We start from the raw sequence: 70,311 nt of genomic DNA, 5'->3' as shown, positions 1-70,311 counted from the left end.
AGGCAAATACATCCTTTCAAACATTATTATTTTTAACCATTCTAATTATGAGTCCAAGGAGCAATTCTAGCTACATAATGTGGTTATTTATTTATTTAAGGTTTTTCTATACTGTTCTATACTGCACACTCTCATGATCTTTGCTATTCTCTCTGAAATAAACCAGGCCAAAATAATTCAGTTTCTTTCTTGTTATACATTCAACCTCCCATTTGACCGTGTCCACATTTATTATTATTTTTACTAATTTTTTTTGTAATGTTTACTATTACAACATTACATTTCTATCTCACCTTTTTTCCTCATGTGTCTCTATCTCACCTCTTTTTTCCTCAGCTTGATGTTGTCCTCACAGCAACCTTGTGAGGTAGCTTAGGGTAAGAGTGAATGACTGGCCCAGAGTGTTTCATAGAAACATAGAAACAGAGTCAGAAGGGGATCCCTGGGCCATCTAGTCTGACCCCCGGTTCCAGCTGGCTTTGCTTATGACATGCCTTCCATGTGCATGTCCAGCCTATCCTTAAACACCCTCACTGATGGGGCTACAGCCACCTCCCATGGAAGCCCATTCCATACCCATAGCTGAGCAGGGTCTGGAAGCAGGATCTCTAAGATCCTCAGTCCAACACTTTGACTTCCACATCACAATGGGTCTCATTTGTCCTAGGCAGTTTGTTGAATGACACTTAGCTTCGTGGTAAAGCATGCAGAAGGTCCTGGTTTCAACCAGAAGGCCAAGAAAAAATCTGCTTTCAACCAGAAGGGAAGGCTGAGAAAAATCTGTCTGAAATTCTGAGGAGCTGCTGGCTGCCCATCAGTGTAGACTCTACTGAGCAAGGTGCTGCTCAGTCTGAAGCATACTGATGAGGCAGCAAAGTTTCTGTGCTGGTTTTACTGTTCTTTGGCCCTGACCCTGCTGCTCATCCATCTGCTCCTGGCTAACTACATTCCTCACCTCCCCCCTCATGCTGCCACTGGGATCCCCACTCTTATGCTAGCCTTCACGTTAATGGGGCCCACTGTCTTTCCTTCACTGCTTAATATTCCAGGCAGCAGAAGCAGATGCACTAAAATCCCATTGAGAAAATAAAGGCCCCTTTGCCACCTGCCCTAGGAAGCTGCAGAACACTAAGACCACCCCTGGCTCTGTATATTAGATTAAATAGTGCCCTTTGGGATGTATTAATAACAGAAAAACTCACCTACATATGAAATATGTAAAGCATGCAAAGGAAGGAGCAGCTCTTCCTGCAGATGGTGCCCACAGTTCATTTGGTCCATTTACACAGACAGTATCTCAGCTGAGCCAAGATCATTTACGTCTCTACAAGCTAGTACAATCCGATAAGCACCTGGCTAATTTCCAGATGTTTTCAGCATCATGACCCGATGCTCAGATACAAATCTATGCATAGTAGAGAATGTGGCAATAAGGTCTTGGGGGCATTAAGAAGTGTCATCATGGCTCAGCTTCTCCTGATTAATATGCCATTGATGGAGTTATTTATCCTTACGATGGGTGGATGGGGCTTACTAACCGAGGAACCCAGTAACAGCCCTTATGACCTTTATTATATATGTTCTGACCAAGGGAATATTTCAATGGCTATACAGGTTATATCCTACATCAGATCAGTTTTCCACGCCAAGATTTCATGCTTATAGGATACATTTTGGCTCTTATAAAGAAGCCTAACAACAGACAATAACCACAACCACAACTCCTGATATACAGGGATACATGGGCCTGCAGAATTGACACTTCACTCTAGAACAAACCCTGGAGCACCACAACTCCAGTGGGCCCTGTTACTCCCTAGAGTTTCCAAATGTCCTCTTTTGAATGCCAGGCACAACATAAGCAAATTCCCTTCGGGGACTTCCCTACCCACAGAGGACATACCTGCACTTGCCTGCATCAAACTCAGAGCTCTTCAAGGAAAACAAGAAATGCTCCCAAAGCTGCCTGTTCCTGGTCACTCGGCCATCCCAAGGCATTTTGCCTTCTGAGTGGGGGAAGAAAAGGTGCTCTCTGCTGGGCCACCCCCCAGGCAAAGATACATATCGCCCCAGGCAAGCCAAGTCCTTTGGGTTTCAGAGACATGCCTTTCTCCTTCCCTTGGCACTAAAATGCAGACATTACTTGGAAGAAAGCCTCATTGAGCAAAGTGGGTTTGCTACTGAGTAAATATGCAGAGGAGGACTTTGCAAGTACCTCACAATTTGCTGCCCTTTCAAGACACCCCCATCATCTGCTTGGAGCAGCAATCTCACCCAACCCACTGGCAAGGCCAGCTAGGCTTGCCATGCCACTCCAGAGCATGCCAAGCCCAATTGTAATACGGTTAGATAGACCACGCTGTAGAGCTGTTCTGTTTGGCCAAATCAATATCAGCTGAGCAGTGGGAGGGCTTCATCACTGAGGTTTGCCATCAATGAGCATTGTGCTGAAACTGCTCAGTCACAGCCATGAGACCTCTGTTATCTCAAAGAAAGGACACCGCTTGACACCCTTCCGGCAAGGAGCTCCAGTGACAAAGCATCAACACGTGTGAGTTAAGCAACTGTGCAAGGATCAAGTAAGTGCTGTTTACTTTAAATCACCCCAGCTAATCATTTAGAATTCATATTATCAGCTGAGGCCAAAATGAAGCCCAGCAAAGGAGACTAAATCCCAGGAGGGAAGCACTTTATTAACTCACAGGTAGGAGCTAAATCCCAGAGGGAACAGCAGCAGGAAATATAAATTACTGCTGGGCTTCCACTTGGAGGTTTAGTTCCTGACTGTAAGTTTGCACTGCTTATATTTCCCCTTCCTAAATTCGGGTTTAGTTCTTTCAGCTTAGTTCAAACAGCAATTCCATATTTAAATTATATCCAAGCTTAGAAAGGGGATAACATTAATATACCACTCTATAATGACAAGAGCCACTGTGTAGGCCAAACTAGTGGAAGAGTCTGCCTATAAACAAAACCAGAGAAGGCTAGTTAGGGTTTGAGTTGAGTGTAGTGGCAGGCTTTTAAGTCTTGTAAAGAAGCTCATAAAGCAAATCTCAAATAGAATAAGCACGAATTTGAGAGTCCAGATTATCACTTAGTTCAAAAGGCATGTGCAAAGGGACTCTACCCTTTCATATTATCTGCCTGTTCATCTGTTGTCCCTCTCCAATGACCCATTGATGATTGTCTTCTCCCCTGAATAAAAAAAAAATCTCTCATTGACTACCATCTTCTTTGCTAATAGACTATCTCCACCCCGGGGGCTCGGTCCACTTCCTCACCTGGAAACTAGTGCAGAGCAGTAGCTGTGGCACAGCCTCCCTTGCTCTGCTTGGCTGCAGCAGCAATTGGGCCAGGCCACCCGGACCTAGGTAAGGCAGCAGGCCTCCTGTGAAGAACCCCTCCAGTGAAGTGCTGGCACAGGAGTGTGTTAAACAGCCAGTGAGCTGAAGAAGAGGGCAAGAAGACTAGGGCAGTGGACCTTTTCTTCTTATCATAAGTAACTCTCAAGTGTAAATAAGTAATTTCAAGTTAATCCCCCGCTTTCTCCTAGTATGCAACTTAGCTTTCCTGCTCAGCAAACCCCAGAATATCAGTCTAAACAATGACGGCCCAGTAATGAAGGTAGCCAGCCAGCAGGCGCGTGAGGGCGAGCCGGGATATTGCACTGAGTGCCACAGGCACGACTGTCGGCCAGCTGCACGGGCCTTGTGGGCATCTGCTCAGCATAACAACCTCCTGGCTCTCGGGGCACAGGAGTGTTCCCTTGAAGCCAAGGTGGCTGACCTGGCGGAGCTGAAAGAGGTGGAGAGGCTGGAGGTCAAGACCTTTGTGGACCAAATGCCAGTGTCCCCATTCCTGAATGACAGCTTCTTTGCTGTCATGGAAAATGCAGGTCATGGAGAAGCAGAGCCTCGTTCTGCAGAAGAGGGAAATGCTTCTTAGACATTATTCTTCTCGTTCCAAGGGAGAAAAGCAAATAATCTGATGGAGGGCCTTGTGGCAGAGGGAGACTCAACAGTTAGACACGTGGGCAGCCATGCTTGTAATGGGTGTGTTGTCTGCATGGGGAGTTGCTCGTCTGGCATCAAGGCTGCAGAAATCATCTGCCGCCTCTATCGCTTTGTGCATGGTGCTTGGTTGGGGTCAGCAGTCACAGTCCATGTTGGTAACAGTGATGTGGGGGAATGTTGTTGTGAAGTTCTGGAAACCAAAGGTAGGCTGCTAGCTTGAAGGTAGAACTCCAGGACCTCAAGGTGGCTTTCTATGAAATGCTTCCTGATCCACATGTTGAGCCAGCTAGACAGGCAAGGCTGAAGAGTCCTGATGCACTGGTGACCACCAGCACGAGACGCAGTGTGCCAATTGCTGTAGCACTTGGCCAGGAAGGTGTCATTGTGCTCATGTCCTGCTGGTGGAATCCTGTGGCAGTTGGTTGGCTCCTGTGTGGACTGAGTGCTGGACTAGAAGGACCCTTGGTCTGATCTAGTGGGAAACTTCTCATGTTCTTCCCCTGGCTGCCGGGTTGCAATCTGGTATTGAAAGGATTGAGCCTAACACTCTGTTTTTGTGTCATCTGCACTAGCTGTGTATCTGGTTTTGAACCTAATTGAAAAAGCTTCTGTTGATCTTTAAGTGACTGAAGTCCAATTTACCTTGATTACTGCTCTTGCATCAATCTGCCTGGCCTTTAAAAATCAGCCACAAAGGAATACAGTATATTGGAAAAAGTTATATATAGGAAAGTATATTGAAGCAAAATACAGGGTCTTTTCCATGACAGCACTAAAACAGTGGAACTTGCTACCTTTCAAAATGCATTACATTCCTTTGTGAAGTTCAAGATACTTTCAAAACTTTGCTGTGAAGGTCGGTGTTTAGAGTTTGATGATAACTTTTGAATTTAAACTATTATCCATTTACTAAGATGTATCTGCTCTTCATGCAATTCATTTCATTGATGCACCTGCATAGTTTCAATCATGCTAATTGGCTGTGATGTATTTTATCTTTTTGTTAACCAGCTTCACTATTTTGTGTAGAAGAAATAATCTCAAAACAAAACAAAACAAAAACCCATGATGCCCATCCAAATCCTACAAATTGACTGGATGCATTTTGTCCAGAGCCCCCAGCAGGCATGACTAGTTGCTTGCAACTACAGCCAGACTGCAGGTCAAGAGGAATAATGGATACCATGAAGTCCAGCAATGAGCCAGCACAAGAGATCTATGTATGGGCTCCAAGCCCATCAGAAAGTTAGGCAAAGACCGGTATGTACATGCATGGCTATCACTTGATGACTGCAGTGGGGAATGTGCTGCAACCACAGATCAAATGTGACCTTATGACATGGAGTGTCTAGGACATGATCCCATGTCCTAACAGCAGGCTATTTTTCCATAGCATCACTTTGCACATTCATGTGATAGATGTTGATTGGCAAGCATGTGCGAACCTACAGTATGATATTGCTATCTAACTGTGCCCTGAAGGTGAGACCCTCATGCAATAACATAGAGCTCCAGGTAGGTGAGCAAGGTCTAAGTAGGAATCCAAGGGGCCTGCCCCAGTGGTTCCCCAATATGCTACCTGCAGGGCCCACTTCAGTGAAGTCTTCCACTTACGGGTGGTGAAAGATGCTGACAGAAGCTGGTATGGTCAGTTGGCAATAGCTGCTACCATTTTATTTTGATATATGGTCCCTCTTTGAAAATTGCAGAATTCTTCACCACAGCTATTCCTCGTAGAAGGGAGTTCCATAATTTACTTTTCTTCAGGTTAAGGACAGACTTGGCTCTGGAAGTATCATGACTCAGCTACCCCATTTTGGGAAGAATTTGCTGATCCAGATGAGGGCTGGGTTTCCAACACAGCACCCATGAGCACTTCTCAACACCACTCAAGTTCCCTGGCTCTCTTAATTTTATGTTTTCAATTTTTTTTTAAACTGTCAGTTGCCATAATTGCAATGCAAAGTCTTTTGGATTCAAAAGAGTGATTTTGTAATTTGGAGCTCTCACCTTAGCTTCATCTTCAGGTTCTTAAGCTAAATACTTTTCTCAGTTTGCCTTCTGGGAAATGAGTGTCTTGTGACTGGATGCCCACTATGGCAGCCATTTTATAAATGGGCAAGTTCTGAAGATTTTTGCTTCCTTCAGGGAACATGTCTCAAGGCTGGGGACACAAAGAAGGCGCTTAAGAGCAATAATAGAGCTTGGTCCATGCAAAGCAATCTAGGTCAGTTTCCATGAGCCCCAATCAAGAGTAGCCAGTGGCCACCAAGACCAATGGCAGCAGATAATTAATGTGGAAACTGTAGTCATGTTCTAAACTGCATTTTGGTGAGGGGAAGCCCCAGGGAACTCTGCAGGGCTAACTCCTCAGCAAATATGCAGAGGATCATGCCGCAAAGGTCAATGATTGGCAGGTTAATTCAACTTAACATATCTGCTGGCCTGTTCTTTATATGCGTTATATATGCTTCCAGGCTTAAAAAGTGTGTGGTGAGTAAAGATGGGTCAATCTGTAAAAAAGAAAGAAGGAACAGTTGGCTGAACTGCAATGGCATGCATTTGTTTCTGCAGCTCAGTTATTTTGTATATAATTGGGAGCTGTAAATATGTTTGCTTGCTTTCCTCCATGTGACCTCCCATTTTATTTCTTCTCTGTCTCTCCTGCTGTCCCTGTTTTCTGGTTATTTTCTGTGCTTTTTTTGTCTTCTGTTCACAGGTCACGTCCATCCACTTCTAATGGAACATAGTTCCCATTCCTTTGATATTTTGGTGAAGACTAACTGCAATTAGATCTCTCTTCATTTTACCCAGACATTCTTAGTCTCACGCAGATTACTCAATATGAATTACATGATTACTGGAGCACAGATTACAGTTTATGGGGTGGAGAGACAAGGATTAAGCTGTGGATAGGGATAGTACGTTTGACATTGGACAGAATATTGTGTATATATTTATTAAAGGCTGTGTTAATCTTTCTACTGAAAAGTACAACATGTATTATGAGTAAAAAAAGCAGCTTTTTGAAAAATCAGCAACTGAACCTCTATTTCCTCTCCTCTCACAACATTAGGGTTACCCACCTACAGTTCCAGTTTTAGATCCCAGAAAGAGAAGAGTAAATATATCCTCACACAATTCAAGCAATGGAATTCAAGTATACAAGCCAAGGTGATGGCCCCAGACTTAGCAGCCTCTGAAAAGAGAGTCAACTACTTCGCTGAGGAGAAGTGTAACCATGGTGACTCGTCATGAGGGCTCTGTGACACTTCCAGGTTCAGAGACAACCTGCAGGGAGCCACTCCAAGAGAGGGCACCCGTGCTCATGTTTTGTTCTGGGCACCCTGCACCAGGCATCTGCTGGTCGCTGGGGGCTCAGTGAACCTTGGGTCTGATCCAGCAGGGGTTTTCTTACGTTGTTAGGAAGAGACTCAGCTGCCAGAGCTGTCATACCATGCAGGGTACAATGGAACCTGCTCCAGATCACACCATGGAGAGAGGCTGGTCCTTCTCCTGCCTGAGACACCGCCTCGGAGCAGTCCTCCAGCCTGCACCTTGTTCTGAAAGCCAGCTTTCCTCCACCTGGGCTTTCCCAGCTGAAGCAAGCCTGGGCAGAGAGATGTCGATGATGCCCGGGCACAGCCCCATCCCTAAGCCCCTGATGAAGCCCCAGGCCCCAACAGCATCCCGCCTGCAAGGGGCGTTATGTGGAGGCTTAACTGCCACAGGGCACCATGCGTTTCAGGGGCCAGGGGATTAGCCATGTGAGGGGTAGAATAAATCTACATCTTAGAGCAACATCTAAGCAAAGAAAAAGAAATAAGGTGAGCAGCTGCATCTACCTGTTTTGGAAGTAAGAAGCACAGAGCACTCCTCTGCCTGGTTGATCACAGTCGTTTGGAGGCGCACCATGAGCAATGGCTTTTTGGACCTCTTCAGGCCCTTCGATACTAGTTCATCATGCACGATGGGGAGAGGTACATGGGCTAGAAATCTACTGTTCTGCACAGTAGTCTTAATTTGTAGGCAGGCAAATTAACAAATTAACATGGAGTGCAGTTACAAAAATTTGGAATTAAGAAGACAATGCCCATCCTGACTAATGCAAGAAAAATAACGAAAGTGCAGAGCTGAGGGACTGAAGGAAGGAGACAAGGGAAAGAAGTTACATAATTGTTGGATGTGCTTGGTCCAGGATCCCTAGATAGCCTCACACCAGACCCACAGCTCTTAGCTTTGCTATAGGAAGGGAGTATGCCCCACCCCCAGCAGAAGCCTCCCTGACCATCCTTACCAGTCACACCACACTGCCCACGGCAAGAGAGAGCCTGCCCTAGGGGTCGAGGAGGGTGGTTCAGCTGCAAATGCAACATGGCTCTGGTGTGCCCCTCGAGAGGCAGGCACCGTTTCCACCAGAACCACTGAAATGGCCCAGTCTAAAGGCAGAGATGGGAGCTTTATGGGGATCATGGGGAGGGGGGGAGGGGGAGAAAGAGAGCGAGAGAGCGAGAGAGCGAGCGAGAGCGAGCGAGCCTGCGAGTGAATCATGGGGAACAAACAGCCTGCAAGGCAAGCCCTGGAAGGTCTCAGAAATGGCACAACATCACAGTTGGCTGCACTGAGTTCTGTAGAAGACCTTATCTAGAAATCATTCAAATGAGGACTAGACCCGAGAGGGCAGTTAAAGAGTTCAGGGTAGGAGTACACAGGAGAGAATGAGTTGGGCTGGACTCAGAATGGGTGGGGAAAGGATTTCATATCTAAATATTAAAGCAACTTTGGATCTGGGGAGTGAATAAGAGCCTTGGAGAGGTTCCTGGCTTCTTGATTTTGGGTTGCTTGACTAAGCATGACAAAATCTAGGCTTTCATGGGGCAAATAAGTAGTGATTCCCAGAGCAAGAGATGCCTTAAGGGATATTTAGCTGCTTCACCCCGCTGCTAAGTCCACCTCAATAATAACTGTATTTCTTGCAAAGGCTTTAGGTTGGCCAGTTACGATTGCCCTGGAAGTCAGGAAGGCTTTAGCATTTATTTTACATATTTAAAAATATATAGACTGCATTTTCAGCAAGAATAGGATTTCAGGGTAATATACAGAAAAATCAAATATTCAACATAATTAAAACCTAATAACCAAATACAGTAAAATTGAGTGACAGGAGGCGCTTCTGAACTGTTCTCAAGTGCAGTCATTTGTGTAACAAAGCACATTTACTAATGCAACCTGGCAATTTCTTCAACATGGAGCTCAGTGGCCCAGCTATTCCCATCCTGCAAGAGCTGCGGCTGCAAGAAGCACGGCAAAGCACTGGGGCGACTCAGTGCATGGATCCAAACCCCCCCTGGCGTGGCACATTTACTAGCAGCTGCAGCACTGTCTCTTTAAAGCGTCATGGAAACGCTTCACATAGCTCAAATATTATACCTGAAAAAGCTGCTTTGTAAGGTAAAAAGCACGAAATTTTGGAAATACCGTTTTCATAACAATGTCTCAAAGTGTACAACTGGTGCCACACCCACCTGCAATTCTTCTTTGCGCATGTGTTCTCGCTTGACATTATAACATATATACACTAATGTGGCGCTCATTACCTGAGCATGTTTAGTGATCACAGAACAGGGCTGGGGACACAGACAGAAAACTGGGAGGAGGGCAGATGGCACGGGGTCGTTTACAGAAAGGCACGACCAGGTGGAGTTCAATTAGGAGGGTGGCCCATCACACGGCCCACAGGCTGCATGCAGCCCCTGAGGCCTTGTCCTGCGGCCCTCTTGCCACTTGGAGTCCCCCGTTCCTCCCCCAGCCGATCCCAGCAATGGCATGGGCCTGAGTGTGGCGAGCTCTCACAGGGCTCACATCCCGTCCCACTCTCTTCTGGAGGCCTCAGCAGGACATGGGTGGGACACGCTGGGGCTATGCAGGCGGGACATGCCGGGACTATGCTTTCAGTACCAAAAGGGGTTGTTGCACACATCCGCTCCTGGTTTTCCCCAGACATTTCAGCAGCCTAACAGAAGGGAGGAAAAAGGCTTTTGTTAACTGTGTTAAGCAGTCGGGAACTAGCAACCCTTGCTGATCCAGGGCAGGTCACCCTGAGGTCTGTCAGTAGATCTTGATTTACCTTCACTGTCCCCCTATTCTTGGTTTGTCCCATGAATCACAATATGGCACAGAGAAAACTATAGTGGTACCTTTCTCTTTGCTGCTCCTATCACTTAATAGGGCTGGATTTTTTTTTTGCAGGTGGGTTCCAATATTCACATCCATTTTGTGAGATGAGCTGTTCGTAAGAATCCTGGTCCAGTTAGTATGAAACGTAAACTCACTCCTCCCTACCCCATGGCTGTTCCGTGTGGGAGCTCTTTCCCAAATCTATCCCCCAGGAGGTTCCTAAATGCGGGCCCTTTGCTAGTGTGTAGAGCACTCACCCTGCTATGCAACCACTGACAGCCATTTTTGTACCCCCTGCTGAATTTCCTGCAGCGGCAAAAACTGCTGTACTTTTACATGGAAGGAAGGCGCATGCACCCCCTGCACGGGTGCAGCTTGTTTTCTTCCACCATCACAGTGACTGTTTCTGGCACCCCTTTGCAAACTGGCAGTGGCGATTTCAGTGGGGATGGGGACCCAATGCTTCTTTAAATGAGAGATGCATTGGGGAAGGAATATAACAACAGCAACAATAACCCAAAGTGTCTTCATTCTAATGGAAGCAAAAATAGCAACACCAAAATAAAGGAATTCCAAACAATGCCGAAATGCTTTGAGGAGCTTAGGCTCAGTCTTACATTTTATACAAAACAGAACCAACAGTTGATAAAACTGTCATGAACAGGCTGAGCAATGGTATATGCAACTTAAGGGCTGATCCGTAGGTTACATCAAACACATGGCTGGCAGAGAAGAAAACAATGGCACGTTTAGTTTTTGCTCTTTACCTTGTGTTCTAACCTTGTGGAGTTTGTGCATTTCCCTGCTCCCATTGCTCCTGTTTGCACACCACCCTGAATCACCCTGTGAAGGAGCTACGCGGTATGGGTGCTTGGTCGATGGTTGGCCCACCATGAGTAGTTCTGCCCTTCCTTCCCCCTGACTCCATTGGCTGGTATTCTAGCGCACTTTAATGCAGAACCCACCTTGTCATTCCTTCCCTATTCCAGTCGCTGCTGCTTTTGCTTTGCTACAGTCAGGAGCTGAGTGACTTTGCGCTTGTCAGCAGGAGTTGGCATGCTGGGGAGAGTTTGTTGGCTCAAGTACAAGAGGCTCCGTGCGCCAGTTCCAAGAAGGAAGGGGGAGCCAGAGGGGTCACATGGGAAGGTTTCTGGGTAGGAGAAATGGAAGAAAGGGATGGGCCACCCTAGAGGAGCAGTCATTGTGCTTTGACGGTGGCCGGAACAGGAGCTGCCTGTAGGCCTGCAAAGCATTCTCAAGCCAACCCCGACACCTCATATCAGTTTTCTCCCTTGTTTAATGGTTAATTAAATATATCAATTGTGTATATTAAGTAAAATATACTGCAAACACTTTATGATATGGAAATATAATTCATTGTGTGGCCCCTGGTTCCATGTCCAAGTCCTCATGTGGCCCTTGAGGTATGGAAAATTGGACCACCCTGAAATAGCAGCTCACTGTAGTGCAACATGTTACTGCAGGTCCAACTTGTATTTAAATAGCCACCACACCTTAGGTCCACTTTTGTTTTCCACAGATTAGGTTTGGTCACGCTAACAATATGAATGAGCTAACTGGCCTTATTTACTAATCACAGACATTAAAAAAACTGCTACTGCTATATTTTAAAATTATATCCCATATTTTTTATCTAGTCATTTTTCTCCCATTTTTGGCAGTGTGGAAAAGGTGTTGCTAGAAAGCTTAAGTGAAAGGGAGCAGAACCGGTAATCTTTCCTCCCACCTTTATATATGCCTGTTCTTCTTAAGAGCTGTTTGGGGGACTATTTCCAATTTCTCCTTCTTTAGCAAAGCACTAGGATCCCAATGACATCAGTAGCAATAGCATCCCAGCCCAAGGAACTAGAAAAAGAATGGAAGCAATGGGTCAATCATATATATGGCTACAAATCACAGAATCATAGAAGAGTAGAGTTGGAAGGGGCCATGAAGGCCATCGAGTCCAACCCCGTGCTGTTGCAGGACACCAAGCTACACCATCCCATTCAGATGGCTGTCCAGTTTCTTTTCAATGTCACTAGTCACTAGTGTAGGAGAGCCCACCCTCTCTAGGCAGCTGCAAATAGATATGCAACAACTAGAACAGTCCATCCGTCCTCCCTCTTCACTAGCTACATGCACTAACCACAGAAGAGATAATCTGTTAGCATGTAGGCATTTGCTCCAGCACACATCTCACTTCCATGCTTCAGTCCTTACAGACACAGTGATGGCTAAAAGTCCCTTTGGGCAGCCCTGGGGTGGCACCCCGCCTAGATAGTCCTAAGTGAGCATTTAGCAATGGCGATATCCAATAGCCCATGTGAATCAGTAACTGCCTTTGGGGAATTCGCAGACCACATGCAGGCAGTCCTCTAGCTGCCAAGAACCAAAGGTGGGAAGTTTCTCACCCTACCTTAGAAAAGTGCCTGCTTTGCACTCTGAGAGGTATGAGGGTCTAAAGTCTAATTTCAGTTCCTCAAGTCCAGATGCAAGGTAGAAAATGGAAAGCATTCAGCAGAGGGATGTTTTTCCAGTCTGCATACACAATATGACTATATCTCTGTTTAATTCATAATGTGGGAATTACAAGTGTTTCAGTTAAGTAGATGGGCCCAGCATCATTTTTGAAGCAATTTTTCAGAGAAAGTGGAGCAGCTGCCTTAAAGGTGTTCATCGGAGCTGAGATATGCCTTTATTCTGTAATGTCAACAGCCCAGCTTGCATGTCTCAACTGAACCTTTTGGCACGCAGAGTGGGGGCGGTTCTAGGGCTCAGTCCTGGCAACACTAATTCCACTTTGCCCTAGAATTAGACCACTTGGCATTACTAGATTCCTCAGCATAACTTCAGAAAAGTTTGTTTCAATCACCCATTCTTCTGAAACAATTGAGAGTCAGAATTAAAACCACAGTAAGTGGCAATGGCCTTTTTCTTAATGCAACACAAACATGCCACTTTTCTGATTCTCATGATATTGGGGGGCAACTCTGTCTTCCCTTCTATTGTTGATTAGAAACTTTGCTGTATTCTGAAAGCACACTGCATTTGCCAGAGAAGCAGGAAAGATTTACTTTTTTATTATCTTTGCCTAATCCAATTTCTTCTCAGCATTCAGGAGCCTAGCTGCTGTTCCTAATATGAACAGTTAACCTTTAAAAGTCCAATAAAAGTTGTAGGCATTACCTGCAGACCCAAACTATTTTTCTTTCTGACAATCTACATTATTAATACATAGGTTGCCACTTATTAGGCTAGGAAGAGACAAACTACAGAATATCAGACCCATTAACTTACTACTATTGGTGATTTCCAAATAACCACCAAGGACTGTTTCTTAGTCCTTTCTTGCTCCCCGTCACCATGAAGACTAGGTATATTGCTTTTGTATGTTTACAGGACCTCTGGCTTCCACCACTGACTGAATCATGCTGCAATTTTCAATATACCTATGTTAACTCCCAGTGATACCTTCACAGAGGTGATGAAAACCCTAGTAAGTCGTTCTAGTGTCCACCATAGAACGTTTATGAAGTTTAATCCTACATACACTTGTCACAGAGCCAGCACAGTACCTGATCTTTTCTGATTAGGTGCTTTAGCATGGAGGAGTTCCTCATCTGATGCTGCCATTTTGGTGCTCTTGCTTTTTTGCTGTTTTGTGCAGCTTTCACTCAGTTTTTCTGCCTTATAGGGCTGCTTATCATGAAGGTTTTGTTGTGGGTTCCATGATGGGCGGCCCTGATAAGGGTATTTATTCACTAAAAAGTTTGTAAAATAAGGAGGGTGATATAGGAAATGATTTTGGGATACCCCTGACCTCTGGCTGTATAGTTTCGTTTTCCTATAATAGGTTTTACAGCACCACCTTCTGGATAATGTCAGTACTGCACACTGCAATCCCCTGCCTACAGAGCAAGATATTGAGGAAATAGCTACAGAAAATGCACAATAGAAAGATTGACCAACAAGAAGAATGGATAAGTAATTTGAAGGGTAAGGAGGACAGAGAAGCACTGACTAAACAGATGGAGGAAACCCTTTCAAACTTATAGCAGTTCCTCAATCTGGGACCTGGTAGTAGCTTTGTAGGACCTTTGCCAATACTGAGCAAGGAAACATAGAGCAGGAAGACAAGACAGACCTGCAAGATTGCTCCCCTCACAGCAGGCTAGAGCAGGTAATGAGGCAAGCCTTCCCTAAGAACTTGTGGATGAGGGTTGGCCTTTCATATCAGCAAACAGCATTAGGAATATGGATTTTCCTCTCCCTTCGACCCTACAAGTCCTCCATGAATCCTGATGCCGTCAGACAGACCAGAATCGAAATAGACCAGGCTGCAGATCAAGATGGAGAGCAGCTGACATGAGAAGAGCAGACTGTGCTGCAACTTCAAAGGGCACATGGGTGAAAACATCTAGCACAGCATTAAGGCCCTTTCCTGGCTTGGCAATAAGCAACTGTTCTATGAAGGGAGAGAATCGGCTAACCCTTCCCTCAGCATGGTGCAGCAAGCCAGGCAGGCACATTCCCCCCAGTGCGCTGTGAACTACCAAGCCTCAATATGGGCAGGAGGGAAGGATGGACAACTGAACCTTCATAATGTCCTAATGAAGGAATAAATGACTCTATTGTACTCTGTTCTGCCACATAAGGGCAAAGGTGGCAAAATGCCATTACTTCCATGCGGCTTCATTTTTAACACAGAAAAACAGGTTAGAGACGTTAAATAAGCTAAACCCCTTTATAATCAAGTTCCTCTTCTTTAGCCATCCTTATTAAGCTTATGCAACTATGGCACAATTTATAATAGCTCTCTAAAATGCATTACAGGCCACACAAATTTTTAAACAAAATGTGCCAATTAAGTAATTGGAGTTATTGGATATATGCCTTTTCAGTGGTAAGTACTTGAATCTACAGCTTGTAAGTATGGTTATGTGAACAGCATTAAGTTAATGCCCTTAATTTTCATCATAGCTTAAATCAGAGACTAAAATTTATTTTCTCCTTGAAATGTCAGGGTAAAGGGAGATGCAAGAAATTTCTAAAATGTATAGCTGCATTGTGCACAGAATGGGTAAGAATTAAACCAAAAGCCAGACTCTCCAAGGCATTTATATGTATTTATAGAAAGGGGAATAGACATAGTATTAAATATATGCATATACATACAAATATGAATTCTTTAAAAAAGTAACCTTCAATAAAACAGGCTGGACAGTTACAGAGCTGACTGTCCATGCTAAATCTTGGGGCTTAATCGACCAGTTTCTTAACTGGCTTGACCAAAGCCCTGGGATAGCATAGACAACCTATGTGCTTGCCAGGATCAGGAAAGAGTGATCCAAGTGCCTAAGAAAAGACAGGGACTTAGATCTCTCAGAGTCACTTTGCATTCAGAGCCAGAAGTGGCCATTGGCTCTTTAACCATGGGGTGGTGCATAACACCTCATCTCAATAGTCTTGCAACACAACCACGCAACATTTGAGACTCAAAAGCCTGCTTGGCATAATCCTGAGAATCTGCACTCTGTTTGTGCAGCCCCTGTAAGAATAGCTAGGGGGTGTATCTTCATCTCTTCATAACTTCACTAAGTTGGGGGTTCTTGATGGGTTCCTTTGCATGGTAGGCAATGAATCAATATTTTCTAGCAAGGTGGGGAGAAAGATCCCTTCATCTCTTCTAACGGAGTTGGTAGAACACCCCCACCATGAGATAAGAAGATAGTTGCTGATCTTGTGCAACAATTGGGGGGGCGGGGGGTATTTCCTACAGAGTTTAAAAACTGTTACAGGCCAAGGCTTCCCTGGGCATTTAAAACCATTCTGTAAGACTCAACTTTTCTCCAAGTCCCAGATGAGCTAAAAGGCTGATGATAGCAGGTCGAGTGGAGTAAATCAGAAGGGGTTCTGGTTGAGGCATCCTTGTGGACAACAGAAAAACAATTTGTTAACAGCATTGGTGGTAGTCATACTCCTGCTGAAGAGGGAAGGCTGAACAATAATAGAAGCCATCTTGCATTAGATCCCATGGTTCAGGATGCTCGGCACTACCATCACCCTCACGTGGCCTTGCTACATCTTCATTATGATGCTTTCAGGAGGCCTTCCACCAGAGTTCTTTGGTACTATGTCAATGATTGCAGTGGAGAAGAGAGTACCTCTTTCCAGCCAGAAGTTACTGGATTATGGATGAGTCCAGAGGAGCCTGAGTCATCTGGGGTTTTGACACTAACAAGAATATACTTTTCCCTTTTGAAACAGCCCTTTTGCTACCTGACAAAGAGCCTGGCATCCAGACAGGCCTGGGAGATCTCACTCCCACTGAATCATGTCCTCAGCGCTGAAAAGGACGTCGCACCTTTTTCCGCCGTTTCTGTTTTGAGTCTCCCTTCTGGGAAGCATTGTCCACCTTTGATGGAGGGGCAGGAGGGGTTGGCACACTCCCTGGGGCAGATGGCTGAGGTGTGCTGAAAAAGTTCCCATTCGGCATCTGTCCATGATTGCCTTGGAAGATGCGGTTGAAGAAGTCCTGCAGTTCTGCAGCCGAAGCTGGGCTGCCATCTGAAGCAGCTCTTAATGAGGAAGGGAAAAGGAAAGGCAGAACACAATCATCAGATGCAGCACTGAGTACAAAAGGTGAGGGTGTTGGGCATTATGATAAACCAGGAGGTGGAAAAGAGGCTTCAGAGTGGGGACCAATTTTTATTAGAAGGGTTTTAGAGTAGGAATCAGGCCTTTAGGCACTAGACCACATGCCCTTGATTCCTCTGAACCAAGGAAAATCTTGTGGTCTGATAGTACTACCTTAAGTCACAGGGACTCTAACACATTCCAGTTAGGCAACATACTGGAAGAGGAAACAAGACCACAACTTGCATCACTCATGCGCAAGGATTAGAAGCAATTTATCTGCAACCATTCAGGTCTGCAACCGACCAATACATCAGGCAGCTGTAATGGAAATCCTCCCATACGAATTTTCAATGAACAGCAGGAAAAGGGTCTTAGACTCACAGTTGGGAAGGAACACCTGTCTACAAAGTGCTTAGAAACACTATGCGTAAGTGTGCGCAACAGTTACAACAAGACCACTGCTGCAAGGCCTATTGTGGGTTTGGGTTGCTGGTCGCATTTCACTCTGTGTACCTAGTACTGCCCATCAGTGGTAGAAGCAACCTTTTGAATGCACAGATTAAATCCCACGATAGAATGGAAAGTAACTCTCTGCTCACACAAGATATGTAAGTGTACACGGTTCTTTGGGCTGGAGGGCACAAAACCTAAAAACACGTCAGAGCTTAGACAAGGACCCATCTCTGCTCAGACAATGGGAGCTCACATTTCTAAAAGGAAATCAACATTTGGCACTAACCTCTGGCGTCCTCCAGAGCCCCTTGACCCAAAAGATATGTGATACGGGACCCGGTGTGTGTCTGGGGAGATTCCCACTCGCTGGCAGCCAGCCCATTCTGCACAGAAAATGAAGAAATCGGCTGTGAGGTGGTAAGAATTATCTGCCTCACAAGGAAGGCAAAACCATCCTTAGACTTTGAACTCTCTTCCTGTACAGCAAATGCAACCTCTGCAGTAGGATAACTTTACCATTATTATGGCACTTCTAAAGTACCAGCATTTAAACTCCTCTTGCTTTCATGCAGTCTTTTGGGATTCAAATCATCACTATGTTGTATATGAAACACAAGAGGAGAGTTTGACATTATGCAGCAAACATCTTTGCTGGGTGCGCACTGGCATTTAACATAAGAGACTTTTCCGGTTCATTCTGAGAGCATTTTGTTCTCAGAGTGGCAACCAGATGCCTACGGATAGCACACAAACTGCATCTGAAAGCCATAGCACTCTCCTGCAAATGTTTTTCCAAGGTGAAAAAGTCTGGATACCCTGATGGGAGCAGGAAGAAAATACGCTAGGAGTAAAGCATGACTGTCATTCAAAGGGGCAGAAGGACACAGGAAATGATGCACATCCCAAAAACAGCTTCCTCCATGGGATCAAGAGGCACTTGTACACAAATGCTGGAAGCCTCTCAGTCAAGAAGGAAGAATCAGAGGAGGACACTGAATAGACATCAGGTGCAGAGCTGAAAGCCAGCGGAATGAAGAGAACCAACGAGATGCAGCCATCTCTGGATTCAAACTCTGCAAGAAGAATTGAGAAGGCTGTACGGGGTGTGGTGTCACACTGTACGTCAAAGAAGGCAGAGAGCCCAATAAACTAGTAACATCAAAAGGGGCAAACTCTGCATCCTGCAGGTTGTCACCATTCCACCAGGTTTCTTTTATAAAGGCAGTTCCCAAATCATGATCATCCAAGTTACAAACAACCTGTACTTATGAACAAACCTGTGCCATGAAGCCTATTTATTTTTTAAAATTACTACGGAAAATCATCATCGCCATAGACAGAGGGGAAGCAAAAAGGGAGAGAGGCCTCCAAAGCATGCTTTCCTGTCCCACACATCCAGAGAGGAAACTCTTTCCAGCATTTCCTTGCTGCAAAGAGGAGGAAGTGGTGCGTTGGGGTGGGAACTAGAGATATTTGTGGTTTTTCCGCCTTCACGGGGTTCCTGCACTCCTAACCCCCCTGAATGTGGAGGGCCAACTACACATGATCCAACTTACATACAAACTTGACTCAAACATGAATGCCCATTTTCTCAGGAATGGAACTTGTTTGTAACCCGAGGACTGGCTGTACTCTATTATCCTTCAAAACTAAGCGCACTAACTTATTGTAGAAACACACATACATAGTGGCCTTATCCAAATGTCTCTGGCGTCTGCATTTCCCCTTATTGTCCTTTGCCTCTTTGACTGACTGGCACGCTCGACAGTATGCTCCTTGCCTATTTCTACTTGCAAGACTTTCACATCAGACATCCACATCACCAAGCAGTCTATGTTCCTAGACTACAGATCCATCTGCCCCTAATAATTGAATTACAGGCAGTCCTGAGTTACAACTGTCCACATTATGAACAACCCATACTTAAAAGTGAACTGCCATAAAGCCTATTTTCCATTACTGCAGAAAAATATCATAAGCATAGAGAGAAAGGAAGCAAAAGGGCAGAGAGGGAGGTCTCCAAGGCATGTCTTCCTGCCCTGCCCATCCAGAGAAGAAATCTCTCTGGCATTTCCTTGCTGCAAAGAGGTGGCACTGGTGAATTGGGGATGGGGTGGTGGTGGAGAGATTTACAGTTTTTCCACTTTCATGGCAATCCTGCATCCTTAGCCTCCACAATATGGAGGACTCACTATATGTGATCCAACTTAAATACAAATTCGGCTTAAAGACAAATGCCCATTTTCTCAGGATCAGAACTCGTTCATAACCCTGGACTGCCTGTACTTACTATCAGAATCCCTTTAGAGGCATACTCTTGGCACACCAAGATACCTGCTCATCCTTCAAGAATCGCCATGCACTATTTCCCACTTCCTCAGAGTGAAGTCCTCCTTCCTGAAGACCTTCATTCTCTCTAGCAGCAGAAAGGTGTCAGCCCAGCAGTGGGACACTGCTCCAAAAGACTCATCCAACAACCTCTCTCAGTTTCCCTAGACAGCTATTTTGGTCTGATGTTTCCTTGTTTTATTGCATCTAGCACACACTCAAGACCTCTGGATAAAAGGCAAGTATTTGTTCATGTGACACACTACCCAATACACAGGAGAGCCCCCACACCTTAGTAACTGATTTCTCTGTTGGATTTGTTTACTTGGAGAGCTAAATAATTCACTGTCAGAAATGAGGAAGAAGGGTTGCCTGTTCTGGCTTCACCTCATTGCCAAACTCGCACAGGTTCTTAACTTGCCTGTTGGATTAACTTCTTATTACCATGGCATTTTATCACTTGGGTTACAAATACTGGGGTATCCCTTCACATCTGTAGGACACTCACTCTCAAGCCTGTCCTACTTTTATAGTCCTAGTCAGCCTTTTCCAACTGCTGCTGCAGTCAAATTAGGAGGACCTCATTTAAAACCACAAAATAAGAGGGTGCAGTGGCTCAATGGCTGAGCTACACCAAACTCCAGGGAGTGAAAATGCAGGTCAGCTGAGCTTCCTAGAAATGGAAAAAAAATGGAATGCAGATAATGGGCAGGGATTAAGCAGAGGAGGTGATTAAAGCTGCCCTTGCAGTTCAGGGATCTGACTTACCAAAAGCCTGGCTCAATTTGCACTTTTGAAGACTTAAACTCTGGTTTTAACCACTCAAATAAAAGCTTAACTCTTACACGTCGCTGAGGACTTATTACCTTGTAAGCTGCGTACAGGGCTTGAACTGCAAGTTAACATTACACTTTTTGGCTTATGAGCAAACTTTCTACTAGCCACATTTCTTGAAACACAAGAGTGGATGATGCAATTATGTAACGTGCTTCCTGGCAACCCTAATTGGGTCAGTGTTCCCAGATACACAGGCATGGCTGTTTGAAGATGCATGTATTTTGCATTTTCACTGCAGAACCATGTGTGGAACTGACCAGATTTGCCTTAAGATAAAAAGTCTATAGTACAAACCACAGAGGCTAAACACAACAGGTAATCAATAGATAATATGTGGCCCTAAAAGCTGATTGGACTACAACTCCCATCAGCACTAGCCTTCAGTGAAGGATGATGGGAATTTTAAGCTGAAACTTCTGAAGGGCCACAAGCTGCTTCCCCAGCTCCCAATAGAAGAAGCCCGTAAGGCATTAGCAGCTAGTTCCTGAATAGTAAGTACTCAGATTAACATTGAAAAAGGAGACCTAAAATGCCATTTAAGACTTCACCTTTTGCTCCCATTTGCCCTCATCCAGCAGCATGGTGCCATTACCTGTGATGTCATAAACCTTTCCATCCATCAAGGCAAAGTATGTGATCTTCAGTCCTAGCATGCTGGACTCAGCCCAGAAGTCACCCTCTTCAGCTGCATGAAACTTGCTACACTCTGCGCAGTATCGGGCATTCAGTGGGTCACGATCCATCTCAAACCTCCTGCAGCAAAGGATTTATCAGAGGTCAGAGAGCAGGACTGAGTGTGCTTGATGTACTAGAACTTAGAACCCCAACTCTCTACTCCACATGCAGCTTAAAGGAGATTGTAGAAACTTAAATTCTATGCTCTGACAAGCTATATTCATTTGTATGCGTGTAAGTTTGTCTACTTTCGGGATTTAGATATCCTGACAAGTAATGGGATGGAGGACAGGAGAGGCATGGTGACCAGCTTTAAAATGGCCAGCAGACTAAATAGCCATAAACCAGAGAAGGGTACTAAAGCCGTATATTCCAGCCTCACCACACAAAACTGCTGGAACCCTACCCATCTGCTTTCTGGTATCTTAGCTTCTCCAGCTAACTCTCAAACTTTCCATGGCTGCCTAGAAGCAGTCTCTGAAATAAAGGGAAGCTTCAATTCTCAGGGTACCAGTTTTGAATCTTACACCAGATTTTGTCCATGTGTACAACTGCATGGAATTCACCCTTGCTTCAACCTCAACAGTTTAAACACTGGACTGCCGAGCAAGGGAGTCGGTGTTGCCAAGGAAAAGACATCCCACCACTGACTACCAAGAGCTCTACCGTAAGCAGGGTCTCTGTGCTCTGATGCCACCCTCACAACACATCAGTCTTGCATGCAGCATCTCTGCTACGTGGCTTTATCGAAACGAGGAATGCACTCTGACGTGCCCTGACACCACTACTGCACCAAGTCTGATGCAACTGTGACGCCAGGACAGAGCTAATGGGAGCCGGCCACTTACTTGTGCTTCCCCTGGCATTTGTTACACATCATGGTGTTCATAGCTTCTTTCAGGTCATCCTGAAGTTTGGAAAGAAACTCATTCATTGACTTGGTCAGCTCTGTCTCCGCCATGCGCTTTCTGAAACAGGAATAAAGCAAGACATTAGCCAGTGGCAGAAGTGCCAGTATGAAAAAGAGGACTTGACAATTCCAGACACAAGGCTGAAGTATTTACATAGTTACTTGAAACCAACAGAACTTATTTCCAAACCATCATGATAGGATCAGGCTGCCAGCAATATGTTGTGCATGCTGCAGCATATACATTCCCCTCAATTTTCCAACATTTATGCAACTTTTGTCTCTCGTGTCTGTGCTTGCACAGGCCCATACAAGGCAGACATTCCTCACAAGTCCTGTTAATTCCTTATCTAGCATCTGTCATGATGCAGACAGCATGCTCATTCTCATACTGGGAAAGCTACCAGCAGTAATAGCAAACCAAAGCAAACAAAAGAAGCATACCTCTCAATTAACCAGCGTACCTTTAAGTTGACTGAAGTATTTTAATCAGTCTTACCAATTAATTAACTAATGACACAAAGCTAGGAAAAAATTGTTCATCCTAAACAATCAAATGGGGTAGATTTCAAAACTCACAAGAGCTGAGGAGCAGATTAATACAGGAACCACCTGATCTGAATTACTAAGTCCTGTGTTACCTCTAATCCCTCTAGGTCTTTTCCCCAAAAGGCCTTTAAGATAAGAGTACAGTTTGGACCCGATCATCTCCAGTACTCTTCCATTATTATTTCTACAGTACCCTTGCCCAGTTGCTAGGTGGGAAGGGTCTGGGTTTTTTTCTACTTCCTACTATGGTTGGATACACTTACTGCAGTTCAAAAGGAAGAGTCAAAATTGTTATAAGCTTCCCTCAAGAAGAGAAAAGCAAAGGGAAAGTAGCACCAGAGTAGTGGCGTTTACTTACAGTTACCAAGGAGGAAAAAGCAACGGTGAGAGAAGGAGCAGTTTTTATACAGGCTCCTTTTCAAAGCTCCAGTAACCAAATAATCCAGCTGTGAATACATGTGCTCACTTATGTATTAACAGAACTGAACCATTTACTCTGAAATAACCCACAGAAGGGCACTCAGCAGAATTTGCCATGGTTGTAGGTAAGCAGATTAATTCTTTGAGGGGAATTGTTTATTCAAGAGGAGAGCTTCGGTTATGAGGCAGTAGAGAAACATAATAAATGATGACAGCAATAAGACTAACATCACCCAATCAGTGCAGTATAAACACAATGCACATGGTGGCACTTGAAACCATTCTGGACCCTTCCAAGTCTCGCCTCAAGAAAAAGCTTGTGCTTATGGTCTCACCTGGAAGGTATCGTCTTCCTATGGAGGCTCCACTTTCAGAACTTCCCTCCACACACCCTCCCAGTTCCCAGGCCCTGTAAGAGACTCACTCTGAAGCATGAGGTGACCAAATAGATTGTAACCCACTCACATTTCATATTCCTTCCTCCTCTCAGGATTGCTGACAATATCCCAGGCTGCCCGCAGTACTTTGAAGGCCTCCTCTGCCCGTGGATGCTTATTCTTGTCTGGATGAACCTGTGCAACACCCCACCCCATCCCCACAACCAACAAGAAGTCAGAAAGGCTTCAATGATTTGAGCATTTGGGAAAATCATATCACATTGTCTCAGTAAACCTAGCAGGCATTTGGCTGTTCAGGCAATCATCACCATCGGCATTATTTTTTTTCTATTTCTGTACTGCCAAGTAGTCAAATCACTTGCATATCACATGGGGCTGAGGCAGAGCAAGGCTTGTTTGCCCAAAATGATCCAGCAGTGCTACAATTTGAACTAGTTCTTCCAGCTCATAATACGAGCACATTTTTTGTTCAGGAGTTCGGACAGGAAGGGTATGTTTCCTGCAAGTGTTCTCTCTCCCATCAGAAGAGTAAGGCAACTAGATGAGGCTGTCCTCTGTTAAAAGCAACAAAGACCAGTCCATTCTAATCAGGAGGAGAGGTTAGCAGTTCCAAATGGAAGCAGGACCTGAATGGGATACTAGTGGGACAAGTAGATCGGGTCTGTCGGGCCATGGAACCAACCAAAGGTACAGTTCAGCTGTTCACTTTCCATTCATTTTCCCACACTGGGATGGAAGGAGAGCAGGAAAGGGTTCAGGCCAGAATTCTACATCTCCAGAAATTAACGGGAACCCTTCATACCTTAAAGCACTAAGACATAACAGGTTCGACCTGACCAAGCAAGCTGCTCCTTGACAAGAGTAAAAGCTCATCACAATTGCATGGGCAGTCCAGCCACCACCAGCAATAATGCTGGCCTGACAAAGAAAGAGATTAGCAAAACCGTATCACCACAATTAGCATAAGGATAATAGTAGGGGTGGAAGATGCATGGAAGATGGGAAGTGAATCAAGAGGATATCTAAAGCACTGCTGAAGGAACTGGCTGGACAATACCTTTGGGACTCTCCACTCCACATAAGTGAACTGAAGACTGGGTCAACTAGATTCAGGAGGGACCTTCTGGTACTGCTGTGCAATACTGCCAATTGTTTTGTGAATCCACCTGGGAGCAGAACTGCATTCTTGATTTGTCAGCACAAGGCACAGAGAAATCTGAAGGCATAACTCGAAAAGAAGTTCTTTCCCCCTCAGGCATTCACCCCTCAAAACTCCCACCAGTCTCCTCCAGTTCAAAGGACATGCTCACCAATACTGCCAAGTGCCGATAGGCTCTCTTCAATTCAGCATCTGATGCTGTTGCCTCCAAGCCCAACACCTGGAAAGGATTGAGCTCTTCTTCAGGGGTATGCACCAGAGCCAGCAAGCGTGCTACCTCTTCACCAGGCTGGTATGGCCCAGATCCACCGGGAGAACCATTGTAAGCCGCAGCTCCTGGCTGATTGGTCCTTAGTTCTTTGGGCATCCAAAGGGGGGCAAGCCACTTAAGCAGCAAGCCTGCTACCCATTTGCAAGTCCTACTTTCTTTGAAAAGGGCCCAAATTTGAGGCAAGTCAATAGCTGAAAGAAGCCAGGCTCCATGACTCGTGTGAGCTAATTTACCCAGGACACTGAGCAGGGTTGACTTGGAGACCCGCCAGCAAAGTCTTAGGCTACCCAGGAGAAGCATAAGCACCAAGAAGATTACAGCACATAACATCTTAAGCAGACGGTAAGTCAGAGTCACCCATGTGCCCAGGTGTCGTGTCATTTTCCTGCAGCCCACCCTTGCATTCTGGATCCAAGCCTTCACACTGGTTCGGATGGCATCTTGGTCACGTGGGCTGAAGGAGCAGCAGGAGTACAGTAGCTTTCCACCAGCCTCCACACCTTCCCCACACCGGTGGGTGACCTGTACAATCAAGCTGATAAAGAGTTTGAAGCTGGAGACACAGAACAAGGCCAACCCCTCCAGATGCTTCAACAGCTCATCTCGGATATGGTGGCGTCCACCATCACTCCTCTTCCTAGCTTGCCTATGTTTCCCCCCAGATTGTGCAAAACGCCCTTCCCCTTTGTCTTTAACAGCAGAACGGTGCCTTTGCTGCCGGATAACCTTCCTTCCACCAGGAGCTCGAGTGCACTCAGGGATTTCCTCCTTGACCTTTGATGACGTGTCATCCTCAACTTCTTCTTCCTGGTCTAACAGCAGCTTTGATGTATCCTCCTTGGAGCCAGAAGGCCACTGCTGGCAAGTGAAGTCACACAAGTCATTCTCCTTCTCTGAATACATAGCAGAAAGATCAGAAATGTCTCCCTGACAATTACAAGTGCCAGTTTCATTGCCAGGCATGTTGTAGCCAGTGCAGTACAAGCTCCTGTTATCTTGATCACAGCTTCCATTCCAAACAATGTGAGCCTCCCTAGCACTTTGCTCCCCAGCTGAAATCTCAACCTTTTGAGGCACATCTGTTGCTTCAAAACCTTGTCCCTCTCCACTAGGACAGCCTTTGCAACTGCAGCACTTATAGGATATGTGGCCACCAGTGAACACACTGCTTCCTCCATCCCCACCGTCTGAGAAGGAGCACTCATTGACCACACAAGGGCTGCTAGTGCCCAGCACAGTCCTGGGCAACTCAGGATGACCTGACTTAGGCTCATACAGTCCTTCAGTCTCGGACCTGATGTTCTCCATGGTGCTTAGGTTCCAGAATTTCTCTGGCCTTGATGAAGATTAAGTCACGGCCATCATCGATCCCTCTTCCTGCAAAATAAGCAGAGAGACTTAAAAGCCACTCCCGCAGCTTCTCCCCGGGCAGGAAGCCTGTCTCGCTAGGGCCTCCGCAGAGCAGGAGCTATCCCTCTTGCAATGGCCAACAGAGATAAACCCCTGCAGCCCACTTCTAGGAGTGGAGAGGAAGACAGGCAAGTGCGCGTCCCTCCAGGCTGAGGTCGAGGAGAAGAACGTGGCCGCCAACGGAGGGCACGGGAAGCACGGGAGAGAAGGCGGGGGGCGCTCACCTGGTGCCGTTGCCCGGAAACGAGAGGGGGCGCTGCCGCCGCCCCCCCCCCCCGCTGCCGCCGCTGCCCCCTCGCTCCGTCCCTCTGTAAGCCTCCGCTTCCGCCTTCCGCCCACCCCTGTGTAACATCTTTCTCTCTCCCCCTTCCACGTCCGGGTCAAGCAGGGGAGGGGAGCAGAGGGGTCACGCGGCAATGACGTCTTCCTCCTCTCCCCCCCCCTTTCTTTTTTCACATTTAAAGGGCCAAATCGCAAAATCTCTTAGAGCCAGGGAGCGCGACGTTCTCGTCCAGCATGAGCTCCCCCCACGCGCCCCGGGGCTCTGCCGGCTTCCCGGCTGGGCTCCTACCTTGGCGAAAGAGATGCAAGGCTGCTCTCCCGCTCTTCGCGCCGGCCAGCCTTACCTACCCGCTCCTGTGCATACGTGCTCGGGAGCAGGTCCCATGGAACTCAGTGGCTCTTGCTTCCAAGTGTACACACATCGGATCCAGCAGCGGCGATTTTGCTCTTTGGTCCGGAATGCTCAGAGCAAACTATGTGGGGAAAAAGGTCCCGAAAGCGCAGCTTTTCCGTAAGAGCCATGCTCTTAAATCCTAGATGTGTTAGGGGACGGGCAGTGCAGATGCCAAAATAAGGGCTATGCGCTTTGCAGATGGTCGAAAACACCTTCTACGTAGGAATACTAATACGACTAGTGACAAGGTACCATAAATTGAAAATAGGTCACAGGGCTGGCTTGTCAAGTTCCATGGTAAGGGCGAGCACTGCTTGCTAGAAAGAGTGCAAAAGTCTTCCCACCCACCCCTAGGATAAAACAGTAAAGTACTTGGGTGTCTAGATCAAAATCTGAGTTACTAAATCAAATTTCCCTGGAAGACCTAGCACCATTGGTTAGCATAATACTTGCATGCATCTGTTTATATGTGCTCCAGTCCACAAAAGCTTCAGTCCATAATACTTCTGCTCATCTTTAAAGTGCTGTCAGAGTTTTCTCTGGCTTCTCAAGTAACCTTGGTTGGACAATTGTTAGCCTAGAAACAACAAAACCTTATGCTATTTATGCTTACTCAGATATAAGTCCTACTTTGCTGAGGAGAATATACCCACTTGAGTGTGCATAGGATTACAGTTTTGGCCAAACTTCAACAATATTCAGGCAGAGGAACACTAAATGGTTGTGGTCAACTAATCAGCCCTGGAAGTGATACTTAAACTTGCAGTGGAAAATCTGACATCAGAACTTAGGTCTCTAGTTGCTGATTCATTTCTGCAAACTAAGGTAAATTCTGAATACAGTATCAGCTTTGATTTGATCAGGCTTGGCTCAGGCACTTTTTTCTGGGCTTTTTATTAGCTATTACTCTTAAGAGAGGAATGGGAAACCTATTGCCTTCCAGATAATGCTGAGCTACAACTCCCATCATCCTTCACCACAGGTCAGGTTAGCTAGGACTGATAGCCCCAACTGAAGGGCCCCAGACTCCCCAGCCCTGCTTAAAGATTATAGAACAGGTTGGATCCAGGTTTGGGAATGTGTGCCTGGGCTGGAAGATCTCCCTGCTCCGATCTCCATGGCAGCCTCTCCACCCGCCCCCCCGAAAGTGCTACCCAGAGTCCTGGAGAGCCCTGCTGAATGAGCTAGGCTGTGGTGTAGGAGGAAAGGAGCCAAGGCATCTCTAAAAACCTGCCAAAGCCAGCTTTTGTTGGGGAACTTTAGCAGGTGTAGCTTCCCAGGCAAATGTCATCTGCTGAAATTTTCTTTTCCACAAAACCTCTTAAAGATGCGGATGCAGTTGCCTCTTTTGCCCATCCTGCCAGGTTCCTGGCTTAAGAGATAAAATAGGAAATTCATTGGAGCTATTATTCTGACCAACTGAGGCTGCAATGCATGAAAGTAACTTCTGTTGACATCAGCAGGAAAGACATATTTCCAAGTAAACATACAAACTGTTGCACAGAGTCCATACAACAAATATATGGAAGGATGGGGTCTCTTGAGCCTATTGTGCTTTAAGATTTGGACTAGATTTTACCTAACTCTGAGTCCTAAAGAACATTGTCAATTGCTTCTCAGGATAAAAATAAACTCAGCGAAAACTGCAAATGCCAGTGTAAAATGCTTTCGAACCACTTTCCAGCAGAAGATCATTCATTCCCTTTAAGCTTCCCTTGAGTTCTTGCTCGTGAGAGGCAACAGCTGTTTGATGGGCAATATTGCAGGGGAAATTGGTGTGCGCATGTCCAGGCTGGCATCACGGCATTCGGAGAATGAAGAAGTCCTTCAGACCCAGCTTTATGTCCTGTAACTTGAGGAAGCACAAACTCACACTGAGAATGCAGTTCCAGAGATTTGCAAGGCAGTAGAAGTAGCTTGAAAATGATCGTTCTGAACTCTTGGTCCTCTATAGTGCAATTCTGCCTGAATTTATTAGATTCTTAGTTCCTGAGGCAAGGCATATCCGTCAGTGTTTTAAGAGTTTCACAACAGAGTCCTGAATACAACTGGACTGTTAGGTTAAGTAAGCTGTAGAGACAAATATTGTTCCACTTTTTGAATCTCAGAATATTGAAAAAATAGTATTATTCCTCCCTGTAGGCATTCTACCATATATTTTGTATCTTCTTCAGAAGCTAAATTTAAGATTTTCAAAAATGTGCTGCAGAGATCTGTGAAAAGATGTGTCTCCAAGATAAATCCAATGACTAGCAATTGTTTGCAGGCAGTTTTTAAAATCCTATATTTAACCCTTGCTGAAGATCCAAAGTGTACAATAGAGGGCCAAAAATTTTAGGCAGCTTCGAGGAAAAAGCTCCCCCCCCCCCCCACAGCATCCTGGGATTTTAACTTTTTCCACTGGATTATATTGGGTGTTCTCCAGGCTTATCTGAATTCTACTGAAATGCAGAAATCTAAGGTGAGGTGGCCCACCATCTAATACAGACCCGTCAGCCCTGCTGCCAAAATAATCAGTTATTTGCAAATGACAAACATAGGTTGAAAAAAAGTCCCATAGTGGGTTGCAGCCCCTTTTTTGCTGCCACCAAATTTTAGCTGTGCAAATGCAGGAGTGCAACCTGCAAGGGGTCCAAGCGGTGGAAGGTGGCCTCAAGATTTCCCACAGTTTGCAGCCTCTGATCTAAGGGTAGCTATGCCGTACCTGAGCATTTCCCAAGCCCTGGAAAAATACAATGGTACTGGCAGCTGGGGACCCTGCCAGCTGGGGAAGGGAATCAGCCTGCAGGCTGCATACTGTTCCTGGGCACTGTTGTGTTGTGGGTGGGTTGCTGGGAAGAGAAGACTCTAAACCGCCTCCCCCTCCCTGGGTGACCTCAAAGCAGCTGTCTTAAGGAGCAGTCTCCACCAGGGTCACTGGGAGGGGAGACGGCCTCAGCCGCATTGCTGGGATAGCTGTGCAGGTGGAAGCCTCTTCCCACTCCCATCTTGAGCAGTATCACTGGAGTGAGGAGATGGGTTACAGCCTCCCTGCCCCAGTGATCTTGTGCAGGGTAGCTGCAATGGGGGGTGGGGGGAGATTAAAGCCTCCCCACCACTTATCTCGGAAATAAGGTTAAGCAGCCTTGGGAAAGGGTTATCTCTTTGCTTGCTCTAGCAATCTATTCCTGAGCTTCAGTGAGGCAGTATTCTTGCCTCCCTTGTCTTTCCATGCCATGAATGTGGTGTGAGGTAGGAAGACTATAAGCCTGAGGCCAGGGAGTGCCTCATGATGAAGCTACTCTTTAACTTAAAGTTAAAGACTTCTTTAACTAAAGAGTAGGGTGAGAATATTATAAAAAATATACTTGGAGATAACATTTGCAAGACCATCAGGGATTCCTTGCTCATGTAACACCTTTAGCCATTCTTTGTTCTCATGACCAGATTACATTAATGCTTAGAAAATGGCAGACTGTTCCCATTTTACAAAAAAGTGTTGAACAATGCAACCTACACAGATCTACTCTGAAGGAGAGTTCCACAGGGCTTAAGTGTACATAGGACTGTAATGTAAAGTTTTGGTGACTTTCTGAACTATTTCATGGTGCAACCATATACATGTCTACTCTGGACATCACATCCACTAGGACTTCCTTCTAGGTATAAGGATATAGAACTGCAACCTCAAATGAGTGAGTCAGTCAGATAGCTAAGCTTTTCCAGCCTGGTGCCCTCTAGATATCTTGAACTGCAACTCCCAGCATACTGGACCATGCTGGCTGTGATTGATGGGAGTTGTTCCAAGTCATCTGGAGGGTACCAGGCTGGGGAAGGCTGCCATAGACACTAAGCTATAAACAAGTAATGAGTATATTGTAGGAAGCTGAATGAAAGTTGACTGATCTCTGATTCCCAGTCTCTTTACATTCTTAATCCCATTCCCCTCTTTGATCTGCAGATTAAAACAACCCCCAAGGCTGTATTTCTGTGACTCAACAAAGTGGCCTTTCTTCCCCCTCACAGTGCTGGGGAACAGTCAACACCCCGTCTCCCAGCCTCCTAACCATTCCAGCATACAAAAAAAAGACCGCCAGCCAAGAGTTTGCTGGTCATGGGCAGCCCAGCTGCTGTGAAGCACCCCTTTTCTCAGGATCATGTGCCGAATGTGAGGAGCCTGGGCCTTGGGTGCCGAGCATTGCCTCAAACACAAAGCCCCCTCTGTTTGCCAGAGCCGGTGCTGGAGAGAATCTAATGTGCCTCTGAGAAAGGCAGGGCAGAGGGCACATTGTTTGGAGACATGTAACATTTGGACACGATTACCCTTCTCCCAAGGGAGGTTGTGGGGGAAGGGATGCCCTGCAAGTGGAGAACCGGAGCACAGCAGGAGCTGGTTGTGAGGAACCTCGGATGGAAACAGCAAAACGTCTTGTGGCCCATTTGAGCATCAACACATTTATTACGGCGTGAGCTTTCACGGACTAGCATCCATTTTGTTAGATGCGAGGATCTGATCAAGCAGACTCCAACCCACAAATGCTTCTGCCATAGTAAATGGGTTAGTTTTAAAAGTTCTGCATCACTGTTCCTTACATTTCCAGCCACTGACTAACATGGCCATTCATAGTTATAGTCTGGGAGAAGGTCAGGAGTGCTCTGCCCTGATGAGGCTGCAGACTAGTAGATTGGTATGGTTGGAAGCTGAGGAGCAGGAAAACAGAATCTAGAAGATGAATTCTGGGGTACAAAATGGCTTGAATTTTACCTTTTCACGGGTCATGAGAGAGAAAACATCTGCAACTGCAAAGCATGATGCCAGCACAGTTCCATGATAAAAGACATAGTCAAAATCCTTTGGGGATCCTGGCTCCATGGCTTCCCAGATGGTATTCTCCTTCATTACGAAAGCATCATGGGAGATGCTCATGGGGAGTGGCTTTGGAAGGAGAGTAGAGAAAATTGGGACTGATACATGGGTGAGGCCTATTTGCAAGAGCTCCAGTCCATGTGAGTTTTTACTGTGGGAGTTGTCCACTGGTGAGATGGTGTGGCCTGGAAGAAAGTGCTTTCTGAGGGCTTGCATATTTTTATTTAACATTTGCTGACTAGGATACTTCCAATATCAGGCTTCTTCCAGCAAATTAGATTCCATAGAACAGTCTTTCCAAAGCTGGCGTCCTCCAGAATGTTTGGACTGCAATTTCCACCAGGTCCACCTGGTCCAGTCAGCATGGCCAGTGTCCAGGGATGATGGGAGTTATAGTCTAAAACACCTGGAAGGTCCCGGGTTGGGGAAAGCTGCTGCCAATTCACTGCTCCCCAGACATTCAACTGAATCCTGCTGTAATGTTCTCCCCCATTTCCTTGAGCAGTGAAAAGTCCCAGGATGAATACCACTGGATTAGTTTCCATTGGATGAGAAAGCACTGAAGACTTAATGGTATCTTCGTAAGTGCAAAAAAAAAAAAAAAAAACAAAGCCTACAGGAAGTAAAAAGACGTGTAAAAGCAGGATTCTCAGAACACCCTGGGCCAGCTCTCCAAGATTCATCCCAGTTCATGCTAACTCCAAACTCTTTGCTCTCTGCTTCTCTGGATTCACACCATGAAACTGCCTTTAAACTAAAATTCAAAGTTGGAATGTATCTTTATTGGAATTAACCAAAATTCCACCAAATGTGCAAGCTTTCAAGTTCTCCAGAACTCTGCATCAGACTACACAGTACAAGAAGCACGGGTGGTGGGAAGAAACAGAAATGTTCAAAATGGGCTGGATGTTGTGCTCACCGGGTCTATAGGAGATAGGTCCAGTCTCAAAATGGGGTTCTCAGTTATAAGGAAGTGTAATGGGTATTGCTGGTATCGGACTATACCCGTTTCCATTTCCCCTTGCACTAGCTGGACAGTGTTCCTTTTCCAATAATCCTTGTTGTTACACCCTAAAGGTTGGAGAAGAATTTCCAGCTCTTAATACACATTCTGGGTTCCCAGCTGACCCAGACCCCACATATCTTGCCACACACAGATTGCCCCCAAACCATAATCAAGCGCACAAGTTGAGAAAAGGCTCTCTTGGCAAGAATCAGCCAGTGAGAAGTGGCCGATGGCCTGGCTCAGCAGAGGGTGAGAAAACCTTACTGGCAAGAGGTATAAGGCTCTTGGCAGCTTCCGTGAGGCTGCAGCAACACTGCCAGTCTTTTCTGTGCTGGGTTGGAAGGAGGAAATACAAAAGACAGATGGACGGACAGTTGGGTGATCTTTCCTGGGGGAGGGGGACACTCGCTGATCACTGATGGCCAGAAAAGGAAGAAGCCAAGCTGCTGCCACTCATTAAGTCTCTGCTGCAGTGACAAAGGCATGGGGCCCAAGCTGGCTTGGCGGCAACCATTGCTGAAACCATCTGCTCTATCCCCTCCCTCTTTGCAATTAGTGGAATGGCTGCCTTGTACCATCACATTCCTTATGGGAGAAACTGGGACATGGCACAAGGACCATGCAAAAACCAAGGGGAAGGCAGAGCCAGGAAGCAGAGTGCCCAGGAACCAACCCCCACTACTTTCTGGCTGGGCGTGGGGGGGGGGCAGCAGGTTAGCCTCTTGTGGATGCTTTAACACATTACAGGAGGGACACCTTTTGAGCTTCCTTTGGATTGTTTGGCAGCGCAGGAGGAAGTCTGTTTCCTATCCAGTATTAACTGTGGCCAGCCAGAATCCAGGCAGTTGCCCTAGCGGCTTCCGGCTCTTCAAGGAACACCTGCACTTCCGCCCAGTCTGCTTCACACCCAAGCAGGCTCTGCTGCCAGTTGTTGAGAGGATGCTTTAGGCACCTGCTCGGCCAGCTGGCCAGCTAATAAAACTGCAAAGAAAGCAGGAGCGGGGCTGTTGGGATTGTCCCCTGCCAACAATTTCAGAAGCTACCAGACAGGTCAGCAGCAATGCCCAGCCAGGCCTCCTAGTCGGAGTCCTTCAGCCAGTTCAAACCAACGCTCAGCCCTCCCCTCCTCGGGTAAGAGCACGTTTCTAAGGCCGGACTCCCGGGTCCTTTCTTGGATCTTTCAATCATTTGAAAAGAGGCAGAGGCCGGAAAGCAAGATCCCAGGGCCCCGAAGGAAACTATGCGGTGGGGTTATGCGGAGAGAAGCTGGTAGCTAGGATTCCTGGCCTACAGCAGTCGGCTCTACGTAAGCCCGCCTTAGGTCCCCGTACTCGCACGCAGAATCAGTAGTCTGAATTGCTCCTTTCTCTGTGAAACAATCAAACAATTATCTGACACTGGACGAAACCAAGCCCCTAGCCCGGGAGGGGGGTTATGGGCCATTCTTCTCCAGTCGTTGCTTTTAGTCCCCTAGCGAGTGGCCGCTGCAAACAGGCACGCTGCTGCAAGGCTCAGAAGCCTTGTCCCCCACCCCTCGCCCTTTGCCAGAAACATGGAGGGGGTGCTCGCCCGTTTCTTTCCCTGAACCCAGTAACCTCCCCCTCGACTCGCCCGACTTCTTAACTGGCCCCTCCCGGCACTTGATGAGGTCACTCTTCAGCTGTTGTAGGAAAAGTTTATTTTGCAGATTTTCGAATCGGAGGCTAGTTAGTGTGTGTGTGTGTGTGTGTGTGTGTAGGGGGGGGTCTTAGCTGTTTCTGGCAGGGAGGGGACTGATTTCTATCTAGGCAGCTCTTTTGCATGCTCTTTAGTTCCCAACAGTTACTCTCCAGAGTGGGTGGAGCTGGTGGGAATGTTGCTTTTGCAGACCAATCCTCTGCTATATGCAGTGGTGGGGACTCTTTCCCAGACGGGTAAGTTTTACCTCGGAGTTTGTTTTTTATGATTGTTATGCTGCGCTTCCGCTGATGCGGATAAAAATTCTGATTGCCTTTATTCCTAGTGCTATAGAAGTAACCCTAGGAAACTCTCCGCACTCCCTCCTTTTGTTTCCCCAAGCAAACTAGGAGTTTGTTTGTTCAAGTATGCATATTCTTGTTGCAAAGAGCAATGATCTTGTCTCATTTTAGCTGGAACTCAGAGCTGTTCAGAGTAGTGAGGCTGGAGGAAGGGGATCTCTCTCCGAAGGAGATTAACGGTGGAAGAAGAATTGAGGGTGGGCCGACAAGATACTTTATCCTTCTGGTGTCCAGGTTATGCTAGCTGTCTCTCGGCACTTTTGTATAATGCACTCCTTAGCCTAATACTTAGGTAGTTAAATGCACAGATGAGACCGGCTCAAAAGAAAAGAAGGAAGGAACTGAGAGTGAGCGACTAAGTCTCCTCCTACCAAGGAATCTCACTTCTGAGGCATGACCTGGTTTGTGTTACTATGGATCTTCCTAAAAGTTCTTTAACCATCTATAGAACTTCGTTGCAAGCCCTGCGCGTTGAGCATTGCTTGCTAATTCCTCCACCCACCTCCCAGATTCCCAGCTGCGTCCTTGCCTCCCTCTCCTGAACATAAGCTTGCTAATAGTGATATTCTAAACTGATTCTAGCTCTCTGATCCCAAAGGGAATATTTCCGTTAAACTCCGCACTGTTTTCCTGTCTGGGATCCAAGCCATGGTAGGGGGAAGAAGAGGAGCCGGCAGCACCTCTGTGGCTGTGCTTGTATGCATACCCAGCAGACACGCACGCCAATAGCTGGGGCTTGATGAGCTGTTCGTTGGTTCAGCTGCAGTGCTAAACGTGGCACATGTCCGTGCAATGATGTGCTTTAAAATGTTTGGTGTGCGGAGCTTACGGCCAGTGAACTTGACTGAGATTTAATTTGAGACAGCACTGTTTCTCCCCAGACTCAGCTTCGGACTGAAATCAAAGTTGGTTCATCATGTACATGAAAGTAACAGTAAAACTGCTTTGCAGCATATGTAGCGTGGCTCCCCCTCTTACTTTCTCCTACCTCCTCCGGATAACTGTCACCAGCCCTGATGAACTTTGGGTTTAGGAGTAGGCTCCTGCAAAGTAGATGGGGATGCTTTCCAACTAATTCTGCTCGGACCCCTTTGGAAGTGGACCGTAGTGAGTTAATTCAGAGGCACGGGGTTTCTGTAGAATTAGCACTTACTATACTCTTTTACCATGGCCGCCTCTGAAGCGTGCTGGCAACTGCAGTCTCCCAGTGGAGAGGCTTCTGAGGAAAGCCTGGACAGGTTAGAAACCCTCCATGTCACATCTGAATTAAGTCAAGAGAGTGTGACTCTATAAGCAGCTTTCCAAATTCCGTGTTTTCTCATGTGAGCAGTTTTTACTAGGAAATAAGAGGACACTCGCATGGTAATTGCTATGCATGATAAATGCTGTGTCTAACGTGTGTATCATCTCGTTGCCAGTGGCTCTTTCCAGCACACATACAGGAACCAGCGTATACACATGTGTGATCATGAAACGTGCTCTTTCCTTAGAAGGAGACATGTGACTTGCTCTGCAGCCCTGTGAAATGAGTTCCTATTTGCCTCCTTTAGTCATGCTTGAGGTGCCTTAAAATACGGATTTTAAAAACCTTTTGGTTGTGGAGCCACCTTAGCGCCTGACAGTACAGAACTGAAAGGAAAACCAGTAAATGTAGTTCAAAACTGGTGTGATCTTGTGATGATGGTGTAAGAGAATTGCAACTTGCGAACACTGGATTGGCCTCAGCACCACTTCCCTTGCAATTAGATCCCCTCCTCTCTCTGTGCCCCTGTAAATTTGCAGTGCCCTCTTGTGCAGAGTGCTTCTTCCAGTTCCAGGGTGTGATTGAATTAAGGTGGAAGCCTCGGAGATGTGGCTTCACAGCTCACTGCCTGTTTGCGCGGTGCTCAGCAAGGGCTGAAGCTCAGTGGTGGCACACATGCTTTGCCTGCAGGGGGTCCCAGACCTCTCTCCGGGTAGGGGTGGGAGAGAGCCCTGCCTGAACCCCTGGAGCTGCTGTGAATCACTGTCAGGACCTGTGATCTGACCCACAATGAAGTGAACTCCAGCCACTTCTGCCTGGGACTGGTGCCCTACCTTGTCAGTTGCTGGAAGCCTGACTTCTACAAATGGAATGGAAACTGCATATAGGCAACGTTGCCAAACAGAAATGGTGAAAGTAAAAAAAAAGAAATAAGGTGATCTGTTTATGCTCTGTGAGTCTGTGATGTTCTGAAAGAGGGGGCTTTTCTTCAAGAAAGTGGGCACTTGGCAAACCTATTTATGCAGGAGTCCTGGGGCCCTGTATACTTCCTTGCCTTTCACCCAGCTTGAAACAGAACCCATATTTAACATGATGGATACCTTCCCCCCGAAGCTGGGAAGAGAGCCCAGACTTCCTGGCTTCTCATGCTACCTCCTCTTCCAGTTCACTAGGCTTTCTCTACAGAACTGGGAATAGGACCCAGAAGTCCTGGCTGGTGACCAAATTTAAATAGTACTTGAATTCAGATGTAATTATGGATATCCACCTCTTTGTCCCCCTTGTCAGCCTCAAAGCTGCCCCCATTGACCCCTCCCATATGCATAAAGTTTGGCTTGGATTTGATGTGATGGCTGCTATGTTGGGGGAGGGGGAATTACATTGTTGCTAATTCCTTTGGGGAGGGGGATTAGTCATGTTTCTACTACTTAAGTCATGTGAATAGATTAACCCTTAGGACCTGGGAATGGGGTAGGCAACAGGATGTTTTGTAGCCAGAGATGGAAGAATAAGGTGGATAGGCTGTTGCAAACATAAGAAGGCCTTCAGTCTGCCCCACTGGAGCTCTGTCTAGGGCAGCTTCAAGTTTTTCACCGTGCCCAGCCTGATGCTCCAATCAGAAGTCCGCAAACAGGACATCCCACTTGTGGTCCCCAGCAGCGTCTCTGAAAATGGAGGTAGCCAGTAGCCATCCTAACTGGAAGCCCTTGGTAGCCTTACCTTGCATCATTTTGTTACATCATTTCAAAAGTTGGTGGCCATCTTTTCCTCTTATGGTAGCAAATTCCATAGTTCCTGTCTGAAGAAGTACTTTCCCTTGTTGGAACCTTCCACAGGTTTGGTTTCATTCAGATTTCTAGTACTGTATATGAAAGAGAACTGCTGTCCAATTTTATTTCTATTCTGCTTTCTTCAGTATCTTCTGACCAATTATATATCCCTCTATCTCCTCCCCCACCGCACCTTACTCACATTTTCCCTAAACTAACAGTCCAAAAGATGATAGTCTTTCCAGCCACTTGATTTTTCTGGCTGCCCTTTTTGCAGCATTTCCTGCCCTGCAGTATATTTTTTGGGGTGCAGTGTATGAGTGGCAGTGGGAGGGGAACATGTAGAGGTCAGGCAAGCTTGTCCAAGAGTCATGGGAGGGTTAAAAGAAATGTTTCTTTTGCCAACAAAAGTTTTCTGATGATAGTGCAATCATAAACCAAGGACACACTGGCTTACCTTGCACATTGACACCACTTTCCACCAATAGATGTCAGGACATTTTTATTAAACCTCCTCATATAAGCACCATTTTGATGCTTGCTTTCCTCTTCTGTGTTCTCCCCCCCCCCCCCCCGCTTCCTTTCTTTGGCTCTACTGTTCTTTGGTGCTGCCCTCTTCCTCTTAATGCCAGTAAAATCACATTTCAGCCTCAGTTGCTGCTCTTCCCCTCTTCTCATCAGGTACCTTGCATTTGTATTCTCGCCCAACACCATGTGCAGGAGATCCGCTAAAGCTGGACTCCGGGTATAAATCCAGAGCCCACCCCCCATAACTGCCAGAGGAGGCAGCAGGTGATGGGAGAAGAGTGCTGGTAGGAAAAAATAAAGCCATCACCCAGTGCGGGTGCAGCAGCTGATGCCTCCATTTTTTTCTTTAATGTTTGCATGGCAGGCACCCTGCATAGACAGCCTAGCTAAACGTTACTTCATGTTATGTTGCTTAAGGGGCTACTTTTGGCCTCCACTTGCTAATTTGGATGGGGGAGGAAAGGGGCAGCGCGTAAGGGACAAAAGTGGTACTGGGGGCAAGCAGCACTAGGGGAAAGAGAGCGGGGTGGGGCGTGGGATCCTGAGAGGGTGTCTTGCACAGAGGTCCTGTCCATTCTGGCAGAGGGACAAACCACTTGCCTTGAAGTGTAACCTGGAGGAGCTGGTGAGGAAAGTCAGGGTCTCTAACGGTGCTACTGTGAGAAGAGGAGTCGGATGGTTTGTGGCTTTCTAAAGTCCTCTAGTACTTGTGATTAAAGCCCAGGCAAAACTCTCTTCCCAGGCTGTCTCTCCCATTCGAATGGCTCTTGAAAGCTGAGCTGCGGCCTTCCTGGTGAGAATGGATCCAACCTCGCTGCTTCCACTTGTTCTTACCCCGGACCCGCGCGGGTTTAACCAAGGGGCAGCAGAGCCCGGCGAGCTTCCTGTGGATCCCTGCAGCCTCCTTTCTGAAAGACACTATGAGGTGGTGCCTTGTGTGATCTGCGCTCTCTGCTGTGTTTTTGGCGTGGTTTACTGCTGTTTTGGTGAGTAGAGGGAAAGGAGAGGGGCTGCTCGGGCTCTCCTTCTCAGCCTTCTGTCTTGCTCGCCTTCTGAACTTCCTGCTTCAGAGGTTGATAAGCAGACACATTCTATTGTGCAGACGATGTGGAAAGCAGGTGAAGGACACGTCCTTAGCCATTAGTATGGACATGGAAGTACCATTTCCAAAGCTGACGTTTTTCCCATCTCCTCGAGCTTTTTTATCTCTGGGTATCTGCAAACTCTGTGTGCGCACATGCATCTGTGTGTGTGCAAAGTACATGTTCTGAAATAAATATATATTTCATGCAGCCCTAGCCTTGAAGTATGATCTTTGTTAGAATTTAAAAACATCAGGATTTCATTGACACACCCTTTCAAAGCATCAACAAAAGTTATTAGCTGACAAAGTTATTTTCTTACTAGCCTGCCAGGCATAGCACCTGTGTCAGTCATTTGCTGCTCAAGGACAGCTTGAAAGGAGTGGAGAACGAAGGGAACAAAACTCAACTCTTTCCCAGTGTTCCCTTGAGTAACGTAGCAGTGATCCTTCCGTGCTGTGCTGTGGTGCTGAACACATGAATGGTGACATGGAAGCCATATTAGCAACGCTGCGTGTTAGTATTCCACCAAAAAAGCCAGTTCTCTGTTGACCAGCATGCTCTGTAACAAGCTAGATGAGCAACTGGTGGAAGCGGCAACAGGTTTGGAGGGGCTCTTGTTCCACATTCTGCTTGTCTCCCCTGCCCCAGCAAATTGCAGCTCTTTCCTTTTCTTCCCTGCCCCACTGGCTTTGCACAAAGAGGCAGAGTACAACCCCCACCCCTTTTTAAAATTCAGTATGCTTTTATCACACCTTTCTTTAAACAGGTCGTGATGCCATACATAGTTCTTCCCCCATCTCCCCTTGAACCTCTTTCTGTTAGTTTTTGTTAATATGTGTGCATAAATTTGTATAGCAAGGAATGCATATAGGATGGATTTATATGAACATACATTTTACTAGTGATGATACAGCACGTTCATCAAAAGTCCACCAAATGCCCAAATAAGTATTCATTGTATGCCCCCCATTTAAATACCAAAAGGCTGATATGGTCCTCAATCCATCGCATTAGTGGAGGCGAGCACTTATCCTTCCAATGTTGTCAGAACAGTCCTTCCACTGCCGAGAGAACACAGAGAATCCATTAATGCTGACCATTAATTTCTATGAAGAGGATATGTAAGTTCAACGCATTCATACATTAGCAGATATTAAAGACTGTTCCAGTACAACACTTATCACTATAATAAATTCCCTTCATAAGGAAGCAACTACTGGATATTGTCCAAACATGTTCAGAAGAAGCATTAGCTGCATTGTACCACCAGCTACTCGCCAAAATGGACAAATACATATTAGAAAGATATTGCAGTACCCAACAGGCATGAAGCTGTTTGCTGAACACTTGGGACGTACAACAGTCTTATGAGGTAGCCTAGGCCAGAAGATTGCAGCTGGCCCAAAGTTAGCCAATGAGGCTGTGTGGGGATTTCAACCCAGGTCTCGCTGTGCCTGACCTGCCATTCTGGCCCTAGCTTCCCCAAACTGACACCCTTCAGATGTTCTGGTTGTCAAGTCCCATCAGCCCCAGACAGCATGGCCAGCAGTCAGAAATACCGGATATTGTAGTCCAAAATGTCTGGAGGGCACCAGGTTGAGGAACCCTGAGCACTGCGACACACATGGGCACCCCGGTGCCAGTGCAAGCCAGATGAAGAAAATAAAACCATTCTGCTGCTCCGTGGACTAGCTAACCTGGGGATTTTAGCCTTTGGCCAGAGAGCAACAAGAGTGGAGGAGATGGCTGTATGTTTTCATTGTCTGAACTCACAGCTCCAGAAGGAAAAAAACACCTCCATAAACAGAAGGTGGTTTGTTCTCAGTCAAAAATTACACCCTACCCCTAATGCTCAGTGCACATCTCAGTTGTGCTAAATCTCCAAAGTCTAATCAGAACAGTGTGTCCTTCATACTTGATCTATTTCAAATAACTTCAAGTAACAAGCATTGTTTCGTGGTGGTTGTGATAGCGGTACGTCTGCGTCATAAACTGCAGTAAACTTTTGTTTTGAACGTTTACAAAGGGGGGTACTTTTCACAAACGCCTTTCCTTTCCCATGTTTTCTGCAACTTCATATAAGGGTAAACGTCACCATGCTGAGAACATGGATGGCACCTTTCATCCGTTGCCCCGCCAGAGGTGGAAAGAGTCCAAGGTGAGCACTTCTCCAGTGACCTTTCTTCCACGTCTGTCTTTAGGTTATCGCTGCTTCAAAGCCATCATGTTCCTCTCGGGCCTGCTCTTTGGCTCAGCTGTGATCTTCCTGCTTTGCTACAAGGAACGCATCTTGGACACGCAGCTGAGCCTGGAGGTGAGCGCCGGCATTGCCCTGGGCATCGGAGTCCTGTGCGGCCTCGTCACCATGCTGGTGCACTCAGTTGGACTGTTCCTGACGGGGCTTCTGCTTGGCATGCTGGTGGCCACAGCTGGGCTGGTGGCTACCGAGCCCCTGTACGCACTGCCCAGCGCGTGGGTCCCTGCCGGATCTCTTCTGGGCTCGGCACTCCTGGGCGCGGTGATGGCCTTGCGCTGGCAGAAGGCCCTCACGGTGATCTCCACAGCCGTGTTCGGGGGCGCCGTGCTCACCCTCTGCTTGGACTATGCGGTTGAGAACCTGGCCCTGGGCCGCCACATCTATGAGCGCCTCCGCCTGGCACCGCCTTCCCCGTTCTGCTGGTGCGGCTGGGCCGTGCTGGCCACCTGGCCTGTCCTCGCCCTGATGGGGGTGCTGCTGCAGTGGAAGGTGACCGCCGAAGGCTTCTCCCACACTGATGGTGAGTGGATGGCTCGGGCTGGGGCTGAGAGCGGGGAGGGGCTGGGTGGGGTTTGGATGGGACGGAGGAGCCCACAAACAAGCGCATGGGCCCCGTTCTTTCTCCCCAACACCCTGCCTGTCTTGGGGGCACTTAGGAAGTGCCACAAAAGACAGCAGTATGTCCTTTTGGGGGATTTGTGCCAGTAGAAATGCAAGCTTAGAAGCAGTTGCCCTCTCACCTCCGTCTGGCAGAAGACCCTATGTGCCTGCCTGCCCTCTCAGGTGCTCAGTGTTCATTGGCAGCAGGGCAGCCCTTCAAGCAGAGGACCATCCTCCGTAAAAGAGGCCACGCTTAAGTCCTATATTCAGAGCTAATGCATGTGTGCAATGGGGGAAGAGCCGGCACATGCACAGTTCACGCTGGCAAGACCAGCACAGCAGCAGGAACTAGCCAGAGCTAGCAGAGACAGCCGGCGCACATGTAGTTGAAGAGAGCTGTTATAATTTGGCGCGTGCGCTGGTTCTCTGCTAGTCTCTGAAACTGAAAGAGTTTGAGAGTACGCCTGCCCTGGCTCAGAGCTTTCAGACTTGTTTGGAGATTGTTTTCTCCGAACAAGTCCGAAAGCTCCGAGCCAGGCTGGGTAAATGACCTTGGTGGGCCGTATCTGGCCTGTGGGCCATAGTTTGAGGACCCCTGCTTAAGTCCATGTGGAAGCTGGAGAGGTGGCCATGGGTCGGGAGAGGATGTGGCATCCATGGGGTGATGAGTGGGTCTCTTGTTCAAGTGGGGGGAAGCTAAGAGCTTCCAGGAGATCCTAAGCAGATTCTTGCTACCTCAGGTGGGAGGTCCATCAAATTCCTCATGCTGCAGGGCCATGAGATGCCTCTGGGAAGCTTACAAGCAGGGCAAGAAGACAACAGCGATTCCTTGTTGCTTGTCTGCAGCATGGCTGCTTTAAACATTACTATTTATTTAAAGTATTTACTCAAAGGAGTGGGCTAACTGATACACAGTCTCCATAAAGCCGTGAATAAATAAAGCAGTTGCATCAAAATTCAGAAATACTAGCAGCATCTGACTGCATTACAAATTATAATTTAAAAAGCTGGTGTGCCAGCAGATACTTTCTACATGGAAGGGAAGGGGAGAGGCACATCTTTCCAGAAGCAAGGTGCACAGCCAAGAGGGACTCATTCCTCATGGCCTCTCACCTCCTGCAGAAGGAGGGGATGCTCCAAAACAAGAAGTCTGAAAAAGATCCTAAAGCTCAGGCCATCTCACGTGGGAACCAGCTGTGTTTAGGTATCCTGGACCCAAGACACACAGGACTTCAGAGGTTAAAAGCTGTGCTGTGAATTAGGTCTGGGCATTCATGTGTGTTAAAGTTATCTATTGTTAGTTGTAATTGGTCTCAGTGAATTTGATCCTTGGTGCAAAGTTTTGCGCCAAAAAGAGAATGAGTGTCTGGTGTCTGTTGTACAGTTGCACCATGCGAGTGTGAACCATGCCTAGAATCCTCCTTTTCGAGGGCAGGGCACATTTCTGGCCTTGAAAACTGAGACGAGAGGCTTGAAAGTAACACTGGAAGCAGTCCAGGCAGGGTCTGCCTGCACATGAGGGCGTGGGCAGCAGCAGCGGGTGTGCAAGTTGCGTGCCCTGCATTGTGACTTTTCTCCCTGTGAGAACTGAAATGAAACCAACTATGTATGGGAATCTCTCCATTACCCGCACATTACTTTAATTTGAATATGGTGCACCATTTATATCACAGTTTTTCTGAGCATAGAGCTCGGCTCAAATGAACAAAAAAGAGAGCAAGTGAAGTAGGCAATTGGGAGACATGATACAGATGTTGACTCTCCCAACCCGGTACCCTCCAGCTGTGTTGCTCTGCAGATCCCATAATTCCTCATTGGCTGGGAAGGCACCATAAAGAAGCTGTGATAGGGTGCCCCCAAAAAGGAATGACCGAGAGTTTGGGTTGGGGTCAAGTGTTGTCTCCCCCTGCTCTCCAGATCTGAATGTCTGGTTAAGAATGAAAGTTTTATGGTTCCCCCACAGCGGAAGAGTTTCCCCAGGTTGGGGTGGGAGCTTCCATTTCCTTTCCAAGCACGGCCAGGTGATGGGCTGTCCCCTTGATGGATTTGGGATCAGCAGTATCTGGCTTCACAAACCTGTCCTCTTTCCCAGTGATCCTGAATCGGCGCCAGAAACAGCTGCAGCTGTTACGGATCCGGCAGCGTGAAGCCAAGAAGAGGCAGAGCCAGGCTCCCCAGGAGGGCTCGTACCGGCACAAGCCCAGCGCTGTCAAGCGCTGTGCAGGAGATGTCCTTGCGCCAGTGAGTGGTTGAGGGACGAATGGTGTGTCTCACGAGTGCTCTGGGTCCTAACCTCCATGAGTCGAATCTTCACCCCTTTTGTGACCACTTTGCCATGCCAGCCTCCCTGCGCTGTGCCCTCTGAGCCTCCCTCAGTGGATCCTGTAGTCCAGCTGGAGGAGGTTAGACTGCACTTCCCATCCTCACTAGCCAGCACAGCTAATGGTGAGATCTGATGGGATTTTCAGCCCATTAAACATCTAGAGGACCACAAGTGGCCTGACTAGAGCAAAAGCAGGCAATGTTGGCCATGGGATGGGAAGGTGGGCAAGATTTACCATCTGAATGTGTAATGGGATGGTCTCACCTCTCTCACCCTTTTCTCCTACAAATGGTGCCTAGTTTTCTCCTTTCACTCCTGAATGACTGCATTCCCAGACCACCCTTGACAGCTGCATTTGCCTTTTGTTGATGGATTGAATCCTCTGCTTGCTTGAAGTAGGGGAGCACTCTCCCCTTCATAGCACTTCCAAGCAATGACCATTGCAATCTGCCTTGAAGTAATGGGATCTTAGAGCTAGAAGGGACAGGAGGTCATCTAGTCTGACCCCTGCCCAAAGCATCAAGATCATCTGCCTGCCCTTGCTAAGACCACTGGAATCTAGACTCAGTGTCACAGTAGAGTCTATTCACTAGCAGGGCTTTGCAGGGCTTTCCTTGGGGCCCCTCTGATTGGGAGGACCTTCACCCTGATCCCTGACGCACAAGGACTCCGTATGGTTGATCTGTGATAAAAGAAGCATAACATGAGAAGTGTCCATGAACTAGAACTAGACCAGTGGCCTTTCCAGTCCAACGTTTGTTTCCCATGGTGGCCAGCCAGCTTCCTGTGCCCCCGCAAGCATGCAAGAACACCTCCTGGGCCTGTCACGTGTTCCTGCAAGCTGGACTGGCCACGACTTCGTTGTATGTGTCCCAGTTCCTCCAGGCACTTGCGTTCCCTTTCGGAGGCTGCTGGGCATCGGTAGCAGCAGTCTGGTGCTGCTGTCAATACAACTGGCACATAATTTGAGTTGCCCACACTCCCCAGCGCAGCAAGGAAATAGGTCGCTCCCCTTTCGCAGGCCTTGATCTGACGTCTCTCTCTCTTTCTCCACCCCGCACCACGAAGAGTTACATCCAGAGCCTGCGTGACCGCCAGCAGCTGAGAAGTGGCACCTCCTTGAGCAACCTGAGCAGCAGTGCTCACACCGCTGTGGACCTGGACTACGACTGTGGCTCCACCGTCCCCCTCACCACGCCCCGCGGGTGCCTCTGAGGGGGCTCGTTTCTTCTTCCGCCCGTGCCTTGGGCAGGCACGAGCACGACTTGCGACTTGGGTCTTGAATATTTTTGCCTTGTGTGCAGGCACCCTTGGCCAGCCTGCCACATCTTTTTAATGCCTTTTTTAAGCTCTTCAGAGCAGAGGGCTCCATTCCCTGCCCTCCTCTGGGTACGGGGCTTGAGACCACTTGTGACTGAATCAAAGCAGCAAGAGAGGAGGGAGTTAGAAACATGTTAATTTATTTCCAGTTAGGGCAAGGGAAGGGAAAAAAGCCACTTTCTGCTGCAGGGTATCTGCACCCGCCTTCCAAAGTATGCATGGACAAACTGGATGTTCTAGGGTGGCTGTCCCTATCCTTGAAGCTAGTTTGGTATCCATCCTTAAGCCAGTTCAACTAAGCCATAGCCATACCCCTTGCTTTTAATGAAAGGGTGATTCAGCCTAGTTTGCCGCATATCCAGGGGGGAAACTCTTAACTTGTGTATCTTTTGGTTGACATAAGCTGTTCTTTGTTGGAACTTGACTTTGGGTAAAACAGCTAGGCCATTTGAAATAGGTAATCGCACCACAAGTTGATCTGGGTATATTGGTTTGATCCGTGTTACTTTTGCAACGTGTCAGCATACGATAAAATCCTGGGGGAATGTTCACCTTTTCCCTACATAAAAAGGGAAATACCCACCCTTTTTGGCTTGCTTACATAAAGAAAAGGAAAAGTTTCCTCTCCTTTACAGCACAAACTTGCACAAAATTAATCAAGACTGAAAATGCAGAATCTCTTTCAGCCTGGGGGGCAAGTTCCACTTCAGAGAAGCTCTTGGAGACTGCATTCCTCAAAGGGGTGCATTCAGCAATACCAGAAAGAATCACAAAGGGTTTAAAGCCCTTACTGCTGGTAACTTAAATCTTAGGAGAAGCATTTCAGCCTTTTAGAATGGGGGAAATGCACACGGAAATCATCATGTGATTGGCTTTAGGGCTAAGGGAAGGGGGCATGGCCATTTGTGAAGCGTGAGAGGGGGGCCTGAGGGCCAGGTTTGGCCCTTGGGACAGAGGTTCTGCATCCCTGCTCCAGATCAAACTTTTAGTTTTACACCTCTGAGCCCTACTCAGGTACTCCCCCGGCACACAGTCACAATTGCCCTAGAGTAAGGCACCATCCTCCCATGGCCTCAGCCCGCCTTTATCCCTCCAAATGTTCTTGGTTTTGCACTCCCATCAACCCTTGCTAGTCTGGCTAAGGATCAGGGGAATGATGGGTGTTGGAGTGGAACAACATCTAGAGGCCTGCAATTTCCGTCCCCTTCCCTGGGGGAAGGGGTCCCCCATCAGATTCAGCATGCTGACTACCGCACTTCTAACTCACGGGAGATGCTGCATTTTAGACTTCAGACTTTTCCCTCCAACACAGCAGTGGCAGCAGGGTCAGGATGATGCTTGTGCCATCTGGCTCCCCCACTTTCAGGGATGGTAGTAATGTAAGAGTTGAGCCTCAAATAGGACTCTTAACAGCCGTTCCAAATGCCTTTTTGAACCTTTTAGTGCCTTACCTACACCAGAATGGTTTTCCCTTTAACTGGACAATGGTGCTTTTAAGAACATACGGGCAACGATGTGGACCATTTTTATAAACAGCAAAACCTGAATTAACTGTAGGCTAACCACTCAAATCCCAGATCACGAACTGAAATTAATCTGGATTCAGTGTGTACATGCTGGGTTCGAATCTTGTTCAAGAGACTGCTCTTGATTATCGGAGATTGTTTCCTGTGGACTTGTTTTTGGTTTTGTTTTGGGTTTTTTGGCTACTGTTTTGTAACTCCTGTTTGTAATACTTAACACAGAAGCATTTGTGCTGTGCTGTGCTGTGCTGTGCTGTCTCCAGAATTGCATGCTCTGCTTGAAAGAGGTTTGGTGGTGCTTGCCTTCTGAGTGCCCTTGCAAAGACCTCCACCATCTATGCATATACGGACATAGAGCAAGTCAGAAGGGGCCTCCTGGGCCATCTGTCTGACCCCCGGCACCAGCCAGCTCTGCTCATGATATGCCTACCATGTGCATGTCTAGCCTATCCTTGAACACCCTCGCCAATGGGGCCTCAACCACCTCCCGTGGAAGCCCATTCCATACCCTCGGGGTCCTAACTGTCAGAAGTATTTCCTGCATCCAAATTGAACCTTGGTTCCCTGGCGTCCTTCCTTCCTCTGCAGGGAAGAACAGGTCTCTACCCACCTCCATGTGACACTCCCTCGTGTACCTATATGTCACCAATAGATCCCCTCAGAGTCTTCTCCAGGCTGAAAAGACCCAGTTCCCTCAGTCTTGCCTCATACGGCTTTCCCTGCAACCTGGTCACCATCCTTGTGGCCCTACAAATTTTTTTCAGCCAAAAGACCAAAGCCAGTTCCAAGAAAGCTCCAAGGGGAAGCAATTCCAGTGTGGAGAAGGCCTGACCCTCAAAGCACCAGTGTTTGGTAGCTTCGCTCTGTCAGTTGCTAAGCAGAAGTGCAGTGAGGTCATTCAGCTTTTAAGAATGGGGTAAAAAGTGCCAAAGCTGGGAATCCACTTTTAACTGGTGCTCAGATGAAAGGGGGCATGTGCAGCAAGGGGTGTGCTCCATCCGTGTAACTCAGAGGACTGGATTTAGTCCCCAGGGATGATAATGCTGGGTGAGGGGACTGAGCTTTTCCACCCATGGCCTGGAGAGGAACAGGAGAGATGCAACTTGGCCTGAAGAGAAGCATCTTCCAGCCATCACCTCTCCTCTGACAGGTGATAGTGAAGGTCTAGCCCAGCAAGCTCATCTCAGTTTTAACGAGATTGAACTATGGACTTTCTGGATGTAAACTCTTCTGTGGAAGGGCGAAAGGTTTTCTCTGACTTTGAGAATGTAAGATGTTCGTGTCCACGGGAGGGACAAAGTAGGGTGAGAAGCAGATGGCAGGGTTTTGGGAGGGGAAGGGAAGGAGAGGCAGTGCCCCATAGTGTGGGCACTGTATTCCTTTTGCCCCACTTTTGCCTGCTCTAGTTGATTTTGCGGTTAAGGACCTGCATGAACAGAGGAGGCGGCCTCCTCCTCCTTCACAGCTTTCAGTCCAAATATGGTAGTCTGGCTTTGTCGTGAGCCTTGTGTCTCCTTCCAAGCAATTTCAGTCTTGTCAGTGTCCCTTTCCTAAAAACCTTTGTTACGTTCAAGGCTCTGATCATACACAAAGCGAAATGTTGGACCTTTTTTTACCAAAAAGTTTACGAACCCTTCTGCCTCTCTCGCTGGTGGGAGGAGCAGTGTGGAAGCGGGCCTGCCTTCACTCCTCCCGCTGCGTCCCTGAACACTGCCTAGTGATTGCAACTGGTCCTACCAGTTCCCATGCCGCCTCCCTTGAGAGGCTGCAGCCCCTTCCCATTCCCATGGCTGGGTTGCCTGGGCCCTTTGCCTGCCCCTGGGCTAATCTGCCCCACAGCTAAAGACTTTGAGCCGCAGCTGGAGACAGTTTCAAAAACAATCTCATGGTCGAATCTGAGTAGTCAGTCCCACCAGGATAGGTAGCCTTCCAGGCGCGCATCTGATTTTCAGAATCTGAACGGTCGGGCCTGCCTCTTGGGTGCGCGCCTGTGATTCAACAAGATGCCCATGCACGAGTCTTCCGGCTCACTGACTGCTGCCCTCCTGCTCCCGTTATGTGCGTATCCGTATGGATTCCCATTCCCCTGATGCCCACAGCAGTCCCATGTCTCCTCCTCTTGGCCCTCCTTGCCTGCTTAGGCCCTGGCACAGCTGCTGGTGAGGGAATGTGTATACGTGTAACACAGGCGTGTGGGCAAGTGCCAGGAATTCTCTGTCTTGAAGCTGCAGTGGAAATAAAGCAAAAGAGGTTCTGGCATCCTGTCTGGGAAGGCAAAAAAGCAGGCTCACAGCTGCCAGCCCAAGACTTTGGTTGGATTAGAAATCCTCTCACAGGTGCCAAGTTTTCTAATGCCACATGATCAGCAGCCAGTTCTTTCCCCTTGCAAAACTGGTATATATTAAATCTGAAGCAGGATCTTACTCTTTCATACCAGTATGTGAGTGCAGACTTCGGCCTGATTGGACTAGAATACCTCCTGTAACCTGGTGCATTTCAGGTGTATCAGACCACAGTGGCCTGCATTCTTAAGCATTGACTGTGGCGGATGGGAATTGGCGGCCCAAGCATTTGCAGGGTGCCATGTTGGGGAAGGCTGAGCAACAGGTTATAAGGTTTCTGCCTGCATGTCTCTACACTCAGTATCTCCTAAATTTCCAATAGCGGAAGCATGGCTTTGCACTGTTTGGGAGTAATGAATGCCAACCCTTTTAATTTAGCTGTGAGCAGATGTGTTCTTCTGGGCATTTCTCCTCATGGAAAGGAGAGCAGGTAATCCTGTTGCCCCTGATCTGCAGGTGTGAAAGACCTTTAGCTACTGGAAGCCACTTGGAAGACAGCAAAGCCAGGGGAATGAGTCAGCAGGTCATGCAGTGGAGAGCATCCTTTACAGAAGAGCACGTTGCATTTGCTGGACCCTCCCGTGCATTTCTCATGGCATGCCAGTGTCTCCTGGTCTACAATTTGAGAATGGAGAGGTGCAGACAGACTCTTACCTTTTCTTCTGCAGTTTGGATTGGGATGAGGATTTTAACAGTCCCCCTCTCTCCTGGCAGATAAAAAATGGGAGAGGCATTGCTGTAGCAGCATGCCCTTCTGACTAACCAAGGTTAATCTACATGACATGTTGTGGAATGGAGAAAGTATCTCATGGAAGAGATACTTGGAGAGCCAAAGAAATTTTGGAAGTGAAAGAAAACCTACCCGCTTCTGGTGGGATGGGCGAAAAGGGTTTATATGCTGGCTTGGTAATAATTTGCAAATAATCTCAATGCCAGGAGCCAGGTGTTCTGAAGATCTTAGAGGAGAGGGTTGAGGTGCGTTCTGAAAAGCAGGAGTGATGCCACCTCCACCCTGCTGACAGTGCTTCCTTGCCTGAAGGGGAAGTTTAGCTCCTCTTAGATCCAAGTCACAGATGAGAAGATACAGGAGCTGACACACGAACTGAGATGAGCAGTTCTCAGCCTGCAGGATCAGTCTGCCTAGTGTAAAACATGGGTTAATCCCACCTGCCTTCTATAACAAATGGGGTGTGTGCTCATTCTTAATTGACAAGAGGGCTGTCACGAGTGTCTAAGTGTTCCATCCTAAGTATGCTTACCAGAGAGTAAGTCCCATTAAACTAGGACTGCACGGTAAGGCAGATGAGCACAGACATACCCAAGCAGTGTCTTCTAGATGGAGCGTTTCAGCCACGAAGCACAAGGAGAGTCTTGTGCTGGGGCGAACAGCCCTTGTAAGGCATATCTGGAGTCACTTTCTCTAACAGATGGGCTGCTGCCACACACCTTCACTTCCATACGAACAAAACGATGCAGACTCATGAAAAAGCAGCCAATCTTCAGCTGTGTTGTGTATTGTTAGTGTATTCTTGCTGCCAGGGGTGAGAGGTGTTTGTGGCATTTTCTGCAGTTCAGGCACTAAAAGAACTTGGCTCAACTTAAACACGCTCTTCTTGGGTGGTGGTGGGACGGGGCGGGGGGGCAGGGGGAGAATGAGACTCTTGTTTCCTGTTTGGCTTCCAACAGTAAAATTTCTTTAGATGAGCCTGAAAGTCTCTCAGAAGCTTCGAGGGGGAAAAAAGGGGATGGGGTCATGCAGATACAATCATACCCATTTTATTGGTGACAGAATAAATCTGGTATACCTGCTGCCAACAGCCAGTCTCATACATCCATGCCCTGTGCCACACACAGTTCTAGTTACGCGAGAGCATGTGATTGCTCAACACACAGTGCAATTACATGTTGCTCTGCAAGTCTCTCCTGGCACTCAAATGTGCTGGGGGAGGACACCGTGCAAGGGCCTGTACCTGCCCTCCATTCATATTGCAGATGCTTCTGTAATAATCTGGCCCTATTTTAGAAAAAGAAGTCTAGCTCTTCTGTGGATGGAGATACAAGGTAAAGTGAGTAGCCAACCTTCTGCTATGCCCCTGCCCCGTGGATTTTTGACTAGGTGGAACAGTGAACAAATGTACATATCATGGGCAATCATCTTTCTTTCATGGCTCATTTGGCTTTCTCAAGAAGTATTTGCAGCCTTAATCTGCTCCACCATCCTGGTCGCTTTCCCCCACACCCCTGCCTATCCTTCTCTAGGGCTTCTTGTGCCTTAAAACTGGGCTAGCCCTTTCTGCCACCTATGCTGATACCAAGGTTAAAGGGGTGCTTGTGGACTCCAGCATTAAAAGGGGGGGGCATGTTGACAGTGTGGGAGCTAAGAGTCCAGCAGGAACAGAGAATTACACGGTGTCCATTGTATCTGCTCCCACCAGCACCTTGGTCCATTCCAGAAAAGTTGTTGCTCCTGTATGCCACCTGTAGGTGTCGCTGCTGAGTATATTACAAGAAATTAAAATGGCCCAAGTCCATGGGACTTAGGGTAGTCCTGGGGAACATGCCAGGCAGCATGGTCCATGTTAACAGTGCATCCAGCGCTCAGCTGTATTCAATGGGTACCCTCTCTCTACTCGTAGTTGGTCATTGAGCCTCCAGTAGTTCTTTCCCTTGAAAAGGTAGACCCTGCCATTTTCCCAGGTGAATGCCGCATCCAGGTGTGATGGAGCTCCTGTGAAAAGGGTGGAGATCTTCCTAGGCAGGGTGGAGAAATAGCTTCCCAGTTCATCCCATTGCCAGAAGCCGGTGCCCTAAGAAAAGAGATGATGGAGGAATTAATACAGCCCAGCTGTTGCCCCATGCTCCATTTCATCTTGTGTTTCTTCACAGGTGAAAGATAGGAAGAAATAGATTCCCTGCACATTCACTATTAAAGCATTGGCTATGAAGGTGTAGATAAATAGGAAACTACTCAGTGTTTATGTTAAAGCTTTTTTCTGTTTTTAAAAAATTGTCCAAAAGGGAAACAAGAAAACTGGGCAGTTTTAAAGTAACCCATGGGCAGCTGTCAACTGTCCATAAAGCGGCAATATCCTGTCTCCTGCCACAACTAGACCCAGTGAGATTCTTTTCAGCAAGGAGCCCTCCCTCCCTGCAGTATTCAGTCCAGTTTCCCATTTGTTTCCTGCATCTCTCATCACCTCAAAGCTTTCACCAATCTGTCAGTTCCCATATTAAGAAAACATCTGCTGTATCCATTATATCCTTTCCAAAATTCCCCGTGGTGCTCTGTGCTTATAGAACTCCTTCCTTCCTCCAACATCCCAGAAAATCAGAATACAGAAGCTGTATGGATTAGCACCAAAACATAATGCTTAAGCAGTGCAGAGCAAACACGGTTGTGATAAAAAGACACACTGCAGTTCATGAAAAATTCCGTCTCTGTTATCTACATTGCTCATGCGCTCTCCTTTTAGCATATACCTCTCACTCCTGCCTCAACAATACCCCATCTTCGTTAGCCACTGAGGTTATACCTTAAAGATGAAGATCTTCTTGTTCTTTGGCCAATAGAGGGCAGCATCTATCTTGGCTGGGATACGGGTGAGGGGTTTAGGGTAACCAGGATCCAGTTTAAAACCCCGATAACGCCACAGTTTAGTACCTGGAGCGTGAGCAAAATACAGACTCAAAGTGAAGGAATGCAAGGCAAAATTCCAGCCCACTAACAGCTATCTGCACAAACACAATCTCTGTCAGAGCTAAAGTCACTTACCATGTGCCCCTAAGTTGGCTTTTTGGCCCCCAGTGGAGCAAAATGGGCAATAAGCAACCAAGAAAGGCAGAGGGGGTAAGAGGAATAAGCCTTTGAAGGGGTCCATGGACTGCAGCCAAAAAATACTCCCCTACTCCTCCCAAAGAAACAGATTTAGGCTGCAGTGTATAGTATAATTCCATATTATTACATTGCATTTATCGCCTGTCTTTTTCTTCATAGGGGAACCTGTGTACATGTGGACAAAAAAAAGTTGTACAGCTTCCAGCATTCCCCATCCTTCTTTTGTTTTCTGTCTCAACACACTTAGGACTGCACTCTTGGATAATCTGGGGAAGGGGTCTTATTTTGCAGCTCTTGAACTCGCTGACCTTTGAAGAAGTACGTGCGCCCAGTACGGGGAGAATACACAGCCGCATCTAGCCACCCTGGCAGGCCCTTCCACAGCGCGGAGACCTTCAGCGGTGGGTTAGGGCCAAAGTCTGTTATCGTCCACACGTAATCACCACGGAAAGCGTAGGTCTTGTCATACGGCCCTGGAAGAAGAGGTAGGAGAGAGGGCTGAAGGCGAAGCAGTGGGAATACAGTCACTCCACCCTGCCCCCTGTGATTTGAGAGAAGACTGGAAGGAAGATCTGGGTTCAAATTCTACCTCAGCCTCATGGACTCACTAGAAGACTGGGCTGAGCAATTCACTGGCTCTCACACGCCATGTATGTAAATAAGAATATTAAAAATCTGCTTTACTGTGTAAATGAGGAAAAATACTGTAAGGTACTCCAGATACTATAGGAATGATAGTGCTGGACTTCATTTCCCATAATTCCCAGCCATCCTACTTCCCCATCAGGTCAGCGAAGGCTGTTCTAACAGCACATAAAGCCTCACTCGTCTCATCCTGTCTCACTCGGCACCATCTCCACCACCCTCTGGCACCTGGGCAGAGCAACTCCAGCCTCTCCTGAGCTCAGTCACATCTACCTGTCCTGGCTTGCTTCTGCTCACAGCTGCCTCTGGCTCTCTCATCCGTCCTACCTCCCACATAATTCTGTTTCAGAAGATAAAAATGGCATACAGTGACTAGAGAGGGCCACAGGTGACAACAGCCAACAGAGCTTTGACCGCTGAGCAATATAGAAAATAAATAAATAAATCTGCCTGTGAAAACCTGGGGCAGAGAAAACATGTGCTGGCACCCTTTTCTGCCCGTTCTGGTTTGGATCCAGAAGCGGGGCTGCCAGAGCGGCCTTACCCAACATGATGGCATCCAGTCCATCTTTGCATGGGTTTGGAACTTTACTAGGCTTCAGCGAGAGAACAGGGGTGGTGGTGCGGGCAGGGGAGGTCACCGTTGCCGTTGTGGAGGGAGTCTTCTTGCCTGCAAGGAAGAACAAAGACTCTAGTGATGCACACAGCCCGATGGAAAAGGGGCAGGGGAAATAATTGGGATGGGAAAGAGGGAGAAAGACTTGGCTGGCATGGTTGGCCAACTGCAAATCCTCTGGCACCGTATTGATGTGTTGGCACTCTGCCTCCTAACCCAACCGGAAGTTCATCCAGAAAGAAGCCCTGGCCGCACCTAGCAACACTTTATGTCCCCGCTGTCCAAGGAAGCTGCAGCCCAGACCATGAGTTGAAAACCACCAGCCCAGTGCTCTCTCGTGCTCCTCCTAATGGGAAACAGACGCCCCTGCTGCCAGGGCATTTTCAAGCCAGAGGAGAACATGAAGGCACATAAGCAAAGGAAAAGGAATACCAAGAAAGTGACCAACTGAGCACTGGAAAAAGGGAACATGGCAGGGAAAGATCAAGGATACTCTTTGGGAAAGTTTAGAATTAGCACTTAGATTTATGGGTCCTAAATATTTCCTGTATGTCCATTACACTGTTCATGTGTGTGAAAGACTAACTTGCATTCACTGAGAGTAGAAGAACAAAGTCTGTGCCTTGGTTTGCGCATTCACTGTGGGTTAAACACCACGCAAACAGGGTGGCATTGATTGTTGGGGGGGGGGATTACTCTCAGTTAACCCAGCAACAGCCCATGAGTTATGGACAGGTTGTTTCATCCCTGAATAGGCCATTCTGTCTGGATTCAGATGATACAACAAGCCACCACCAAGTGGGTGATTATGGAAAGGATGCCTGGCACATGCCACACCTTAAACAGTGATCATGTGCACTGCATCTACATTTCCTATCCTTTCTGGCTTCATTTAAGCATTTATTTTGAATATATAAAGTTCCATCCTGTTGTTCATAACATACTCACAGTTTTTTCATCTTAATTTAACAATAAGACAAGACAATGCAATGCAAAATTGTAAAACTCCAAGAATAAAAACCACCATGTTCATATCTTTGTCTTAGTTAGGCTTGGAAAGACTTTTTTATCAGGACTCTGGGAGGGTCACCGTGACTCCGGCTAGTGACAGGCAACCAGGAAATCCATCTGCCACCAGCACGGTCCGTAATTCCCAGGACCCCTTTCTTTTTGATGCATCTCAGTGGCACCAAGCAAGCCAAGACACAGAGCAGGGAGAGTGGGGAGGGAGCCTGAGGGCTCAACTAGCCGTGTCTGCTCCTACCCTGTGCGTTTTTTGAAGGAGCAAAGGGAGCATGGGGTTGGCAGAGCCATACCATACAGGGCCTGGATGCCTTCGATGTCGTCATGGTGCAACTGGAAGCGCGGCCGATAGCCGCCGTAGGAGGGAGCCATCAGCGCTGTCGGGTGCCGAGAGTGACCCAGTCCCAGCGCGTGGCCAATCTCGTGGGCAGCAATGATGCGCAGGTTGACGCCGCGTGAGGTCCCCTCGGTCCAGTGCTCATCCGCATCGAAGTGGACGGTGCCTAATTCGGGGATGTCAGCATGCGCCAGCACATGCCCTGCGGGAGGGAAAGCAGTGGGTTAGATCTCCACGAGGGAGCCTGGCCACTGAGGCCCCCCGTCCTGAACAGAGGGCAGGCTCTGGGCAGCACAGCAGAGGGGCCAAAGGTTTGCTCTCCGGGTGCTTTGGACTCCGGCTCTTGGAAGTCTCTGCCAGCATGGCCCATGGTCAGGCATGCTGGGAGTTGAAGGCCAAAACATCTGGAGGCCTGCTTTCAGCCTGCCCGTGCAGTACGGCTTCCCACTGAATCCTTTGCATGGCAAGGAGCCCTTTTCTACGCTGCCCCTCTCTTGCAGTAGGTCGCTTGCTTAACATCTGCTTCTCAAGGCCCCTCCTGATTGCACTCCTGCTTCAAGCAACACAGGACGCAGTGCTGGGAGGAAGCCTATTTGCCATCTAACCATCTGTCTGAATGTCTACAGTCAATTAAACTGGCTTAATTTAAACCTGGTATTAATGGGTCCCATATGCGTTAAATTTAAAGCAAAAATGAATGCATCCTCATTGTTTAAAACCTTTGTATGCTGAAGCCATGTGCTTAACCTATGAAGCTGACTGGTAGGAGGTTCAGCACAGATAAAAGGGAGTCCTTCACCCAGCACATATTTCACTGCAGAATTCACTGCCACAGGAATTGGATGGCTTTAAAAGGGATTGAACTAATCCACGGCAGAGAACACTATCAATGGCCACTCGCCTTTTTGACTATGTGCTGTTTCTGTTATCGGAAGCAGTATGCCTTGCATACACCAGTTGTTAAGTGGAGGTCTGGCACCCCTCCTGCTCAAGGGATCCTGTGGGCAGCTGGCTTGCCATCGCGTGAAGAGTGCCGGACTGGATGAACCTTTGGTCTGATCTAGCATGGCTTTTCTTGTGTGCTTATCCCATTGCTCATGATAGGAGATTGATTTGTATACATCAAACAAGGGAAAACACTTGACCTTTCTATGCAAATATGCCCCAGTATGTTAAGGAGCTGGGTATACCAGAGAGATGGGCAGACTTATTGTGGGCAGTCTATGGTAGGTTCTGCACACAAAGGCCCTTCTCCCACAGCTTCTTCCTTCTTTGTTGTCTCAAATGGTCCTGCTATACAAATGTACAACTGCATCCTCCTCCTTCCTGTGCAGTTCAGTTCCCATCAGCCCCAGCCAGCACAGCCAATGGACGCGAACACTGGGGGTTGCTGTGGAAAACAACTGGAAGGCATCTGTCTGGAAAAGGCTGCACTCTAGTCCTCAAGAGGTCTCCTGTGGTGCAGTATTTAGAGCATCTGGTGAGGCCTTGCATCCCTGCTCAGCCGTGACTTTGGGCAGGTCACCAAGTCCATCTGTCCAGGACAAGGCCTGGCACCAAGTGTCCTTTCTGCCCCTCACCACAGAGCCCTTCCTGGTTAGACTTCCAGGTCTGTCCCAAGGCATTTTGCAAAAGCCATGGGGGTGACCGCCTCCCATCTGCATACAAAGGCTGATGAGAATGCAGTGGAATCTCACTTCAACATTCAGAAGCATCTCCATCTCCGGCCACAATCCAGGCTCAGGGCAGGCCATTCAGCATGGGGAGGTCTACCTTTCAAGAGCTTCCCTCAGAGCCCTGCCCCCTCAGCACCTGCTGCCTGGGGCAGCTGCTTCACTCACCCTATCGTGAAGGCTGACCATGCAGCATATCCCACCTCCTTGCAGCACAAGATCCTCATGCCCCCCCCATTTCCCCCACCAGCCCCATCCAAGCCCCGACCCCAGCCACGCGTGGCTCCGTACCAGGCCCATCGAAGGGCCGTGAGCAGCCCCAAGGAGAGGAACCATGGAAGGAGAGGCGGATGTCAGCACGGCCAGTCCGCACCTCCTGGAAGGTGAGCCGTGTCACGTCACTCCAGTACTTGAAAGCTCTCTGGATGGCAGTCCGTGTGGCCACAACCCCCAAATCCTCATCGTGGTTGTAGATCTGGTAAGTCAGGTGCCTTTTGCGCCAGCGACCTGCAGGGGGAGACACAGAGCCAGAGGGGTTCAGATACAGGGGAGGTTATACCATGCAGGAGCAGTGCAGGAGCTGGATGGCCAACCCCAGCTCAGTCTGTCTTGCAGAAAAAGGGTGAAATATGCTATAGACTAACATCAAAAGCAATCCTCCCAAGTGTGATCACTTACTAGATTGCCAAACATCCATGCATGGGGCAGGAAGCACCAGCAGATTCAAGGCAACCTAAACATTTGCAGCCAGATAATCTGACAATCTTTCTGAGGAGGACTCCAACCTTTTGGGAAAAGAATGCCCAAAATAGCTCAAATAGCTAAGGAAGCAGAGGAAATTGAATGGAGTTTTCAGAAAAAGGACAGGGCTGGCTAGAAATCCTGAAAAGAAACACTCCACACTGCAAGATCCTATTACAGGTCCCCCTGCTGCAGACCATTCTATGACTAAAGGTGCAATGCCATCTAAAAAAAATACTTGGAATAAATCTTAGGGAAAGAAATAAATCTGACATACCCTTGAGTCAGCATGGGTAAATCTAGGCTGCGTGTCTTACCCAAGCCATGGCAATGATGGCCATTGCCTCCTGACCCTAAATCCTGGCTCAGAACTGGTTCAGAAGCCCACTCTACTCACAGTGGTGCCCCATTTATTTAAAGCCCTGCTGCCTGTGGAAACTTCATCCCCCACTTCAGTGGATTCCAAAATTACTTCCCAGGGAAGGTAATGAAGCATATCAGGAACAAGGTCCATCCTGGTGGACTGGTTGCTCACCACTAACCATCATCCCTTGCTGTGTGCATCTGCAGGAACCCAGAGGGTTGGTATGTTCTAATCTGCACTCTCAGTTCATACGGAGGCAACAGAAGGTCCTGCCTAAGCTCCCACATAATCTAATAGTGCCCCAAAGCAAGCAGCTGGGTTTTTTAGCAGACAAGCTGAGGAGAAAGAAGGCCACGCTGGTAGAAAAGTCTGAAAACCACCTCAGTGTTTCTCCTGGGCTGCCTCTGCATGGCCCCCTGACAATGCATGGCAACACAGATGGAGCAGCAGCGCAGAACACCAAAAATATGCCCAGTAGGTGGGGTGGATGAGTTAAACAATCCTCTTACCACAAACCACAGAATCCCTCTTCAAGTGGTGGCAAGGATGTTCAAAGCCTGACCAACAACACACTTTGATTTCGACACTATGATACCATTCAGCACTGGCACTATGACAAGGCAGGCATATAACTCAAGCAGACCTCAATTTGACTATCAAGAAATCCCAGTTTGGGCCAACAGTTCAGTCTAACAGAAGTGAGTTTTAATTCTTGTGTAGCCATAAGCACTTTGGGCAAATCAATAATATAGCATCATTCCACCATCTGTAAAAAGGAAATAATTTGCTTTATTAAAAGAAAATAAGCACCCTTTCTTCCTAAAACCAATTCAACATCAGAAGAGCATCTTGCAAATGCAAAATATAATTATGCAAAAAAGTGGGTGATTAAAAAGAAATAGAAAACTTAGGGACCCAAACTAATTAAAACCCTTAAACAAATACAAAAGCATTCTCCTCCTGCCAAGAAGGTATATTCCAAGCAATGGTGCTATCACAAAAATGGCCTTACTCCAGATATCTTACAAATCTGTTCACTAGTTCACCAGGAGCTTAGGATGCCTGAATAACTTAAAAAGGCATCCCAAACCTATACTGCTTCTTTGTTTCTCTCCAAATCACCATACAAATGGAGAATCATCAGAGCCCTCTGGCAAGAGCAAAGGTACCCTAGAGCAGAGTCAGGCTCTTATCTCAAGTCTGGATAAGAAGCAATATGTCCCAAACCCCACCCTTGTCTCTGAGGCTGCCAGAGGCCTTGGGGAGGGGAGGAGGCTGGTGGCAAGCACAGTGGAAACTGGCTAGTGAGCTATCAGGCACAATCCAGTACATACCTATTCAGAAGGAAGGCCCATTGATTTAAATCAGGCTTACTCCCAGGTAATGGGTACTGGACTACATCTATAAGCTCCAGCTTGGTTTTGCATAGCTGACCAAACAAAGCTTAAAAGTGTTCCTGCAGCCTATAGTGGGCCTGGTGATAAGCAGGGGCAGTCCTGGTTGAAATCTGGGTGGATGACTTAAGTGTTGTGACCTTTCCTTATGGGTGGTATAGACATGTAATAATAGCAATAACAGACCCACTTCACAGCATTGTTGTGAGGATGAGCAGGATCACTGTAAAGCATGTCCATAAAAAATGACTAAAAGTATGAAAGACAACCCCCACCCCACCCCAGCAACACAATCCTGGCAGTTCCCTTCCTCTTCCATTTGTCTGTTTTCCCTAATAGTAGGGCAGCATGCGGAGGAGAATGCCTCTGAGAATTTTCTCTAAATATTTGTTCTCCATTTATAAACTTGGCTCCCCCGCCCCGCCGTGTTGCTGATGCAAGTCTTTCGTGCAAGATTGGTTGCATGTTGGCTGCATACGGAGCAGCACAAGGCAAACCACTATTCACTATTAGGATACATTATAAGAGCAACAATTCTCGGATCTAACACATTTTCTCACATTCCAAGCTGCAAAATTCCCAGCTATGATCAGCACAGCTAGAGTCAAGTTCTGTGCATGTTTAGCCTGGAAAAAGTCCTACAATTCCAAGCACACTGAGAGCCGCAGGATTATTTTTGGTCAATACATGCATTTCTCAGTCTAAGTGTACACCCTTGCTTCATTTTTTTCACAGCCCCGGGGAAATAAATACATCTGAGGCCAATCTCACCCACCACAGGCATGGCCACATATGCCAAGAGGTCTTTCGACCCACCCCTTGTGTGCCTCAGCTCCACCCTGTGACAATCGCTCACCCAAAAGGAGGTATTTCAGGGTCCTCTCATTGAAGGGGTCTTCAACACCACAGCGGGGCTGCCGCATCTGGGAGAGGGTTGCTTTGTCCATCTGTCCAGTGGTAGGCAGCCCTGACGCCAACTGGAAGGATCTAGAGGGGTGGAAGTGGGGTGGGGAAAAGGTCAGTGCTCCACTCTGCCGTCAGGCCCACCCTGTGGAGATGATCCCCTCTCTGAGGTACACCTCAGATCTGGTATATTTTAGGCATTTCTTAAAAACTTGCCTATTTGGCCCTTCCCCCGATATGGGCCATCTTTGAACCAACTTCCAAGAGAACACCACCATTGTACGTTTGGCATTCTCTTTATAAACCACTTCGGGGGGGGGGGGGCTCAAATGAGAAGCGGTACATTAAGAACCATGTTCGTCATGATAATAATGGTGATGACGACAGTGCAATCTGTTCTGTGGTGACACGAAATTTGAGAGCACTGATGGAGCCAACTGGCATCCATGTGAGAGGCTTTGGACCTGGATGGTGTGTTTCTTGTTCAGTTTACCTCAGCGCATCTGCAATCTCCTCCTTTGAGAAGTCATCCGAGAGCTGTTCCAGTGGCTTCTGTAAGTATCCAAACTGAAGCAGAAACTCCTGAAATGGTGAGATATATTGAGAGTGCAATCCTCTTATGTTTAGATGGGACAAAGGCTCACAACTTCCAGCATGTCCCAGACAGCACAGGGCTTGCCAGGAGCTGTAGGCCTTTTTTCTGTATAAACATGCATAGAATTGTGCCTTATGTCAGCCTCCCTGGAAATACAATTCATTGGCGCTCACTCCTAAAAAACGAGGCAGTAGACACTGATGGACATTCTTGTGCAGGTCTGCCTCAGTGGCAGGCCTCAGTTTGACCAAACTTTTTGTGTAAGGCTTTCTCCCCCTTGAAATGTTTGTTACTGGTCTGGACACAAGCAGGAAACATTATCTCTTCCCCTCTTAATACTGAAATACGGAAACGAAGACTCTCCCCTGCTATCTGATTCTCAAGGTTACTTTTCTCTCCTATTAGTCCTCGAATGACTGTTCCAGTCAAATGACTGTGCACAGAAGCCAACAGTTCTTGACTCCAAGGGATTTCTCTTTTCCAGTAAAAGTTGGGCAATTCCCACCAACATCCTGTCTACTCAGCAAAAAGGAAGAGATTTGCCACAGTTCTTCTGCCCACAATAGACAGGACCATCAAATGCTTCCCACTAGAACTTACATTCTGGATGGGTTCTTAAGTAGATCTGATGGCCGGCTGGCAGGAGCACCAGCCCGACAAACAGATTTTCTTAAATAGGTCCAGAAGAATAAGCACCTGAGAAACAGGGGGTGCCACAGCCTAGAACCATGGTACAGAAATCCCCTGAAAGTTATTTGAGCTCAATCCAGACTCCTAATTTCCATCCTAATGAAGGAACCAGTTGCTACTTTTAGGGTTACAACTCTCACTCTGCAACAGGATATCTTATTTCAGCCTATCCCAAACTAGTGCCCTCCAGATTAGATGTGCTGGCTAGAGATGCTGGGAATTGAAGTCCAACACATCTGGATGGCATCAGGTTGAGGACGGTAGTCTTCCTCTTTCACCAGGCTTCAGAGACATTCAGATACTTTGAACTTTCCCAACGTTTCCAAAGTCCACATAATTAAGAAAAAATACTTTCTTCCAAAATGTTTTTATTCAATACCAATATAATATAATACCAATAAATATAAACAATATTGTTTATATTTCTTAACCAATAAGGTTAAGAAATATAAACAATTTCATTCCTATGCATGCTGAATTGTAGCACTATGTGTTCTTTCTCTGGGAGTGGGGAGATGATTTAAGCCAGAGAACTGAGCAACAGTTAACTCCCCTAACTTCAGTCCTGATCCTAAGAAGCGTAGGGGAAGAGCAGTTCCTTTCTGAAGAAAATTACACTGCAAATTTGAAGCATGGAACCTTAATGTAGTTTGCAGCTTGGCCTCAAGTACTGGGAATATGTTCCTCATCACATACAAAGAGCCCCAAAATATAACTACATATTCTGCTTTGCACAGAACATTCACTGATCTTTTTTGGAATCCACACCGTGAGTTAATGTACCCCTCATTTCAACAGAGGTGTCCCATTTTAACATCCAGGGGTTCAGAGCTGAGAGCCTAACTAACTGGCTGCAGGGGTTGATTTATTTCTGCCCATATTTGTCTGGTCCTGCCTGATTGCTACTATTGTTGGACTTGTTTGCTATAAGCCAAAATTATATAGCCTTGCATGCAGCTAAAAATCTTCTCAGTGGGATGGAAAGTTGCACATCCTGCTCATGGCAAATCAGCCAGACAACTGATTTGCCATAAGGATGGAATCACCAAGGGTAGGAGAAGAAAAAGGACTCCATGAGCAAAGAAGTGTCATGCGCTGACCCACTGGCCACAGAGAAATTGTAAGGTCTCCTTTCTCATCTAGTACTTAAGCTTGCTTTGGTTGGGAGCGACCTCCCTATAGCCCAAAGCAGGGGACAAGCCTAGCAAAGGAAAGGCTGGTTTCAGCAGTCAGGAGATAGGCCCAGAATTCCAGCGTAAGAAAACTTGTCATAGATCCAAATGGAGGTGAAAGAAGGGTAGAAAGCAGTGAGCCCAAAGCTGTGATTACGGTGGAGAATGCAGGTTGAGCTGAAAAGAGGAACTGTGGGAGGGAGGGGGGAAGAGAATTCAGCACCAGGACATCTGAGGGAACTCTTCCCCCAACTCCTTACACACACAGCAAAAAAATCCACAATTTTTGGCCAACCTCACACTGCCAGATTATCTACTTTCCATCTCTTCTTGGATCACTGCCCACCCCGTGCACATTCGGCATGGTTTCTTCCTGGAGCTATGGGCAGGCCCAGAAAACTGGAGTTTCTCTTGGCTGGGGGGATCTTCCACCAGATTTCCTGTCCCCGCTGGGGATAGGGAAAGTTCTAGGTGAGTTTTCCCTTCATCAGAGTTTAGCAAATCCTGCCAGGACTTTGATTAAGAAAAGACTCTGGCGTAAGCATCTGGATTTCAGGGATGGCTGAATTGCCAAGAAGGGAAAGTCAGGAACAAAGTCAAGAAAGGCTGGGGTTGAGGTTGAAGTCACAGGCCACTGAAGGTCAACCTATCCACACTTTTGTGTAAGATCCCTGAAAATGCTCCAACTCCAATGTCTCAGCCACAGCAATGGAAGGAAGAAGGGGCACCTGGGCCCAACCTACCAGGGCTTCTTTCTCGTCCACTCGGTTGACAGCAGCACCTCTGGCCAAGAGGGCAACAGCGCAAACCTGAAACAGCAATGCTAGCCAAGGCATCCTTGTGCCCAGTTTCTCTGCAGTCCTCAACCGCAAAAGAGTAGCAAAAGCCTCTCCTGGGAAACCGTGGAAAATCCACTGAGCGCTTCAGAAACTGCTTTTCTGGAATTCAAGTAAAGCAACTCTGGATCTCTTTCTCCTTCCTCCACCTCCTTTCTCTGCGGTTCAAGCTTTGCTCTGTCCTTAATGTTCCCTCAATCCATCGGTGCCTTCCCTCCCCCTTTTCCAAGTTTATAACTCTCCCAACAGCAGGAGTGAGTCATTTCCAACTCAAACATGTTGCAACCACAAGGCCTGGAGCCCCCTGAGAATATTAACTCTTTACAGAATAGACATTTTCTTAAAGTGAAGATCCCATTGCTTTTCTGAATAGAATTTGCCTGAAGGCTGTTAAAAGAATTGGCTGTATCATGCTGTTAAAGGCCCTGGAGCAGGATCAGTTAAGATGGTGACAGCTGTAAACATGCTAGGTGGTTAAAGAGAGAAGCCCTTCAGTGTATACTTGAAACAAACTTGGCATCATTTTCTGCTTGATCACAGGTATCCAAGGTTCTCAAGCCCCCTTCTTTTGCACCCATCCTTGAGTTACAATTTGAACTGATTGCAAGTAATCTTTGAGTAGGGCTGACCAGGTCTGAGCCCTATTCTGATCTGGGAAAGTGAAGCGAATAGTTGAGACAAATGGTAGAGCATGTGTAGAGTGCATTTACCTATTATGCCTTTCAAGCAAAATCACAGACCTGGGAGAGACCTAAGCAACATGTACCCTGTTGTACAGAAGTGACATTTGTTACTAGCAGTCTTTCCTTAACCAACCAGCCAAATCTGTGCAGTGACAAAGAAGAACTTGTGGTCCGTAAGACGAGATCTGGTGCATGCAGATGTGACCTGCAAGGCAAATAAATAAATAAATAAATGGCTGGAGGTGAGGCATCGAGGAGAGCCACGGACAGACAGCAAACTGCCTAGAGAAGCACTGACCCCTCTGGCCAAGGGCCAGGGAAGAATTCTAGGTCAAAGGACAGCATTGTCAAACGATCCCCAGCCATGGCCACACTCTGAAGCTCTTTTTAGAGAGGAGCTGCTGCTTGAGTCAGCTGTGTGCTTATCTAACCACAAGGAACTCCAAATGCATGTGCCGCTGGTGGGGGTGACTTATAGCCAGGCATTTGGGAACAGTGGGAGGGCTGAGATACCCTGAATTACTGAAGGGATTGATGAATGTGGACCAGCAAAGATCGAAACAGAAGTAGGCCAATGTCTTCAAATCAAATGGGTTTCATTTATTAAACTGGTTAAAACAACAATGGGCATTAATAAAATGCCCATTGCTGCCAGTGAGCCACATTAGCTAGGACAGTCTTGTGTAACCAGGCACCCACCTGGATTTTATTTTATTTTATTTTATTTTTATTTAAAACATTTCTATGCGCCCCCATCGCAACAAAGTCTCAGGGCAGCTCACAACATAATTAAAACATATAAATAACAAATTAATACAATTAAAAATTTAAAAACCCGGTAACATCTCGGCTTTGGGACTGTAAATTCTGTCATTCTTGATCATTGGCTATGCTGACTGGGCTGATGGGAGTTGTAGTCCACCTGGAGGATGCCAGATTGGACATGGCTGAGCTAGATGATTCCAAAAGCATAAACTGAGGAGCTGGACTATTGCCCAGAATCCATCTGCGCGAACCATGAGCCTTCCTACCAGCCATTCACCGCCATAGCCCAGTGCTCCATTTCCAAGCCGAATGCCCAGCCAGCCTGTTCCCCAGGAGGGCATGTGTGTGTGTCAATCTCATAGCAAGAGTTAAGCAAGCTGGCAGTCCTTCCCGACTCTGATTCTCCTCCACCCCTCCAAGACTTGCATGAAGGAGAACAGCACCAGCACGTTTTAGCTGCAGCAGCTCTCCTCCCAGCCCTTCCTGCCAAGTATCTGCTTAAAGACTTTTAGCCTTATCTTGACCATGTTTTTGCTTTGGCCTTGTGATAACAGTTTCTCAAACATACACAAACTTCAGGCCTGTGAATCAACTCCTGAGGGGATGATCTAGGGATGCAAGCCAGCACCAAGGGTACACACAGCTCATTGCCCAGTCAGATGCTGTGACTTACCCAGAGTGCTATGGTGCCTTGAGACGTCACGAGTTTTTACTTGCATGGTAAAAGTTGCTAGGGGTCACAGGAGCATGAAAATGTTTCTTTTCAGGGAAAACTGCTATCCACTCTTTGGTATACTCTCCTTTTTTGGCACTTGGTTGGAGTCCCTTTGTGCAGGAGCCGGCTGAGCTGGGGCTTAACAGGATGATGTTCTCACCACAGCAAACGCAGGAGGCTAGCGTAGGGTCACCAGAACAGGCTGTGTGGCACATGCAGATCTGGAACAGAATGGAGGAGGAGTCAAGTTGGAAGTCAGTTCCATCAAGTCCAAACCCCTGCTCCACTTCCACGCATGGTCACCCATCCAGCTGCAGACCTGCACCTTTCCAGCTTAGCAAAGGTGACTCAACTTGCTAGCTCGATACATAGCTAGGCAGGCGGAGAGGCAAGGGACGTGTCAGAAGTGGGATGGGAGTGGCTGGGGGCCTCAAGTGGAACAGCCAGAGAGCAGCTGCTGCCACCACCATTCCAGAGTATGGGTCAGTATTTTCCATGTCTGTCATTCTAACCTCAGTGCTTACGAGTCCTCCACATCCTGTCCACCACTGGAAGCAAAAATGACAAGATGGGGGGTGTTGTACTTCGGGCACATCATGAGCAGGCAAGGCTCACCAGAGAAGACAGTCATGCTAAGGAAAGTCGAAGGCCAGAGAAGATGAGGGAAACCAATAATGATTTGGATGGATGGCACAGCCTGAGTTTACAGCAGCTGAGCTGCGCTGTCAAGGGCAGGATGCTCCAGAGGGCATTCACTCCTAGGGTGGCCATCAGCTGGAGACAAGGGCATGTAACCACCACCACTCACCATCACCTTCTGTAATATATATCATCACATATTTCTTAAACTAGTTCAAGGCCATGACTAAAGGAATGTTGACTCAGGAAATCCAAATCACTGGAAACAGAGAGATGTGGTACAACGCAGACCCCAGGCCCCAGGCTTCTCCAGCTTACTAACATAATTTGCCCAACTTTTGTTTGCTGTCAGTGCGCACAGTAGAACTATGGAGCAGGGGTCCCCAATGTGGCACCCCCAGGACCTCCAACAGCACCCATGAAGCTCTGTGTTCCCTGTCTCATCAACACTGCATTGGTCATTAAAAACTTGAAAAAACTTAAGGTTGCCCCATTCTCCTTTCTGTTTCTGTTCCTGTACCTGCTGCTGATCTCTTCCTCAGTGGACAGGAAGAGCAGAAAAGAGTTCCTGCCTGGCCTTGCCCAGTCTTCTACCACTGACACAGACCTTTCTCTTTGCTTGCTCTCTCCCCGTTGCAAACCTTGCTGTTTCTCTCCTTTTAACCTCTTTCTTCGGTATTTCTCTCCCTTCTCCATCTCTGACTGTCTTCTTGCTTTCCTTCATAGACCCTAGCCTTGTCTGTTCTCACTCACCTCTTTACCTCATTGTTTCTTTCCCATCCTGGCTTCTCTCTTTCCCTCTCACCTACCCCTTTGCCTTGCTATTTTCCCCTTTCTCCTGGCTTCTAGCCTCACAATTTTTCTCCCTCCAAAACACATGAGATTTGCCTAGCCAGCTTCCTATGGCAATCATTATATGACTACCTACATCCTCGAGGGGAGCCATTTTATAGTGGTGTCCACAGCAATTTCTCAAATCCCCAGATGTGCCATGGGTCCAAAAAGGTTGAGGACAGATTCTATGAATAGAAAAGTCTATGGACAGATTCTGTGTTCTGATCTGATGGATTATATATAAACCTGCAACTCACCATAATACCCCATGTACATGATGAAGTGGGTTATGTTGGGAAAATTCAGATAAATCTTGGCAGAAAAGGGTTGCTTATATGTGCCTTTGTGTTATAAAATCAAATCTGCACCCCCTTTCTCAGAAAGCACCCAGTTTCAAAGCCAGGTTACTATTTAGCATTTGCTGTTACTTTAAGAAGTTGGACTTGACTTGAAGAAGCTGCCAGGGCTATTGTTTTGCTGATCAGTAAGAACTGATAAGGCTGCCAGGTTAACAGCACTGCAATCACCCTTATTTGCATGCCAAGACTCACAATAATCCCTGTGCCTCAGTGATCATAATGTTAATATCCTGCAATCAAATGCCATTGTATTGACCCCCCCCCCACCTCTCACCTTCTTCTGTGTTTCCCCTTTTTCATCAAGTGCCCAACTGCTGGGCACATGTGACTCAGACTCTATAAAACACTCTGTCCATGCTCTAAAAGCTTGTAGTTGGCCATGGAGACCATTACCCAGTATCATGCTGTGGTAAGTAACTGCAGGGGTCCTGGGTGATCTCACAAATAAAAACGCTGTTTTCAAGGGAATCCAATCTTCCCTGCGGGTCCTGAAAATTCATTCTCCACATTAGTAAAGAGACTCTGACAGTTATAATACACCAAGCTTCAGGTTACAATAAATGAGTTAGTCTTTAAGGGACCACAAAACTCTTGGTTACTTTTATGAAGAAGACACTAACTAAGCTTTTGCCCCTGTGGAAACCTGCTTTTACTTGTTCTGATTGCTCAGCTGCTTCGGACCCCCTTAATGCTCCAGAGTAAAACAGGCTATACACCTGCTTCTGGTCCACTTGGGCTGACAGCCATCCTTCCCTGGATCCCAGAAGGGAACTGACAAGCCTGGCAAGACTTGACACAGAGACAAGTGGCAAAAACAGACCTCTGAGCTCCTTGTGGGCATCTTTGCCTTGGTAGGTCATTGTGCACTGCTCACTGCAGCAGAAAACTGGGTTGCCATTCTTTGAGTGAGATGCTGGGGGAGAGCGGGGGCAGGGGTCAGAATTACATAGGAAAGTTAATGACATTGCACAAACAAAGCAGAAATCTAGCAAACAGCACTGAAGTGCCATAGTTGGTATAGATTAAAAAGCATCGCCCCTCGGGGCAGGGAGGCAAGGGCAAGTAGTATCAACAGGGTATAAAAATGGGGCCCCTCCATGGGAGAAGGAGAAGGACACACTTCTTAGTCTGCTGGCTAGTATAGAGATGCCTATAAGCCTTAGGGATGAAAAACCTCTTTCAGGCTAAGGACTGAATTCCACTTTGCAAACACAGGGTGGATGGGCCCAGAGGGAAAAGGCACAGGGCCAGAGCTTCTTGAATATTCTATTGTAAAGCTGCAATAGCCAGTTCATCTTTTAGAAATGGGAAGCAATGGTGCAAAAACTTGTTGTTGTTCAGTTGTTCAGTCGTGTCTGACTATAAGCAATCCTATGAGCCAAATCTCACCACACTTTCTGATCCTGTGCCACCTCTTTCAGGTGAACTATGCTCTGGCCCACATCCTCTCTGATGAGTCTTAACCACCTTGCTCTTTGGCCACCTGGTTTTATATCTTTATTATATCTTTTTCTTAAAAAAAACAACTTGGAAACCAAAATGTGGGGGGAAAGTGCTATGGTCATTTGTGGAACCCAAGATCCCTCATCTCTGCTGCACGGCATCATTGGAGTGAGTGAGTGAGTCTGTCTGTCTGTCTGTCTGTCCTCCTGGTGGTCCTGAATCTGATCAAGGGTCTGTGTGATTTCACTGACATCAAGGAAGAGGATAGGAT

General features: G+C 47.2%; 3 protein-coding genes across 3 annotated transcripts; 1 reads left to right on the top strand and 2 right to left on the bottom strand.

Annotated features, from left to right (window-relative positions):
* Positions 1-15,300: 15,300 nt before the first annotated feature.
* Positions 15,301-26,559, bottom strand: DNAJC14 (DnaJ heat shock protein family (Hsp40) member C14). The gene is made up of 7 exons (XM_044449554.1): positions 26,467-26,559; positions 24,713-26,209; positions 23,470-23,576; positions 21,974-22,093; positions 21,043-21,203; positions 17,572-17,668; positions 15,301-16,771 (listed from the first exon to the last, which is right to left on the bottom strand). Exons 2-7 carry the CDS (start codon positions 26,138-26,140, stop codon positions 16,534-16,536), a joined length of 2,151 nt encoding a protein of 716 aa, XP_044305489.1. The 5' UTR covers positions 26,141-26,209; positions 26,467-26,559; the 3' UTR covers positions 15,301-16,533.
* A 12,413-nt stretch (positions 26,560-38,972) lies between these two features.
* On the top strand, positions 38,973-45,808 carry LOC123033144 (transmembrane protein 198-like). The gene is made up of 4 exons (XM_044449575.1): positions 38,973-39,314; positions 41,615-42,190; positions 44,363-44,511; positions 45,662-45,808. Exons 1-4 carry the CDS (start codon positions 39,128-39,130, stop codon positions 45,806-45,808), a joined length of 1,059 nt encoding a protein of 352 aa, XP_044305510.1. The 5' UTR covers positions 38,973-39,127.
* Positions 45,809-51,538: 5,730 nt separating this feature from the next.
* MMP19 (matrix metallopeptidase 19) lies at positions 51,539-65,257 on the bottom strand. Its single transcript, XM_044449566.1, has 9 exons — positions 64,510-65,257; positions 61,803-61,891; positions 61,263-61,393; positions 58,199-58,414; positions 56,191-56,436; positions 54,803-54,928; positions 53,922-54,086; positions 53,312-53,439; positions 51,539-52,585 (listed from the first exon to the last, which is right to left on the bottom strand). The coding sequence occupies exons 1-9, from the start codon at positions 64,600-64,602 to the stop codon at positions 52,358-52,360; spliced, it is 1,422 nt and encodes a 473-aa protein (XP_044305501.1). The 5' UTR covers positions 64,603-65,257; the 3' UTR covers positions 51,539-52,357.
* Positions 65,258-70,311: the final 5,054 nt, after the last annotated feature.

The sequence above is a fragment of the Varanus komodoensis genome, unplaced genomic scaffold (genome assembly GCF_004798865.1).
Source record: "Varanus komodoensis strain SLA01 unplaced genomic scaffold, ASM479886v1 scaffold59_1, whole genome shotgun sequence".
In the NCBI taxonomy this organism is placed as follows: domain Eukaryota; kingdom Metazoa; phylum Chordata; class Lepidosauria; order Squamata; family Varanidae; genus Varanus; species Varanus komodoensis.
The sequence above is the reverse complement of the archived record's forward strand: the minus strand, read 5'-3'. Positions and strand labels throughout refer to the sequence as shown.

Bases quoted from the DNA above. Each gene is read 5' to 3' on its own strand.
- DNAJC14 (XM_044449554.1), bottom strand. From the start codon at position 26,140: ATGGAGAACATCAGGTCCGAGACTGAAGGACTGTATGAGCCTAAGTCA. The intron at 23,577-24,712 runs GTGAGCATGTCC...GGTGTTGCACAG, and splicing joins ATCGGCACTTGGCAGTATTG to GTTCATCCAGACAAGAATAA. The intron at 17,669-21,042 runs GTAATGGCACCA...TTTTCTGTGCAG, and splicing joins AAAGGTTTATGACATCACAG to AATGGGCTGGCTGCCAGCGA.
- LOC123033144 (XM_044449575.1), top strand. From the start codon at position 39,128: ATGGATCCAACCTCGCTGCTTCCACTTGTTCTTACCCCGGACCCGCGC. The intron at 39,315-41,614 runs GTGAGTAGAGGG...GTCTGTCTTTAG, and splicing joins CGTGGTTTACTGCTGTTTTG to GTTATCGCTGCTTCAAAGCC. The intron at 44,512-45,661 runs GTGAGTGGTTGA...CGCACCACGAAG, and splicing joins CAGGAGATGTCCTTGCGCCA to AGTTACATCCAGAGCCTGCG.
- MMP19 (XM_044449566.1), bottom strand. From the start codon at position 64,602: ATGCCTTGGCTAGCATTGCTGTTTCAGGTTTGCGCTGTTGCCCTCTTG. The intron at 61,394-61,802 runs GTAAACTGAACA...CCACCCCTCTAG, and splicing joins GAGATTGCAGATGCGCTGAG to ATCCTTCCAGTTGGCGTCAG. The intron at 58,415-61,262 runs GTGAGCGATTGT...CTCCCCCTGCAG, and splicing joins CCTGAAATACCTCCTTTTGG to GTCGCTGGCGCAAAAGGCAC.